The sequence below is a fragment of the Pelodiscus sinensis genome, chromosome 1, assembly GCF_049634645.1.
Source record: "Pelodiscus sinensis isolate JC-2024 chromosome 1, ASM4963464v1, whole genome shotgun sequence".
NCBI lineage: Eukaryota > Metazoa > Chordata > Testudines > Trionychidae > Pelodiscus > Pelodiscus sinensis.
In genome coordinates this window covers 12,890,960-12,963,048 of record NC_134711.1, presented here as the reverse complement: position 1 = coordinate 12,963,048, position 72,089 = coordinate 12,890,960, and the positions used below count along the sequence as shown (strand labels likewise).

The following is a 72,089-nucleotide window of genomic DNA, read 5'->3' as shown; positions in this document are numbered from 1 at the left end:
AAATAGACAAATATATTTTTCAGCTGATTTACTGTGTGAATTTGGCAGTACTTCATATGTATTTTCACTGTTCACCCTATTATCAGTTTCCCCCATCTGTATGGGTCTTTCACACACAAAGGAGAGAAATATACAGTTGTTAAATAAAAAGGAAAGATTATAGAGTTAAAATCAAAGATATTAAAGAAACTGCCAGATGAAATCGGGTAGGTATGAAACCTAAAAATACATTTAACGTATTTTTCAAATGAGACTAGATTTCAAGTTCACAGCTCCCTTTTAAGATCTGAAAATTAAGGTTTAACAGGAAGCTTAATGGGGGGGGGGGGGAAGAGACTCTGTATGAATTTTAACAAAGGATACTTCAAAAGTGCAAGTTTCAATGTTTAATATAAAATTACAAAATAACTGAACTGGTACAGCTATACAAGAAATCATCAAAACAAACATTATATCCTCTTCCATGTCTTACAGAAAGGAGGTGTGTGTTTGTACATATGTATGGAAAGAGGTACATACCTGACAGCACACTAAGAAAATGAATAGTGTAATAGCGGTCCATAGCACTTTCTCTCTGAACTGGATCTATAAAATAGAATTTAAAAGAAGGAGTTTAATCATAAGCCTGCATTAACACTACATATTTAGATAACAGAATATAATAAAAATCTATGGAATAAAATAATACATCATATACTGTTCAGAGCCAGAGTTTTCAACCGTAACAGTAGATGTCTAATACTGATTATCTGATACATCTAATGTGACAGTAGTGGAAGTTCTAAGTAATAACTGAAGAATAGTATTTTGTAAGCTAGTTGTTCTGTAACAAAATCTCACTTAGACTGGCATTAGTGGAACGTTTATCATCTACTATGTAGTTTAGAAATGTTGTCAATCTGTGAGTCTGTTTGTTCAAGAACTCCTCAATGGTAAGGGCAAGCACAACCAAATTTGGTATGAAGTTTCCTCTTATCATAACTTAAAGCAAGGTCTGGGTTTGGTTGTGCTAGGACAATAGGATGTGCCTAGAATTCTATTGTTTCTCATAAATTGGAAAGCGAAGGGTCTGGTAGGAGGGACAGTTATATTGTACAATTACTACAGGGTTATACTGCACAATTACTACAGGGGGGCAGCAAGAGGACAGAGATGGAGACAGACGGCTATAACCCCACTGTGCCAGCAGAGGGCAGAGGTGGAGAAAGACACAGCTATCTAATTATATTTCAGAAGAATTTGACTGTTTATGTGTTTTGTCTGTTCCCCTCCCTCTGGCTGTACCTGCTAAAGCTGCAGCAGCCACGGACAGGCACTTCTCACCTAGCCCCAAGCTGCTGCAGTAAGAGAGGACTGGGGTTGTCCTCCAAACAGAACCTTTCATCTGAAGCCCCACCCCAGATCAATGATTTAAATAAAGAAAAGAAAAACTTATTTGAGTTAAAGACCTGAGCAATGCCAGGTAAATCTTCTAATATAGCTATAAAACATTCAAGACAAGGACAGACAAGAAACACAATAGTCTCAAAAAAGAACATCCCAGCAAACACTTCCTAGAATACATCTGAAAAACAATGGTGAAAACTATTAGGTTCAAGGATCCTTCCACCTGTTTGTAACAGTGTAGCATAGGCCTCCATCTTTTTTGCACTCATATTTTAAGGCACCTTTTGTGATATCTAAAATCCATATTCCCTCTGGTTCTAAGACTATGGTGACACTTCAGAATCAGAGAAGACATTGCTTTACATCACTCATTACACTATGAAGAGAAAAAAAAAGTTTATTTAGCTGTGGTATGACACTAAAGGAAAAAGGAAATCAGCCTTCTGAGACCATAGGCCAGAAACAGAAAAAGGTCATCCAGGTACTACAGGCTGAAACAACCACCAGCACTGAAATAACACAGTTATCTGATCAGATATGCCTGAACCCTTCACTCCCTTCACATTTTCTCATCTATAGTTGGTGCAAAATGAGTGACAGAAGTGTCTTTTCCACAGGCTACGTCTACACTACATGCTTCTTGCACAGGAGCACATTCACACCTCAAAGCACATTGCAAAAGCCATGTGCTTTTGCGCAAGAGAGCGCCCACACTGCATGGATGCTCTTGCACAAGAAAGCTCTGATGGCCATTCACAGACTGGCCATCAGAGCACCTGTGCTTTTTCCCATAGGGGTTTCTTGTGCAAGAAGCCCCTCTGGAGCATCCACACTTGCCTTTTTGTGCACTAGTTGTAGCACAAAAACGAGTTATGCCTCTTAAAAGGAGATTTACCTAGGCCGGAAAAAGCCCTCTGGTTCTGCCGTTTTACTGTTGATTTACTTGCACAAAAGTGCACTTGAGGTGCAGATGCTCCACAGGTTTTTGCACAAAAACCTTGCAGTGTAGACATAGCTACAGTGGTTTCAATCTGTTCAAGTTTTTAGTTTAGAAAACACCCTGATCAAGCAGATTTTAATTACTAGGGGAATATGAACCAGAGCTATCTGATTACAATAAACGTAATTACTTTCAATATTAACATACCCAACCAAAACTCACAGATGATGCTATTTCATAAGAGAGAAAAGCATAGAAATAGAAAAGCACACATCTTGATTTCATGGAATACAATGAGAAAACTGATTTAAATGGAAGCAGGATTGGATGTAACTTTCACACATATCAGAACTTGATCAATGACTTAGAAGAAAGCCAAGTCCACTGATAAAATTTACAGATGACACAAAGATTGGGAGTAGTAAATAATGATGAGGCACTGACATAGAACACTCTAGATGACTTGCATGAAGGTAAACAATATACATTTAAATATGGTCAAATATAAAGTACTACATCTAGGAGCAAACAAACGTAGAACATATCTACCAGAGTGGAACTCTATACTGGGAAGCCAAGATTTGGGGGTCATAGGAATAATCAGTTGAACAAGAGCTCTCAGTGCAATGCCACAGCCAAAAGGGTGAATACAACCATTGGTTATATAGACAGGGGAATACTGAGTAGGGATAGGGTGATTATATTACCTCTGTAATTGACACTGGTCTGACCCCTACTGGAATTCTGCATCCTGTTCTGGTGTCCACAATGCAAGAAGGATGTTGATAAATTAAAGAGGATTCAGAGAAGAGAGTCATGAGAATTATTAAGGGAAAACATGCCTTATAAATGAGAGACTCAAGGAGTTTGATCCGCTTTGCTTAAAATCAGAATTTAAGGGTTGATTTTATCAACCTGATAATAGAAGGTGTCAGATTGAGTTGAATACTCCCTCTCTGACACTCATTAAACAGCTGAGAGGGAACTCAGCCTCTGAGTTCTGAGCATTTTAAACCTCCAGTACCCAGCCACTACTAGAGTCTTCAAGTTCCTAGATACACTGTTGGGATACAGACCCTCTTTCTAGCACCCTCTCCTAATAGCTAGACTCCACTGTCCAGTCCTTGGGCTCAGTAACTACTGTTTATACACCCACTCTAAGAATTACAAACAAAGGTGGGAGACTTCTGGCATATCTTTTCCAGGGGTAATGCGTAAAGCATTCATCACACACAGACACTGAGAATTTATGCATTCTGTGTAACATCATGAAGTCCATACTCCCTTTGATTGTAAAACTGGTCTCCTCTTTACATGAGGGGTGTTGGCCTACGGCTATCAACAGTCTTATTAAATGTTGAGGACTGTCCATCTATATGACAAAGAGATGACTGTTGCCCAAGGCAAACCATTTCTTCAAGTCTGAACTTAAAGGGATAAGTATCCTGGCCACAAAATCACCTGATAGTGATAGGGGTTTCTGGTCACTTGTACAAGTCTAATGAGGGAGTCCCCCCAACAGAGTAGAATGGAAAGTTACAGAAAAGGAGCATCTTTGGTAACAATGTTTTCCAGCTCAATAGGTAGGAGAAGCAACCGAACATATAGGGGTCTGCTGGGCTTGGGACCCTGACCATGTCCCTGGATACAGAGGAACCATAAGGACCCCTCGGGAAAAGTGAACTAAAGAGGGATATTGCTAAGTGATCCGTACTCGCACGCTTTATGTGATAAGTAAAAGAGCAAAGATATTAGATCCTGTACAAAGTATCTATTATCTGCTTTATACTTGCCACAGGGCTTGTTGTACAGTAACACAGAAAGCTCACACCTTTGGGTGGTGATCTGGAAGTGGATATGATTAACTCATGGGCACATCTGAACGGACAGCACTGACCCCAGGGGCTAAGCAAATGATTTCTGCTCTCAGGACGGGCTGCTACACAGAAGGTTTGCACCATCAGAGCATACTTAAGGATCCCAAGGATGGGGTATTTGGCTTGGTTCCATTCAGGCTCGGGAGGCTTGAACTACCCAGGGACCCAGAGGCTGGGTCCCCTCAGTCTACTGAGTGACTGAGTGGAGGTGCACATGACAGAGGACTCTGCAGCCCAGAACACAAAGGAATAACACAATCCATTGGCTGGAAGTTGAAGCCAGACAAATTCAGACTAGAACTAAGGTGCAAAATTTTAACAGGGGTCATAATTAATCACTGGTTCAGTTTACCAAGGGTTGTGATGGATTCCCCATGACAGGAAATTTTAAAATCCACAGAAGATATTTTTCTAAAAGATATGCCATAGTTCCAACAAGATTTTATTTGATAAGTATCAGATGATCACAATGGTCCCTTTAATAATCTATGAACAAAAATCAAAACAAGGCACTAACCTTTCTTTCAGGCTTCTGGATTTCAGGTAAAACTGCACAGAAAGGCTTAATAACTTCTAAAAATTTAACTGTTTAAAGAAAAAAATAAAATATTTTTAAAAGAAGATTAATAGTGAACTGTTAGGATTCAGCCCTTTAAATGTGCACATTAACTACTTGTACGACATGCAAAAAAATGACTTGCATACATAAATGAATACGCTTACCACCACTTGCAAATTCATGATTTAGTTGACCTGAAGACAAAACGTGGCAAAACTCTGAGATGAAATGTTTTATTACTAATAAAGTCTTTCTTTTCCTTGCTTGGTGACATTTTTATATAGTCATGAAATGAAGCATTATACATATTAATGACACTGACCTGAAACATAAAACTTTAATTGAAGATGAATATCTGCTATTTTTCCATGTTTAGGTAAATACAGGAAAAAAATGGTGATTTATAATACAGGTTGAACATCTCTAGTCTGGCACCTTCAGGACCTGACCAATGCAGAACCAGAGACTTCACCGAATCAGGTGAGTTCAATATCGTATAGTGGCATTATCAACACTTCCACGGCTTACTGGGGTCTTAGACATTTGGGGGTAAATTAGAGCTACATAGCAGCACAGAACACAGAGAACCAGGACTGTGACTGTAAACAAACTTTATGAGACTGTGGGAAACTTTTCCATACCCCTAATAAGCGAATATCCAGCTAACTAAAATCATGCCAGACCACGGATGTTGTCAAACTAGAGAGTGCCAGACTAGAGAAGTTCAACCTGTAGCACTAAAATATGCACAGGAAAAAAATTCATCCTAAATCATCTAATTGAATTGAATTTCCCAAAGTAGTCTCTTAAAAAAAAACCTCTGATTTTTAAGCCCTCTAAAACACTAGATGTAATTGGAGCAGTGTAGGATTTTAGTTCCTTTAACATTTGATGTAATACAGACTGGACAAGTTAGATAGTATTACCCTTTTACCGGAACAAATTCCAGAGCAAAGAACTATCTTTTTGGCCTCTAAAGCATGTGCATTATAAATAGATGCATTAGGTTTGAATATCAAAGATTCAGTCACCGATCCCTCTTTTAAAACAAATACACATACACACACATCTGCAATCAGAACTAAGTACACAATCTGCTAAATTGCTGAAATGATGCTTTTTCTTATTTTCTAATATACTGGGATATATTTTAACATAAGAACAGCAATACTGGATCAGATCAAAAGTCCATCTAGCCCAGTATCCTGTCTTCTGATAGCAGCTGATGCCAAGTACCTCAGAAGGAATAAACAGAACAGATAATCAATAGGTGATCCATCCCATCGCCCTTCTCAGCCATGTCAAACAGGCTAGGGACTAGGGATGTTAGCAAACATTTATTTTTATAAATGTGTAACTCCTGAATTTTCCAATGATTACACATTTACACCCGGGAGGCAGGTGGGAGCCAGTGTTAGCAGGAAGCCTACGAGCACTGGCGCCAACCTGCCCCTCCTGCCTACCCTGCTGCCTTTGATAGAGGCAGCAGTGTGGGGTGGATGGGGGGGGGAGAGGAGGGAAGGCAGCTCCACAGAGCTAGTACATGCAGGGAGCCGGCTTCATGTGTGCACTGCCTGCCCCTCTCGACATCCTGTTGCCTCTCTATCAGAGACAGTAGTGATGGAGCGGGGGGCAAGGAAGGCAGCTCCACGGGACCCAGCCAGCATGCACAGGCAGCCGCCTTTAAAGCTGGCTTCCCACATATACTGCCTCCCACCTACCCTTCTTACCCCCCCCCCCACCTCGTGCTGCTGCCTCTTTATCAGAGGGTAGGTGTGTGTGTGTGTGGTTGGGGGGGGGGGAGAGGGATTCCTCACTTGTGTGTGGCCCTGACTGATTTTTTTGTGGGTCAGTGACCCTGGCCTAAAAAAAGTTTTCCCACCACTGATTTTATTCCTACCCTGTTTCCCTTCTTTTAACCAGTTACCGATTCATGAGAGGACCTTCCTTCTTAATCCATGACATCTTATTTTATTCAAGAGCCTTTGGTGATGGATAATTTTTTTACACTTTAATACTTGGTACAATGAAATTGTAAGACAGGTAATTAAAAACATGATTAGTTTATAAAGCTGAAACAATTCCATTGTTGATAAACTAAGGCTAAAATATCCTACAAAAATCCATCAGCTGCCAACAGATGAGCTGGATTACCTTGGTCTGACAAAGAGAAATTTGGAAATTAAACAGTCAGAAAAAGACCTAAATTATTGAACCATATTCTTCTCTCAAGGTATTCCGTCAACCTGTACAACGTATAGAAGAGCTCCCATACTGGGGATCTCAAACAGTCTTATGAGACAGGCACAGTTCCCGGGGGTCATGGGTGGCACTTCTGCAGGCAAGGACACAGCCTCAGTCAAGCTAGTGTAGTCAAAGCCTTCTGTGACCTACACAGAACAAGCAAGCTGGAGAAACCCACAGCCAGACCCATAAACATGCTGGTTTGTTTTCCATTCCCCGGCCAGGAATGTTCCGTAAGGCATAGTCCCTAGCGCATTAGCCAGGAAGCATCACCCCCAACTTCCTCCAGCACCTTCCCAGTCATGCATAGGCCAATCCCTTACCTCCCTCACAAAGCATAGATTCCCCCTCACTTGACACAAGTCCCCGGTCTCATCTCCCTACAGCCAAGACCTGTTTCTCCCCCTGGATTACCCCATGCACCTCAACCTAGTGTTTATCTGTTTCACAAACTGCCCCAGCCTATTGTCTGTCAGACTGTGCCCCCTCCAGACATCCCCTGCCCTCAGCCTAGTGTTCCTCCCTCAAGTTTTCCCCACAGGCTGAGCCTAGGGAGCTGTCCGTCCCTCTCCCAGTTCACATCCCCCACCATGCCCAGTCCATCCCCTCCCCTCAGTTCACACCAAGACACCCAATCTAAGGAGCTGTTTGCCCATCCATCTGTCCCTCCCTCAGGTCACCCACACACACCCACCCCAGGGAGCTAGCTGTCTGTCTGTCCCTCATGTTGCCCCGTGATACCCAGCCCGGGGAGCTGTCCTTCCCTCGGGTCACCCCCACGCGCCCAGCCCGGGGAGCTGTCCTTCCCTCGGGTCACCCCCACGCGCCCAGCCCGGGGAGCTGTCTGTCTGTCCCTCAGGTCACCTCCACACACCCAGCCCGGGAAACTGTCTGTCCGTCCCTCAGGTCACGCCCAGCCCGGGGAGCTCTGTCTGTCTGTCTGTCCGTCCCTCAGGTCACCCCCACGCGCCCAGCCCGGGGAGCTGTCTGTCTGTCTGTCCGTCCCTCAGGTCACCCCCACGCGCCCAGCCCGGGGAGCTGTCTGTCCGTCCCTCAGGTCACCCCCACGCGCCCAGCCCGGGGAGCTGTCTGTCTGTCCCTCAGGTCACCCCCACGCGCCCAGCCCGGGGAGCTGTCTGTCTGTCTGTCCGTCCCTCAGGTCACCCCCACACGCCCAGCCCGGGAGCTGTCTGTCTGTCCGTCCCTCAGGTCACCCCCACACGCCCAGCCCGGGGAGCTGTCTGTCTGTCTGTCTGTCCCTCAGGTCACCCCGTCATGCCCGGCCCGGGAGCTGTCTGTCCGTCCGTCCGTCCCTCAGGTCACCCCGTGATGCCCGGCCGGGGAGCTGTCTGTCCGTCCGTCCGTCCCTCAGGTCACCCCGTGATGCCCGGCCCGGGAGCTGTCCGCCCGTCATGTTGCCCCAGCGCTCAGCCCAGTGTCCATCCCTCACATCGCCCGCCTCTCCGCCCGACACTCACTGCCCATGGCGCCCGGGGCCTGCCTGGCCGAGGGGAGTCCGGGCTTCCCCTCCCCGGGCCCGCAGCCTCCTCCTCGCTCCGAGGCGCCGCCGGCCGCTGCCAGTCACGTGACTGCCCGCGCCCTGTTCCGGAACGCAGGTGCAACCAAGCCGCCTTCCCTCTGCCGGCAACTGATCAGGCAGCGCCCTGGCCACCTACGCCCTGAGCAGGGTGCCTGGGGCAGGGACGCGACCCGGAACAGCAGGCACCGTTCCGCTGCCTGGGAGGACCCTTCACCCTGGCAAAATGGTCCCAGCCTGGACCCGTGAAGCAGACCGGGGCAGGCGGCGCGCGGTCGCCTAAACCCGATAAAGGACCCAAAGCGTCATCCCCGGTGGCTGAGCTGCGGGTCAGAGGTCAACGTTCGCGCCGGGCGGATTGAGCCCCCCCCCAGCGCCGAGAAGGGCCATGAGGGAGCGCAGACATTGAACTTTGACCGCTCTTTGGAGGGGGGGGAGACACGTTCTGTGCCCCCTCCCGTGTCCGGAGCTCGCTTTTCCCTTCTTCCCCCACCGCGGGCGGGCCGGAGCTCGCTCTTCTGCCCGCCACCGCGGCGCTGGAGGAGCTTTGGGCCCCCCGGCGTCAGCGCCCTGCTTGCCCGCCCGGTGCAGGCCGACGGGGGAGACTTGCTCAGCGTGCGGCGCTGCCCTCGCCGCCCAACCGTCCTGGAGCGCTCAGAGACTGAACGGAGACCGAAGGCGCTTTCAGCACTGCACATTGGAGGGAGGCCGCTGCTCACGTGTATCCTGCCCTTGCAGTATCGGACTAGAAATAGCTCAGCCCTGCCGCTGCTCCAGTTTACTGCTGTTGATATCCTAGCTGGAGGAGGTGTAGCCCCGCTCAGCCATGCGTCTGCAGCAGTTATACTGAAAACAAGTAGTTAGGGGGCACTTTACAAACTAACACAATAGACCAGGCATGTCCAAAGTCCGGCCCGCGGTCGGATTTAATACGGCCCCCGCTTCTCCCGGCTCCCCGGTGCTTCTTTTAACTGGCGCGCACAGCGCGCTGCTTCGGGCCGCGCTGCCGCCGCCGCCGCCGCAGTCCTAGTCCCTGCCCTGTAGGGCACGTCCGCAGCCCCGCTCCCCCACTTGGCTGTGGGTTCGCCCTGCCCCCGTGCCGCCGTGAGGCCAGCGTGCCCTGCGCTCTCCGCCCGCCTCTGACCCTGCCGGCCCTCTGCCTTGGGGCTGAGAGTGCGGGGACGGACTCCGCAGCTGCTGAGATCAGGAAATATCTCAGTATCTGTGATTGGCCCTGCGCACTGTCAGCTTCCTGGCGGGCTCAGGCACGTGGAGCTGCGAACACGCCCGAGCTCATCATTAGACACTTCACCACAAACAGCCACAAAAGCAAGAGAATTCTTGTTGGGCAGTGTATTAGTGCAGCGTATTACTTGGGCAGTGTATTAAACCTCTGGCACTGCGCTCACATGATCCCTTCCCCTTCTGGTCAATTTAAAAAAATGGCGACTGTAAATAAGAGAAGGAAAGTTGACAGTGAGGGCCACCGCTTCCAGGACAGGTGGAAAGTGGAATATTTCTTCATTGAAATACAGAATCACTGTGTTTGTCTGATATGCCAAGAGACTGTGGCTGTTTATAAGGAATTTAATGTCAAGAGACACTACCAGTCGAGACATAGCACATACGACAAGCTAACAGGGCACGACCGCAGTGAAAAGTTGAAGCAACTTGAAGCTGTTTTAATGTCACAACAGCAATTTTTCATAAGAGCCCGTGAGTCAAATGAAAATGCCACAAGGGCGAGCTATGAGGTGGCAACGTTAATTGCTAAAAATTGCAAATCTTTTGCTGAGGGTGACTTTATCAAAGAATGCGTTATGAAAATGGTTGAGAATATCTGTCCCGAGAAGAAGCAAGAGTTTGCCAACATTTGCCTGGCTCGTAACACTGTAGCACGGAGAATTGAAGAGATTTCATCAAATATTAAGAGACAGTTGACATCCAAAGGAGTGGATTTTGACTTCTTTTCAATAGCCTGTGATGAAAGCACGGACCTATCTGACACAGCTCAGTTGCTGATTTTTATGAGAGGGGTGGACGATGAAATGAATGTGACTGAAGAGCTACTTGACCTCCAGAGCCTTACGGACCAAACAAGAGGAAAAGATTTATTTGTTTCTGTTAGTTCCGCCATAGATGACATGAAACTGCCTTGGAACAAAGTTACTGGGATTATTACTGATGGGGCACCTGCCATGGCTGGTGAAAGAAGTGGATTATCAACCCTAATCTGTAATAAGGTGATCGAAGAAGGAGGCAAAGCTATTAAACTCCATTGTATCATTCATCAACAAGTTCTCTGTGCTAAACATCTCAAATATGATCATGTTATGAAACCGGTGCTAAAGACTATTAATTTTATTCACTCTAAAGCCCTGTGCCACCGCCAGTTTAAACAGTTTCTACTGGACATCCAGGCTGAATACGAAGATGTTTTATATCACAACGATGTAAGATGCCTCAGTCAGGGGTCTGCACTGCAGCGTTTCTACTCTCTCAGAAAGGAAATCGGAGAATTCTTGGAAACAAAGGGACAACCAATGCGAGAACTATCTGATCCTATTTGGCTGGCTGATTTGGGGTTTCTAGTTGACATAACAAAGCATCTGAATGTACTGAACACGAGTCTTCAGGGGAAAGATGCAGCAGTGAACCAGCTTTATTCACACCTCAAAGCCTTTGGGACAAAGCTGCAACTTTTCATAAGGCAGTTGTCACAAACACAGCCCAATACCATACATTTTTCAGCATTGCAGGAAATAATGAACAGTTTTCCACAGGACAATATCAGTGCGCAAACGAGCAGGTATGCAGCAGACATTGCATCTCTGGCTGGGGAGTTTAAACGGCGCTTTCAGGATTTTGCAGCTATTGAAAAGGAGATCAGCCTTTTCTCCTCTCCATTCTCTGTTGACCCCGATGATGCTCCAGATCAGCTGCAGCTCGAGCTCATTGAGCTGCATTGTGACAGCGAGTTACGCAGTCGTCACCAACAGCTCTCTCTTGTGAACTTTTACCGCCAACTGGATAAGAGCCGGTTTCAAGAGATTCGAACATTGGCTAAGAAAATGCTGAGCTTGTTTGGCTCAACATATATGTGTGAGAAGACATTCTCTGCTATGAACTTTAACAAGAACCGCGTGAGGACAAGACTAAGTGACTCTCACCTGCGTGACATTTTGCGCATCAAAACCACTGCCTTTGAACCAGACCTAGCCTATGTGCTGCAGTCCAGATCTCAGTTTCACCCTTCACATTAGTGTAGGCAAGTTTTTTTTTTTCAATTGAGATGAATACATTGTAAAATCTCAGTTAATGTCAGTTGGTCTAAATCAGTTATAAATATATTTGGACACAACATGTATAGTTGGTGTTATGTTCCTGTTCATATTTTTTGAACTTAAAAGTTAATATGTAATGTACTTTACAATGTTCCCGACATATTTCAGCTTCCTGGATTTTTTTTTCATCTGGCCTTCAGATATGAAAGGCAGAGTGATTTAACACCTATTTAGATTTGTCATCCATGTGACGAAATGAAAAGTATGCCGTTTGCAATAAACTTTGCATAAAATAGTTAATTTGCACTTAATTTTAATGGTTCAAAGAATGTCAGGCAAAATGGTCGGCCCTCACGCATGTTCACTTCTTCAAATCTGGCCCTCTTTGAAAAAAGTTTGGACACCCCTGCAATAGACAGTAGCACGAGCTGGGTAAAACCTACTTTGTCAGCAGAGCTGTATATATGCACTGTAGCTGAATAAGGTACAACCCAGCTCCCCCTGCATCTGCTGCAGTTCTACTGCTATTTATAATCTAGCTTCTGGCTGGATGAGTGCTAGTATTGTTTCAACAGGGAGCAAGAATTTTTCAAACATTACCCTTGGTGTGGTGTACAATTTCTAGTACTATCTCATCTTCCTGCCAGTTAAATTCCTGTTACCAAATTAAAAATGCAGATTTTCACACGGATACTGAATGCTTGGAAATACTCCTATTGGTTTCTCCTAATTTAAAAAGGTATATGTGAGAAATTCCAAAACCACCAAAGTTTAACAAAGATGCCCAAGTGTAGATTTTTTTTTTTAACAAGAAAAAGACCAAGCCTTCATGCGTATAGACAATAGCAGATTTTGCCTGTTTGTTGCTGTAACACTGATTTATTTCATTCAGTACTAGCCTGACAACCGCTCATAACAGCTGTAGTACCACTTTAAGCAGGATGTTGAAGGTAGGTATACAGGGGCTTGAAAATCCCAAAACCTCAGTCCCATTGAAGAGGGAAAAAAGGTTTTGAATTAAACTTGAGCCAGTTGTCACTTTACAGCTACAAAAAGGATAATTAAGGCAAAGCTGTAAAGTGACAGCTGGCTCAAGTTTAATTCAAAGACAGGATTCCAGTGAAAGCAAATGGACAGGGCAGGCCAAAACATAGGTATAAATTTGAAACTAAGCTAGGGGAGGCTGGAAATGGATTACAGGAGAGGGATCACATGATGATTACCTGTTCTGTTCACTCCTTCTGGGGCATCTGCCGTTGGCCACTGCTGGAAGATGGGATACTGAACTAGATGAACCTTTGGTCTGACCCGGTATGGTTTTTCTTATGTAATAGGGCCCACCAGAATAAGGGCTCCACAATCTAGTCCCATGTGAACAGAAAAAAAATCTCAAGACGGGGAGCCCTGTTAACGTCTAACTTCAAGATCTGTGAGTAGTCCTCTGGCACCTTAGAGACTAAAAAAAAACATGTATCATGAGCTTTTGTGGATAAGACACAATTCATCAGATAAGTTGGATGGCCTACTACTCATTGAGGGGGAAAAAAGTGTTTAAGTGAAAACAAGTTTAAAATCTAAATTCCTGCCTGGAGCAGTTAACTTCGCCCCACCATCATGTGTATGTTAGCCCTACAGAGTATCTTCCAAGGGTTTTAGTGGCACGTGTATAAATAGAAGACCATCCTACATTCCACGTGGAAAGGGTAAGATTCATGTGCAGATTTGGGGATTATGATCTGGTCCAACATCTCATATGTTCTGTAAATATTTTCAGATTTGAGATGTGTGCACATTTTTTTAATTTGGTACTTAAGATGTTTCTACTTGAAGATCTCTCTATGTCCTTGGACCTCACTTCTAAGAGCATTTCTACTGAAAAATAAATTTTACATAAAAGTTAGTGGCAGCTAGCAATGTTAACAGGTAACTAATACCTGGGAAGCAGCCCCCGCCCACAGTCCACCACAGGTGGAGGGCTGCTCCAGCTTTGCTGGGTCCTCGTGTAGGGCTGCCAGCTACAGCTCATGAGGACTGGGCCCTGCTGGCCTCAAGGGGGCTGGAAGCAGCTGGGCTAGAGAACCCACTCTCCCTGTAGCGGGAGAAAGACACTCCAGTCTGCCCACCCCCATTTAACTGGTTAATTAAATGAGATTTACATCCCTATGTAATATTGTTAGAGCATTGCCCGTGTGACAGTTTTCAAAGTGCAGTACCAGCCAAAAAATAAAATTTTGACTCTACATTTAAAAAAGAATTGCTGTATTTAACATTCCAAATGCTACATATCAAATGTATGTTGGATTACTTATCTTACATTGCATGTACTTCCCCCATTCAAGTCTCTCTCAAAAAAACCAAGTAAATTAATGCACTGCAGTAGCATTTCTCCTCCACTGAGACCTGACAGCTGAACATTAGAGATCTGTTATCTCAGATTGCAGTAATTGCAGAATCCAGCACAGACAAGGGCTTGGAAATGGAAATACAGGGTGAAAAATCTGTACTGTATTACAGCAATACATGCACTAAATGATGTCTGATGTCCTATTCAAGAGCTGGGATTTGAGCAACAGAGATGAACAAAGTGAGCAGCCATTGTGATACATCCCAACTGAGGAATCAATGGCTAATTCAAACAACAACAAAAAACACTCATCCATTTTAAAAAGAAAGTCATAGGTTTGACAGTCCTGGAGGCTAGAGCTCTCAGTTTATCCTCAAACACCACAGGCAGCCAGCACTGCCATGCCATTGTGCTTCAACTGTGTCATACAGGTATTGCACAGGAGTGAGAAGATAGTGGCGTTTATGACTCATTCAGTTCTCCATTGAAATTTTCCAACAGGGAACCCACCTGTGGTAGTATTTTTCCCCATCTGTGCCCACTCACAGAGAGAAAGGCATTAAATGTGGTTCTCAAAGACCAATGGAAATACTTTATTGTTACAGAAATGCCATAATTGAAGTCATTACTCCATTCTTAAACTTTTAAATTAAAAGTTAAGGGACAACTTCCCACAACTGAATACCAAAGAACTATGGATTTGTCCTGATATGTGGGATAATGCTTTATAAATGAATCATTTGATTTCACAGCTAACTGATCTCATGGCAGTTTTGTTTTTATATAATGAAAAAATACAAAAGGACAGTGGGAATTGTCCTCTGCATAATATATATAGGCTGAGGTCATTATGGGTTTTGTTGCATCCATACATTTAAAGAACTATTTGCTCCTTTCAGAGCAGTTTTTGATTTGTTCTTCCATTTTAGGATGAAAAAGCCAAGGGATTTTCCTTGTGAGAATTTTACAAATATTGTAAGAAACTGGTTTCCAAGTAGAAAGATCTTAGACAAAAGTTTTGGCAAGAAGGTCTTCCTGTTGCTGCTGGTGTAGAGTTCCAATGCCCACTGCCGGAGCTGGTAAGGGAGGTCTACTCACAAGATGAAGCTGCAATTAAAATTCAAGAGAAGAAAAAGTGATTTAGGCTGATGTCTGATTAGGACTGATTTTATTTAACATTATTTCATGCCCTTATCACCATGGCATTTGAATGCCTCAAAATAAACCACACACAAACACTGAAGTCCCACATATATGATTTAGGAAGCTATTCCTGTCCTTTTACTTGTCAAAAAATATCTTCACCACCTTATCTCAACACTGGGATGACTGCCTCAGTAAAGAGGGAAGCCTTCAACTACGCCCTTAAGATCAAAATATTCATGGTAACAATCCACCCAAATGAGATTTCGCAGTGGAAGACATCCTAGGTCCCAAAATTTCAGTTCCAAGAACGAGAGCAGGAGTGCCTCAGCAGACCTTAACCACCACAATGATCCTAGCTCTCCTGACCAGCTAAGAGACCTTGATAAAGTCAGTTAGGGATAGATTCACAAAAGGGCCTAGCCTAGAGGCATCCTGAGTAGGCAGCCACACTCCCTATGCAATGCACAACAAGAGATAGGTACTCAAGAAGGACATTCACAGAACCCATTCTGATCAGGCAGCTGACTAAACCAACAGGAAACACTGAGGACAGGAAGGTGGTCTAAGCCCCATGTCTGAAAGGACTAAGGCATAAGGAGGGAACTCTACTGCAGATTAAAAAGCCATGGAATTAGGAATCTAAATCCTCTCTCAATTAAAAAAAAAGATGGAGGAGCTAGGAGCCCAGTGAGCTCAGTTTCCCCTAAGGGAGAGAAGGGATTAGAACTTTGTTTTTTCACCTCTCAGGAAAGCAATCTAAACTCTGGGCTATTGGATGTTCTGGGGCAGGCTTCTCACCCTCTCCTATTGATGTTGTTCTGCTGTGCATAATTAAATATTAACTCAGCCTCAGAGTAGGAGTGACTACCTACCTAGTGACTCCCTAGTTCAAATCTCTTCCTCCCAGCAGTCAATAAGGGGGTATTGATCCCAAGTCTCCCACATTCCAGGGGAGTTCTCTCTAGCCATTGCACTAAAGGTTATGGGGAGCAGGGAGAAGGGTCATGCTCTGAGCATATTTGTTGGATCAGGTTACAAAGGCAAGACAGGCAGGGTACACCTCATCTATGAATCCCACTAGGGCTTGGGCACTGAGCTGATGATGGGTGATGTCAGGAATAAGGTCCTGTGCATGTACCCAGCATATAAAATTCAGCAGGAGGTGGAAACAAAGGGGTCTACATGTCTAGGTGACAGTTGCACAGTAGTTTTATGAATATCAAGGATACCTAAATGTTGGACTTAGGCAACTGAAATGGACACCTATGTTCCTACGATTTCATCATCATCAACGCCCGTTGGTGTCCGATACCTCCCTCACTATATCCTTCCATCTTTCCATGTCCAGTGCGGAGTGGCTCAGTTTCTGAAAACTAGCTCCGCACCAATCTACTATATCATCTACCCATTCTCTGTGGGGTCTGCCTCCCTTATTCGGACCATCCATTATGCCGAATACCAGGGTCTTATCTTTTCGCTCGCGTTCATTCTGCAGATATGCCCAAATAGCTGTAATTTCCATTGTATAACCTTCTGCAGCAGGTTCTCTTTCGGCTGTATCTTCCTATATAATTCCTCGTTGGTGACCTTCTTGGGGCCTGTTTATTCGGTCTATTTATATTGTGAACTCTTGTGGGCAGGGTTTCTCACTGTTTGTAGAGTACCTCACACAAACACTCGGCCCCAACTCTGGCTGTGGCTATTCTAACATACAGACTAGTTGAAGTTGGAATATTATACTCATTTGATATTTATGAACATTAAACTTATCCCTACTAATTTCTGTTAGCAAAATAGCAAATTAAACGAAAACCTTACCTTACATGCCAACTGCTTTTCAAACCTTGGTGACACAAAGGCCCAGGGACCCATGTTCTGTGGCTCTTCCTGACTCCAAATAAAATCTGTAGGAAAAATAAGAGGCTTTGTATTTCAATGTTCCATATACATCAATTGGTCTTTGCAATGAATACACAAACAGGTACTAATGAATCTCTAAGCTAGTTTACTTAGATGCAATGAGAACATACAGCTATCACAGCAAAGCATCCCCCCTCCCAATCAGTCTGAAGACTGTACTGACTAGGTTACCACACAATCTGAAAGAAAATTTGTATTTTAAAGAAATTATTCTTCCTATTTTCCCCAAATCCTTCCATTACAGAGAACACTCCCTCACTTGATGTGCTTTAAAGGATATTCCTCCCTTCCTCCCCTAAGGTCAAGAGATCGAACACTGGTGATCAATAGGAAAAGATACTAAATTAAACAATCTGCAGTATTTATTTAAATACACATTGTATCAATAAGCTCTTTAGGGCAAGGATTGTCTCTTAGCCTGTTTATACAGTTCTAGCACAATAGGAACACAATCTCAATTGGGCTTCCAAGTTCTACTTGGAATTTTTACAAATTCAATTTGTATTAACAACATGTAAGTTTATCACTGCCATCTGCTGCATAGATTCAGAACTGCTTATTTGCATCATAGGCTCCATACTAGTACATTTCCCTATAGTTCAATTAATAAGGATTTGTGTTTCTAAAGCAGCAGATCTAAAGTTATATCTATAGGGAAGTGGGAAAAAACAACAACAAAAACCAAACCAAATCTAGGCCTTCTAATCCTAAAAGGAAAGAAAAAAAATGAAGCAGCAACAAGTCTAGTTTTGGATGGCCATGGGTTTTAATCTATTGAGAGATTAAATGCAAAGTATAAAGATCTTCCTGACCTTTGGCATTTTTGTATTTGTTCATCTCTTGCTGTAGAGCTTCCAGGGGGAAAGGACAAAGTTCTTCTAGTCTGACAATAGCAGTGCTGTGCTTCTTCTCTTCTAGTGCCTCTCTCTGTTTCAGCAAAGCATAGTAATGCTTGCCACAACAGAACACCACTCGGCTGATGCTAAAAAGTAGAAAAATTAAAGTGTTTTCAGCTTCAGCATTTTAAAAAATGACCCTAGCCAGACACTTGTTATACATTCATTCCTAAACTTTTATAAAATAAAGAAAACTGGACAAGACCCAAGTGCTATCAGATCAAAATAAAGAAAAAAAAAAAAAAAAAAAAGAGGATGGAAGAGGAAAAATTGTCCAGTTATCAAGTACTTAGCCTTGGATAAACTCCCGGCTTTGCTACAGACTGGGTTGGCCAAGTCATTTAGTCTCTCTGAGCCTTAGTTTTCTATCTGTTAAATGTGGACAGTAGTACTTCCCTAACTTACAAGGGTGTTGACGATAATAAATACATTCAGGTTTGAATAATTCACATTCTACAGGTTGTACCTCAGGATTCTGGTGCTCTGTGATCCTGCCAGACCACAGGTACTCCTGGACCAGACAGCCTGGAAGCCTAAGAGCAGGAGGGTCAGCCAGGGCCAGAGCCCCACAGATGCTCAGGGTCAGAGTCCCCGGCAACTCCCTAGAGGACAGGGCCAGGGCTGGAGCTCTGCTGTAGCCCATGGCAAGCAAGGCCGGAGCCGGAGCTTGTGCCACCCAGGGATTTGGCAGCATCTGGGTGAGTAGTCTAGACTGGTTGGGGGGAAGGGGAAATTAGGTAGGGTGCCTGCTAATCAGTAGATGATGGGCTTGGCAGCCAGTGGCAGGGGACCAGATACTAAGTACCACAGACAGAAGTTTACTGGTACTTTGCTACCTTTAAAGCAGGACTATTTATATTCCCGAAGCAGGGGAAAAAACCCATTAAACCTACTTTTTAAATATAGTTTTCTGGTCCAGCCATGGTTCTCATCCCTACAGGCTCCTCACTTGAGCATGTGAAACATTTAAAGACCAACAACAATTATTTTTCCTCACAAAAATAGCAGTGCAAAACCTTCAGGCCTAATTCAGCTCTCATTTATAAGCATGTTAATCAGGGCTAGGTAATTAAATCAGTGGAGTGAGTTTTACAGATATAACAAGGGAATAGAAGGACCTATAATTCTACCCTAAGTTTTCTATTGATCCTGTTTATTTTTTCCTTCATAAAACTATCAGACATGAATTTAAGAAAAAAAAAATCTCGTTTTACAGCCAATTATGCTTACATACTGTTTGGAACCATGAATATTAGAAACAAGAATCAAGTTACCTGTTAGGATCCACTGACAAATCACCAATTACAGGCTTGAATGTTGTCCCTGGGGCCATTTCTTGAAAACTTGACACTGCCCCCTAAAGGGGGGGGGGGGGGGGAGGAGAAAGAGACAAGAAGGGGGAAGAAAGTAGGATATTAACTTGTAGTTTCCAAATCTAAAAATTAATGTATTGTATAATGATCAAAATATGATCCTGAAGAAAATACCAGAAGTCAAAGTCTTATACTACTGTTTATTGATCAAAACAATGCATCAATCAGTTGTCTATGGGAATTCTAAGTTTATTGGCATAATATTCATTATTAACAATGGCTACAATTAAATTGATTAACAGCTGATGCTGTCAAACTGATTTTAGCCCACATATTTAGACTAAGATATTATTTCACTGTGACTATTATGAAGAATTATCCAGATATTTTAATTTAATTTCCAGGGGCTTTCCTATCATTTATTGAAAGGACAAAGGATGGAAGAATTTAAAAACCTTCTTTGCCAACTCTGTGAATGCCAAAACACAGCAGGACATTTTGCTAATGCATGAAAAGTGGGACGTGAAACTCACCAGTGTAGTCTCAATATCAAAGATGAGTGAAATGGAAAATTCAAATGTAAGTGGTCAAATAAGATACCATTTAACTAAAATCCTTTTGAAAGCCACTATACTGTCAACTTGGTGGAAAAAATCCATGTGGACATACCAGTGTAAAACTGTAAGTGTTATACTGGCTTAGCTTGCACTGGAAAGGTTTACAGGTGCAAGCTAAATCAATATAAGCCATGTTTAAATACATTTATGAAGTCCAATACACAAAGTTTGAATCAGTTTAAACTAGTGCAAACTACATTTAGTTAAACTGGTGCAACAGTGTGTTTTAGAGTAATCCAACTAAAAGTAACCCTAGCAGAGAGTGTTTTACTCACAGGAAATCTGAGTAGCATTTTGGGAGAAACAACAATTAAAGGCTTCCGGAAGTTTCGGATCATTTGCCTACGAAGCAAATGGAAATACTGCGCTGGGGTGGTTGGATGCACAACTGACATGTTCACGTTGTCACCATCAACTCCCTCTTCTGCACTGTCACACATCTATGCAACGACAAAAACAATTATCCCTCACCAACAAGTAAGTTATAAACCAAACATGCTTGAAGCAGCATGAACTATGGAGGTAAAAATCACTGGTGTATGTATATGGAACAAATATACACACCAGTATGTGCTGAAGATCTCTCAGCTTGCAGAAAAAGGCATTAGCAAAGGTTTCCCCCCCCCCCCCTTCCCTGTTTGAGTGAGGCTTTAAGAGAGGGAGTTCTCCAGGTAGAGGAGAAGCAGATACAGGACTCTTGAGGGAAGTGTGGGTTGTGTTTGGGGCTTTCTTGATGTGTGCTGAGCTTATGTTTATGAGTGAGGGTTGGTGTGTGTTTTTTTTGTCTTTTGTTTGTTTATTCATTCATTTATTTATTTATTTACCCCTGTGTTTGAGAGTGAGGCTTTTTTTTTTTTTTAAAACCACTTCCCCTTTGTCCTCCCCCTCCCCTTGATGGAGTTTGTGCTGTGATTGGCAGGTGGAAACTGTTGGCTTCTAATTAAAGTTTGAATTCTAAAAGCCTCTGCTGATTGGCTGAGCCTTGGGAGGGGGAGGGGCTTTCAGGCACTCCAGGGCTTTATAAGGCAGTGGGCAAGCGACCAAGGAGCTTGCGAACAGGTAAGTGCTAACAGGGAGTTGGGAAGGGCGTGAGGTTCTCTTGCCTTTCTTTTTAAATCCCTTCTCCAGGACAGCAGTGATGGGTGGTGATGGGTCTGCTGTTACCTGCACAGCATGTGCCATGTTTGTCTTCCTCCTGGAAGAAAGAATGGACTTCATCTGCACGACGTGCAAGCTGGTCGACATTTTGGAAGAAAAAATTAGAGGACTAGAGGCCCAAGTGTCAACCCTACGCTCGATCAGAGAGGATGAAGACTTCCTCGATAGAAGGCAACATTTAATCATTCAAGCACGGCAGGCAGAGGAGCCAGAGAGGGCAGTATGTGACCAAGAAGAAAACTGGCAGCATGTAACTTCTAGAAGGGGAAAAAGGCCAGCACAGGAATCCCCTGATGCTATAGAGGTAAGTAATCGCTTTCAAGCTCTCTCCACAGGCTCTGCAGTGCTGAAAGCTCTGGAAGGGACCTCACAAGGAAGAAACCAGAGGGGAACACCATCTACTGGAAGGCATGGGATGCGTAGTCCTAGGGATGGGGGTTCCACGGCCACCACCCCCAAAAGAAAACGACGGGTGGTGGTGGTCGGGGACTCCCTCCTAAGAGGGACTGAGCCATTCCTCTGCCGTCCGGACCTGGAATCTCAAGAGGTGTGCTGCTTACCGGGAGCTCGCATTCAGGATGTCACTGAGAGGCTTACCAAGCTGATCAAACCTTCGGATCGCTACCCCTTCCTGCTTCTCCACATGGGAACTAATGATACAGCCAAGAATGATCTTGAGCGTGTTACTGTGGATTATGTAGCGCTGGGAAGAAGGATCCAAGAATTCGGAGCGCAAGTGGTATTTTCGTCCATCCTCCCTGTTAAAGGGAAAGGACTGGGCAGGGATTATCGAATTGAAGACGTAAATGCTTGGTTGCGCAGATGGTGTTGCAGAGAAGGCTTTGGTTTCTTCGACCATGGGACTCTGTTCCGGGCACAAGGATTGTTAGGAAGAGATGGGATCCACCTAACGAAGAGAGGACGGAGCATCTTCGCGGGCAGGCTTGCAAACCTAGTGAGGAGGGCTTTAAACTAGGTTTGTCAGGGGACGGTGACCAAAACTGAGGGGAATGGGAAAGTCGGATACCGAGAAGAAATGCAGAGAGGAAGGGGCAAGAAAGGAGGACCCATATTTCAAATGGAGAAGATAGGACAATCAACTGGTTACCTGAAGTGTTTGTACACTAATGCGAGAAGCCTGGGCAACAAACAGGAAGAACTGGAGGCCCTGGCCCAGACCAAGAAATATGATTTAATTGGGATAACAGAGACTTGGTGGGATGACTCGCATGACTGGAGCGCTGTCATGGAAGGGTATAGACTGTTCAGGAACAACAGGCAGGGAAGAAAAGGAGGAGGAGTTGCACTATATGTAAGAGAGCACTACCATTGCTCTGAACTCCAGTATAAAGAGGGAGAAAAACCTGTTGAAAGTCTATGGGTTAAGTTTAAAGGAGCAAACAACAGCAGTGATGTTGTGGTTGGTGTCTGCTACAGGCCACCGAATCAGGTGGATGAGGCTCTCTCTTTGGACAACTGAGCGAAGCTTCCAGATCGCAGGCCCTGGTTCTCATGGGGGACTTTAATCACCCTGATATCTGTTGGGAAACCAATACGGCAGTACACAGGCAATCCAGGAAGTTTTTGGAGAATGTTGGGGATAACTTCTTGACACAAGTGCTGAAGGATCCGACCAGGGGCCATGCGCAGCTTGACCTTCTGCTCACAAACAGGGAGGAACTAATAGGGGAAGTGGAGGTGGGTGACAACCTGGGAAGCAGTGATCATGAGATGGTAAATTTCAGGATCCTGACCAAAGGAAGAAAAGAGTGTAGTAAAATACACACCTTGGACTTCAAAAAAGCAGATTTTGACTCCCTCAGAGATCTGATGGGCAGAATCCCCTGGGATGTTAACATGAAGGGGAAAGGAGTCCAGGACAGCTGGCAGTATTTTAAAGAAGCCTTATTGAAGGCACAGAAAGAAACCATCCCAACATGTAGCAAGAGAGGCAAACATGGTAGGAGACCGGATTGGCTTACAGGGGAAATCCTTGGGAAACTTAAGCACAAAAAGGAAGTTTACAAAAAGTGGAAACTTGGACAAATGACCAGGGAGGAGTTTAAAGGTATAGCTTGAGAATGCCGGGAGGTTATCAGGAAGGCGAAAGCGCAAATGGAATTGCGACTGGCTAAGGATGTGAAGGGTAACAAGAAAGGTTTCTACAGGCATGTTAACAAGAAGAAGGTGATCAGAGAGGGTGTGCAGCCCCTAATGGATGAAGGAGGTAACCTAGTGACAGATGATGTGGGGAAAGCTGAAGTACTCAATGCTTTCTTTGCCTTTGTATTCACGGACAAGGTCGGCTCCTGGACTTCTGCGCCAAGTGACGCAAGATGGGATGAAGATGGACAGCCCGTGGTGGGTAAAGAACAGGTTAGGAACTATTTAGAAAAGCTAAACATACATAAATCCATGGGTCCGGACTTAGTGCATCCAAGGGTGCTGAGGGAGTTGGCAAATGTCATTGAGGAGCCTTTGGCTACTATCTTTGAAAAGTCGTGGAGATCGGGAGAAATCCCGGATGATTGGAAAAGGGCAAATGTAGTGCCCATCTTCAAAAAAGGGAAGGATGATGATCCAGGGAACTATAGGCTGGTCAGTCTTACCTCGGTTCCTGGAAAAATCATGGAAGGGATCCTTAAGGAATCCATTTTGAGGCACTTGGATGAGAGGCAAGTGATTACGAATAGTCAGCATGGATTCACAAAGGGCAAGTCGTGCCTGACCAATCTGATTAGCTTCTATGATGAGGTAACTGGCTCGGTGGACATGGGGAAGTCAGTGGATGTGATATACCTTGACTTTAGCAAGGCTTTTGATACGGTCTCCCACAATATTCTTGCCAGCAAGTTAAGGAAATGTGGATTGGATAAATGGACGGTAAGATGGATAGAAAGATGGCTAGAAGGCCGGGCCCAGCGGGTAGTGATCAATGGCTCGATGTCAGGATGGCAGTCAGTTTCTAGTGGAGTGCCCAAAGGTTCGGTTCTAGGACCAGTTTTGTTCAATATCTTTATTAATGATCTGGATGAGGGGATGGATTGCACCCTCAGCAAGTTTGCAGATGACACTAAGCTGGGGGGAGAGGTAGATACACTTAAGGGCAGAGATAGGGTACAGAATGACAGACAAATTGGAGGATTGGGCCACAAGAAATCTGATGAGGTTCAACAAGGACAAGTGTAGAGTCCTGCACTTGGGACAGAAGAATCCCAAGCATAGTTACAAGCTGGGGACCAACCGGTTAAGTAGTAGTTCTGCAGAAAAGGACTTGGGGGTTACAGTGGATGAGAAGCTAGATATGAGTCAACAGTGCCCTTGTAGCCAAGAAGGCTAATGGCATATTAGGTTGCATTAAGAGGAGCATTGCCAGCAGATCCAAAGAGGTCATTATTCCCCTTTATTTGGCTTTGGTGAGGCCACATCTGGAGTATGGTGTCCAGTTCTGGGCCCCCCACTACAAAAAGGATGTGGACGCATTGGAGAGGGTCCAGCGGAGGGCAACCAAAATGATTAGGGGGCTGGAGCATATGACTTATGAGGAGAGGCTGAGGGACTTGGCTCTGTTTAGTCTGCAGAAGCAAAGAGTCGGGGGGGGATTTGATAGCAACCTTCAACTTCCTGAAGGGAGGTTCCAAAGAGGATGGAGAGAGGCTGTTCTCAGTAGTGATAGATGATAGAACAAGGAGCAATGGTCTCAAGTTGTGGTGGGAGAGGTCCAGGTTGGATATTAGGAAAAACTATTTCACTAGGAGGGTGGTGAAGCACTGGAATGGGTGACCTAGGGAAGTAGTGGAATCTCCATCCCTAGAGGTGTTTAAGTCTCGGCTTGACAAAGCCCTGGCTGGGTTGATTTAGTTGGAATTGGTCCTGCCTAGAGCAGGGGGCTGGACTTGACGACCTTCTGAGGTCTCTTCCAGTTCTATGATTCTAAGTTATGAGATAATTGCTAATATCACAATGACATCACTACAAAAGCTGTAACTGTGGTGTAACCAGGACCCTTGAGTCTATTTTTAAGAGTGTGAATGGGCTCTCGAATAACTTCTGTATTTGATCACCACACTGCCATCACAGTGAGTTTGTAAAGCAGAAAGTTAGAGATGTTACAGTCTTTAAAATATTTTTTATACAGCAACTTTTTAAAAGATAGCAACAATAGCAAAATGATAATATGGAATTCTGAGGTGCTTTCCAATACAGAATCTCAATATCCCTTTTCAAATATTAGTGAATTCAGAAAAAAAATGCACCTGCAAGACTAAGATTTATTTGGGCATAAGCTTTCATAGGTAAAAGCCACTTTGTCATATGCATCATGCAAAACCAGTATAATATTAAATCAACAGAGAGTTTGTTCGTTCATTTAAGAACTCCTCCTGAACCATAAGAACTAAGGACCACCACATTCAGTACACAGTTTCCTCTTACCGTAACATAAGCAAAGGTAAGGATTTCGTTGTGCCAGGAAAGGGATTACTTCTCATAAAACAATACGGGAGGAAAAAAAAAAAAAAAAAAAAGAATCACCAGGCAGGTGAAAGGGGTTGGGCTCTACTCCTACCCTGTCCAGGACTGCTCCAGGCCTGAGTCTTCCAACACCACCAGATGCCCTTTAAGGTAGGCAAGAGAGGCTGATGCTCCCCCCTCCCAGATTTGTATGGGGACATTGCTGGCTGTTCCCCTTCATCAGGGAGCAAGGGGAAAGTGCATAGTTACTGCATTCCTCTCTCTGGCTGGAGAGTGCTGGGGGCATTAGAACCCTGCACTTTTCTCATCTTTTAAATAAAGCATGTAACATTTTCCTTTTATTTTCAAAAAAATGGAATTAAGGACCCAAGCAATGCTGGGTAAAAGTGCTAGTCATCTAATAAATAAGATAAGCTTTGTTCACAATTTTTAAAATATGAAAGTGTAAACATTAAGACTGAATAAAATGTAGATTAATCTATACAAGTAGTTAAATGTGTATAGATATAGTGCATGAAGAAAGGATAGAAGGATCAAATTTAATGCAAAGACTGTATTTAGTTGAAAATCAACGTCATATATATAGCAGCCCATTGTCTGTGAGTCTGTAACAGTGACGTACATGGCCACGCCCCCTGGCTGTGTATGTCAGCGCCCCTCCCTCTGTGGCGGTTCGGCCCAGCCCTGTGCTGCTCAGCTGGGCCCTGGTAGGCGAGCAAGCGGCGGCAAGCGGCCCTTTGGGGTCCTCATTCCCCACGCGTGTGGAGCACCGACCCCAAAGGGCCGCTTGCCGCCCTGTGCCCAGCTGAGCCTAAGATCAAGACTTTCTGCTTGCTGATTTAAATCCGTCTATATGGCTTAATTTGACAGCAAGTGCTATAGGCAAGTTCAACAAAACAGCCTTTCTGAAGCATCCGACACTGGCACGCATCGACAGAGATATGACACAGGCAGGTGATTCTAGCTACCTGTAGAAAACGTTCCATTCGGCAGGAAGAGTGTTCAGGGCCTGCACCATCATAGCCATGGGGAAGAAGAATGACTATCCCGCTCTGCAGCAGCCATTTAGCTTCACCTATAGAAACACAATTGTAAGGGGAAAGGGGGAGAATTTCACAGAGTGTAATTCACTAAGTGACTGTCTTTGCAAATCGTCTTCCAGAGGTTTATATACATCCCTAGCAAGAGAGTCTTTAAACAAACAAAACTATGCAATTTCCTCTAAGAGTTTAGTGGTCAGATTGAAATTTTGACACAGTACAACTTAATTTACATGAAAATCTCTGAGGATTGTGACTTGTGTGTAAATGAGAGCTGCTAGGTTTTGAGAAATATTCTAAGTCTGCAGTAGCTATGTTCTTCTGCTTTGATTATCAATCCTATATTTTATTTTAAAAATTGCACTCAAGAGTTAAAGTCCTCTTAATTGAACATTGTCATCCTGATTAGGAAACTATTCCAATTAAAAGCCTCTTCAAAAAAACAAAAACAAAAAAACCCCCACAACTAAGAACATTTAAAGTTCAGCAAACTATACTGAACAACAGTGGTTCACTTCATGTTCTCTTTTACAGTATTTATTTGGAGACTTTTATATCAAAATACCAGCACAGATAATTTTATACCTATTTAACCTCTGGTAAGTAATTTCTTAAGCAGATGCCCCTGTTGAAAGTGTGTCCATTTGAAGCATAGTTTATTCTAATACCGTCCTGCTTAAGGATCATGTCCCCTTCTCAGTTTGCTGGTTTCCTGGAAACTATGTCAATGAAAAGCCATCTCAGATTAAGTACAGTGTGCTGGAATAATTTACAATTCTGACAATTCCTATTTTCAATCAAACTAAAGTCTGATAGTTTGGGGTAGATATCTGTGTGTGCAGTTATAAATTCTATTTGGCTTTATCAATGCTGTTTGTAATAGTAACAGTCATTGTGCATTAAACCATCCATTCCGTAGCAGGAATTTGACACACAGTGGAGAGTTTAGGTTTGGAAAACCATGCCAGAACAATCATGGGGCATCAACAATGAAATATTCCCCTGCTTCAAAAATGGGATTTCTGCTAGGAGAGCCTTTAACCATGAATGGCTTTTTCTTCACATAAACTTATCAAGAGGAAGAAGGATGGAGAGGTGGAATATGACCCAGAGCTAGGAACAGCGCTTAGCAGCACATGGTACTTAGTGGTTGGATCCCTTCATCACATTCTGCTGTTCATTCCGAAGCGGGTCTAGACTATGCTGTGAAAAAGTAAAAAAGTCATAAAAAGAAAAAAAAATCCTAACAACCCATTAGCACTGGAAGGATGATGCAGTGATTAGGGAATTAGCATGGATCTTGGTTCAAGTCCATGCTCCTCCTTGGAAAAGTATTAAGTGTCTCTGTGCCTCAATTCCTCATCTGTAAAATAAGAATAGCACTACCCTACTTCACAGGGATGTTGTGATGGTACATATATGGAAGAACATGAGGTGCTCATAGAAAACAGTAATTGGGGCCATATAAGTACAGCAGCTAGATTACTCAAATAGATTTCCTATACATGATACAGAATTGCTTGCTCTGAGAATGAGGTATTTTAGTTAAAAAAGGAGTTTCTGTAACACTAACCTCCAGAGATGAAAGTGTCAAATATTATCTGGGCTCCATTAAAGAAATCACCAAACTGAGCCTCCCAAATTGGCAGTAACTTGGGGCTTTCAATACTCATTCCATACTCAAATCCAAGCACAGCTTCTTCAGACAGGGGGCTGTTGCTCACCTAACAGAGAAAGAGTTTGGAGAACATGGATAGGTGGGAAAAAAAGAGAAACTGTTAGAATCAAATTCATTTTTTCCAAAAATCAAAGCATGTCTATGACAGGAATGTTTGGGAAGCACATTCCTAGGTACGGATGCATTCCACAATAACCCTTTTTCCATTTTTAAAAAAAATTATGAAGGAGCTATCAGGCTACTTCATAGTTTCCTTCACCTCCATAGCTGATCTCCAAAAAAAACCCAGAGCCCCTCTCTCAACTAAATCCAAAATAAAAAAACAACAACCAATTAAGAGCTTCAGTTGAGTGTGTTGCTGAATTAACGGAATTATTGACTTGCTCCCTGTATGTCAGATCACAATTCCTTTTACTTGCAGACTTACTTCTATGGAAACAAGTAGTTAAACCCATCCATCCCAGTTATTAGAGAACTGAACCAGAATTCTATAAACTGTGGCCCTTCAAGTGATTGTTCACATGGATTCAACTTCTGATGTGCATGTGTCCCATGTGCATACAATTGGATTCTTTTGGCCAGTAGAGTCTATTGGAGCAACATCTGCATTCTAAATGTCTTCCATATTCCCCCTCCACCTAAGGATGTAAAGCAGAATGGGCCCAACTGTTCCTCAGTTCCTTCTTCAAGACTGCACCCTCACAGCATTCACCAACTTAACAGTGCATTGTATTAATATAATCAGTGGTCTTACCAATTAGTTGTTTGCTAGTGCCTGATGTAAAAAAAAAAAAAAAAAATTACATTGTATGCGTGTGTACAGTAGACTTCCAATAATCCGGAACCTATGGGACCTAGGTGGTGCCGGATTATCAGATATGCTGGACTATCAGGAGGTACTATAAGCTGGTTATATATATACTGTATACATCGCACCCCAGATCCCTTAATCCAAGACCTGAACTTAAATTCAAAAAGTGATCTCATGCTCAAAAAGGTTGGAGCCCACTGCCTTAGAGATAATCTAACTGTATGAGAGTGTTTCTCAATTGGTGCTCCATGGAACCCTGGGGTTCTGCAAAGCGAAAGTAAGGGTTCCGCGAGATTGCAACACTCCCCCATCTCCTCTTAAAGAGACAGAATCTATTTTGCGGCTTTGGCTTGGCTTTTGCTTTTTTTTTTTCCTGCTTGACCAATTTTACCCTGGCAACCCAGGGGGCTCCTTGAAATTCTTTTAAGCTGAAAAGGGTTACGTGGCCAAATACAATTGGGAAACACTGGTATGAGAACATGTATAAAGGGCTCACCCTCTCGAGTGCCCCCTTCTGGCTGAGGATATATGTTCACAAGCTCCCACTCCGGTGACTAATTCAGGGAGTGGAAGATATCCCAGGTGCCCTTTCTTTGGGGTTGTCTGGGACCTTCTTCAGGGTTGTCTGGGACCAAGCTTCTTTCCTGCCCTCTTGAGTAGCCACTGGACTGTTGGAGGGGGGAAGACACGAAAACCAAGCACACTCACTCCTCTCGATATCAGCCACCATGTAAATAGCAGTTTTCTGCCAAGTGTCAGTCCTTACTGTTCCACTGCTGCTTGGGCCACTTCACCAAGCATCTGCACCATTCTTGCCCTCTCTCAGGGATTTATCTCAAAGTCCCCATAGCACCCTGTCCTGGGTTATGCAGTTTTCCCTACCCACCACATCCGGTCTTCAGCCAGGTCTGCAATCCACCCTACACACTAACCTGTCCAAGGTACTGCTGCTTTCCCAGTCAGTGTGTGGGGCTACCTGGCCTGAGATCCACAGTGGAATTGCCAGGGTCCCGGCCCAGTAGCTTCTTTATACTGGCTTTCTGGGCCCTGAGTAGCTGCAGAAGCTGCAGCCACTCCAGATTGGCAGGAGGACTTCTCTGCTGTTTTCCCTGGTCCAGAGTGTGGCAAAGCCACAAGCCTCCAGCAAGGGACTTTGGGTGTAGTTCACAGTCACAACATGCTATGAATTAATCAAGTGGGATATATTCAGCTACATTAAAGCTTATTCCACTAGAGCTTCGACAGCCTGTTTGAAGAATATGTCTATTTCGGAAGTCTGCAGGGCATCTATGTGGCGCTCAGTCAACACATGCACTAGACACTATTCTTTGGTTAGCTTTCAGATGAATTCTGTTTTGGTAGGGCTCTCTTATTACCCTTGTTTAATTGGGACTCCTGCTACCCCACTCTGATCAAACAGAACTGTTAGTCACCAAGAGAAGAGTCCCTGTGAACAATCACTTTAAGAATGAACAGAAGTTAAAGTAAGGTACGTTTCTTGGAGATATGTAGTCCATGTAGATTCTACATACTACCCTCCTTCCCAGCTACTACAGAAACATACTTCTCTTACATTTTGCTCTGGCAAAGGAACTGAGGAATGGGTGGGCCCACATCTTCTAGTATGACCTTGTTGTAGGGTGGTGGTGCACAAAGATATCTAGGGCACAGGTACTATTCCCAGATACTATTGGCCAAAATAATCTGATCTCACATGCACAGGAGTCCTGGTGCACTGAAAATGGAATCCATGGGGACATGCTTAAGAACCATAGTTACTTCAAGGTAAAATAACTGTTATTTCAGTCCCAACTCTCTCATTAGGTTTTTCAAGATCACACAATGAGCTAATTACATTTTTGAGGTTTAAGATCCCAATTTATAGAATGCAAAAGCGACAAAGAGTCCTGTGGCACCTTATAGACTAACAGATGTATTGGAGCATAAGCTTTAGTAGGCAAAGACCGTCAGATGCATGTCGAAGTGGGTCTTTGCCCACGAAAGCTTATGCTCCAATAAATCTGTTAGTCTCTAAGGTGCCACAGGATTCCTTGTCACTTTTGCGGATCCAGACTAACACGGCCACCCCTTTGATAATTTATAGAATGGGAAGTTAGCCACCTTCAAGAAGAGCGTTATGACTCTCAAAAGGTGTTAAACGCAAATTATAACAACAATGTGAAGTTATGGATAAGTGACATACATCATACCTCTAGGAAGCCTTTTTGATCTGGAGACATGTGATTCAGTGGGATATAGGTTTCGTCTGTCTCTTGGCAAACCAACATTGCATGCCGTTGGCTGAAAGTTCCTCTGCCAACATCCTGTCCGCTTAGTCGGATACTAAACCCTTTATCAAGCAAGAAACAAAGTAACTCTAAATAATCAAAGCAATTAAAAGGGAGAGAATACTAGTACAGGTTGTACCTCCCTTAACTGGGACTTTGTGGTCTGACGGACCACGGACGTTCCTGGAACGCAGAGTCCAGGTATAAGGAGGTTGGTTGGGCCACAGAGCCGGGGTGGGGCACACAACTCAGCCAGGAGCCCCGTGTTGAGGGAGGGTGACGAAGAAGGGAGTTCTGGCCTCTACTGCTGGGCAATAGTGGGTGGCTGGCAGCAGCTGCAGAGTCCCGGAAGCCGTGGAACCCCAGCAGCTCCAGCCTGGGGAGCCATGGCCAGGCAGATAGCAGTGGGGCTCGGCTGTAATCCTAGCCGGGGACAGCACAGGTCATGTTGGGAGGGACCTCCCCTCATTTGGCAAATCCCCTTGTTCGGGACCTGTAAGGACCCAAGGGTGCTGGACGAGGGAGAGACAACCTGTAATGCTCCCTATTCTACAATATCTCTTCTCAAAACCCTCTCTGGTGTCTCTTTACCACACATATCAAATTCCAGCTTCTTCCCCTAATCACCAGGGTTCTATGCAACTCCACTCTTGCCTTCACATCCCTGCACTCATTTCCCCTTTGTACTCCATTACTTCCAAGGCTTGTTCCTTATTTGCTTTCTACCATTCTTAATCGTTATGCTTTCTTCCACCCCACCCTTGCTCTTGCAGCAAACACCTCTAGTTCTCTTGGGCCAAACTGTATTTCCCCTCTTTCAAAAAACACAATTCCTATAAAGATTCAACATTGACCTCTGCATGAGTCCAAGTAAAGTCTTGTAAATACTGGCTAGATAAATATGATTGAACGGGCGTTAGTCTGTGTCTGCATTAGCATCTACGTTTTTTGGAGCAAATACTGAGATTACTTAAGATGGTGTACCAGCATACATTTATTACCAGTGATAAAAAATACTTATTAGTTTACTTATACAGAGAAAGAAAAATGGTGTCTACTTTCTACTTTAGAACTGGATGCTCTTGAGCTGAGACCTCCACTTGTGACAAACTGCTTAGCTATTTTGAATGGTTAATAAGAGTACATGAGGCCAGAAGCAAACCACAAAGTGCATTTGTCTGGTCTGCATTTTAATGCCAAACTGATTCTAGGCCTAAGTGGTGAGAATTGCTGCCTTATATTTCAATTTAAACATATACTTTTAAGTAGTCCTATTGTAACTAATGGGACTACTCATATGCTTAGCTTTAAGCATAAGAATATATGTTTCAGTGATGCAGGGTCTTTATCCTCAGGATCAGCTAGTATGTAACCTGTAAGTCAGAAAGGCACAAGAGAGTCATGGTTGACTTTTTATTGGAATATTATATTGGGCTGTTACATACTCAATTTCTTGGACTGACCATGAGATACACTGAAAAAAGATCTCAGAGCATATTAGATTGTCACTGAAGCAACATTTTATACTATCTGCCACCTAGCTGCCCCTTACCTTGGCTAAGTAGTGAACCAAAAGCTAATGTTTCAGCCGTAGACCAGTCCAACTTTGTTCCTTCTTCCACCTTCTGTATTCTTGCCTATTTAAAAAAAAAAAAGTAGATTGTGATATAGCTTTGTCAGTCCGCAACTCATTAGATGCTACAGATCAGCAGAGTTAGCTAGAAAAATACACAGAGCAACATCTCTAAAGTTTTATTAGTCACTGTAACAGGGTGGCTTGCATGCTTTGAGAGCGGGAGGCCTGGAGCTTGCCAGCCCTGTACAATAAGCACATCTAGAATGAGCTGTGGGGTTTAATTAGAGCCAGTTGGGTATGGATCAGGTGACTTCCCTTTAACATCTGCAGCAGGAGTGCAGAGCGTGATAAGCTCCTGCAGTGAAAACCCCAAGACTAAGAGAACTGCTCCAGCTAAGAAGTGCTGGGAATAACCTACTAAGACAGGAAGCATTGTACTCAGACACTAAGGGATTTTGAGGCTTTGTCCAGATGAAGACCAGAGGTAAAACTTATTTTTTAACTTAACGTTCAAACCATCCTCAAAAGAAGGGCTGACACTGGAACTGATAAAGCCTAATTTTATTAAGGAATCAAGAGCAGAAAACAAGGTGGTGGGCCGTACTAAGCCAAGAGATGTGAAATTTTGATTAATTGACTACTCCTAGCTGGCACCTGGCTGCACACCCTGTCTTCTTTCCACCCCCCTTGCTGCCTCTTTCTGATCGAGGCAATGGGGGGGGGGAGAAGCAACTAGTCATTCACTGGGGGGAGGGAGGGGAGAAGGAGTGTCAATTAGTCATTCACATCCCTACCTGAGGCCACCCACTGACAGTCACCTAAGATCCCAATCCAATCCTGCAATCAGGTCCATGTGGTAGATACATGTGTCCATGCAGATCACCAGGGAACTATAGATCTCATTGCAAGACCTAGATTTTCAACCACTTGGAACACAATCCCACAGTTTTTTACTTAAGTGGTTAGTGCTCAGGAAAGATGACAGATGGAAGATTTCCATTTCCAGACTTATCTTACTATACCTATAAAAAAGGGTTTCCTGTGGGACAGAGTGACATCACATCACACTGTGTTCCACAGGACCATGCTCCACCCACCCCGAACCTGGCCCTTCCCAGGGCCCACGTGGAAGGCTGGGGCTGCCTATGGCCCCAGCTTTCCCTTCCCCTTACCAGAGGCTGGCTGGAAAGCTGGTCCTGGGGCCAGCACACCTCAGGTCTGGGCCCTCCCAGAGGGCAAGTGGGGGTGGGGGGAGAAGAGCAGGAGAGAAGCTGGACCTGGCTCCTCCTGGCAGGAAAACCAGGCCAGCACAGCTCTGGTCCGCCCCTCTCCCCCAGTATGTGGGGGGGAAATAGGGCCTGGGAGCCTGGCCTGGCATGCCACCACTTGGCTGCTGGAGTTATGGTTAGATCATGGTGGGGTGAGGTGAGACAATGAGGCCCTGGCTGGTGAAGGGGAGGAAAGTAAGGAGAGAGTAGGGAGAAGGGGACCCTGACTGGTGCGGAGGGGGAAGGGGAAGGGGCACCAGGCCACATCCTGGCCCTCCCTGGTGGCCAGGGGGAGAGCTGGGGTTGCCTTCCCCCCATGACAGGGGGGTTAGTGAGAGCAGCGAGCAAGGGGCACAGCCCCCTACTCAACTATAAAAAAAACCCTGATTAGGCAGCAACCATGCAAAATGTTCTTCAAAACACTGCTCTTCCAACATGCATCAGAATGTGGAGGGAGGCAGGCAGGCTAGGCCAGTCTTTCCACCCATTCAACTCTTGGCCTCTCAGAGTGCCTATGAAGGATCAACCAACGCCAATGAATTTTGTTATGTGGATGCTTTTGATTAGAAGAAGACTAACAAAATAATTTCATACAGGCAACTTATAGCCATCAGACTTAGTCATTGAGGGTCATTGACTACTCACATCACTAGTTGACTACTCAACTACCCAATAAGCTGGTTTAAAAGCTGGTCACCCCCAGTCCCCCCCGCCACCACTGTCTCTGCAGTGCTGCCTGCTCCCTTGCCCCTGCTGCCTCAGAAGCAGCTGGGGGGAGGGGAAGGGAAGGGAAGGGAGAGCGAATAGGGGAAGCAGCTACAAAATAGCCTCTGTCTGCAGCGGGCTGAGGCTCGCTGTGGACAGAGATTGCTCTGGAAGCAGCCTGACCACGGGGGTCCTAGCGGGGAGCTGCTCTACTCCGCTGGAGCACCCCCAGCCCACAGCCAGCCCGGGCCGCTGTGAACAGGGGCTGCTGGACCCAGCATGAATTGGAACTGAGCAGTCCTGGCTCACACCAGCCCAGGTCTGCTACGCCTCTGCATTTTATCGACTAATTGTGTAGTTGATATAAACTGTATCAGCTACACGATTAGCCAAATAACTGCTCTTTAACATCTACTAACCATGACCACGGGCACATTTATACTGGTGCCTTAGGTAATAGATTATATTCCAGTACAAAACTCTGAGCCAGTCACCCAGAAAATACTCTTATGTGCAATAAAAGCTTATTTTAAAAAGGCCTAGGCCAAGTTCGTTGAATGATTTTTTCCTCTGCTCTAATAAAAAAAGGGGGGGGGCTATAATTTTGGGGAAACTATCCTGTATTTATCACACACAAAGAAGTGGTTCAATCCTTCCAAAGCTCAAATCAACCTCATCAGGGAAGACATTATTTTACAAGACGACAGTTGTTCTGTAGTTGCATGCTTAGTGGCATTCAATTCCTCCTGTATCGGGCCTATTTTTTGAACTATGGAGTAAGATGTTAAACATCATTAAGCCTTGCAGACCTGTACATGTGTCCTCAGAAGATGACTGTGCATCCGAAGCTCTTCAGGTACCTCCACAGACTTGATGCTGATAAACTGTAAGAGTGGCACAGGCAGCCCTGTATCCCAAGTGGTGATCCTAGCAGATGGTTCCACCATGCCACTCCAGTGAGCTTGCAGGTTGGTTGAAGGGGGGCTATACATCATCATGTTGGCTAGATGATCATTCAGCTTGGAATAATATGAAGTCTTTATCTCCAATACCTCGTCCTCAGTCACAAGCCCACTGGCCATTAGACGCTCTGCATACATGTCTGGGACACTCTTACGGGATCTGTCAGGAAGCAAGGCAAACCCCACACATGCACCCGGTGCCATCACTGTAGTAGCAAAGCAAGGAAATATGACCCTGTTGCTAAATTGCAGTATAAACTCATTCTGAGAACGTGGCTACTTTTTGGAGGGTCTCCGTCTGAATGATTTTAAGGGACAGAAATTCTCCAGGACAATGGATACTACATTGTTTATTAATAGAGAAGCATCTGTAACTAGCTACTGTCAAAAAGCAAGACCCACAATCAGTCACACCCTAATCATGATAAACTCACAGCAAACTGAGTTAAAACATGGAAATGTAACATCTTCTTCCACCAAATGTGAGCACTGAATTCACACTCCATCTAAAGTGCTGGAATATACTGGCTAGCACTTTTTTTTTTTTGGGGGGGGGGGGGGGGAGAACCACTTTTTTGGAGTGGGGATAAAATTAGGATAATTTTTAGTGTTCATAAAGGAGGATCTAGCTGAATGGCCAAGAACCAACTAAAGGTTAAGCAGGCATCATGCAAGCGTCCCACTCATTGCTCCGCCAACTGCTATCAGCCCTGACCTGCAAACCCTCCCCAATCCATTGTCTGACTCTTGAACCCCACACGTGCTCATGAGCAGAGGGGGGAAAACAATCGATCAAGATTAGCCGTTGGGAAGTTTTAAAATGCAGATGAGATCGAACTTGTTCTTTAAAGAGGGCATCAAATTGCATATTCAAACACTAGCACCATCATCAGTAATGCCCAATTTCTCTTTAATATGCAAGATGTTTTGACAATGTACTCCAAAATGTACAGCCATGTTCACACTAGTATTTATCCTGCTGCAAACACAGAGGCTGGTGCATCACTGATGACAAAAGGACAGAATGTGCTAGTGTAAACAAGGATTTTAAATTTCTTATAGAGGTTTCTGTTACAATTGAGGATAAACTGATTGTTACTGCAGCTGATTGAGGCACGAGTTATATACTTTCGTTTCCCAGCATCAACCTACCGGATGATTTTATACATGCTGGGGTTGGTGAAGAATGGCTCATCAAGTTCATTGTGACCCCATTGTCTGTAGCACAGCAAGTCTACAATCACATCCCTGCGGAAGCGGCGCTGGTATTCAACAGCCAATCGCGTTGCTCTGACAACTTCTTCAGCGTCGTCACCATTCACATGGATAATTGCACATCCAACTATTTTGCCTGAACAGAAGTTCAAAATATGGATTTATGAGGGCAAGATCTTACAAAATACTCCCTACTCTTTGCTTTCACAGGAAAATGAATATATTGGATATGCCCACTAGAACTCAGTGCATCAGAGAAAGGCCAAAAACATCTGGAGCAATCCTGCCAATGTGAGCAGAGAGAGGAGAGTCTTTTGAGATCATTACAATTGCCTCAATCCTGTGAATGTGTGCAGATGTCTTCCACAATATGGCTCCAAAATGAGCCAACACTTCTAACAGGTTTGGTGCACACAGTCCCTGGAGCCTCTCATTATGGATGGAAACTAAACCTGTCAAAGGCTGGCACAGTTTTTTGATTGCTCCAAAAGAGAAATAAAATGCAGTTTTTAACCTGAAGCAAGGTTTATCTGAAACCTATGTAGCATTTCCTTGATCAGAAGCAGTCTCTCATAATCCACTCATGGTAGGTTGCTCCCAGCAGACCTGGACAGATTTGTCATAAAGTCTTTTCAAATAAGCAGAACCCCCCGCCCCCACCACCAAAAAAAAAAAAAAAAAAAAAAAAAAATTCACATTAGAGCACCCTCCCCTATGTGTGGCAACTTGACTAGGCAGCAAATAGGCAGGTTCCCAGCTGTTAGCTTGTACTTCCTTTCACATGTTCCAGGAAAGTTGGTGTGCTACAGTTATTGCCCTGGCCCTTCTGGTGATTTTTTCCCCCTCTCCGCATAGAATCCCAGGAGTGCCACCAGTTCTCTGACTCAACTTCCTTCCATGGACACACATAGGTAATGAACCATGTCATAACCAATACACAACAAAGAAAGGAAATCTAGGGATGTGAACCACAAAACCAATGCAGGGAAAAAATGACAATTCAACTTGCTTTCCCTGTCATTTATCATGGCATTTATCATGGTATCTGCAACACCTGTTTTGTTAAAGCTATAATACAGAAAGATTTAGTGTGAAAAGCCCAAGGCATGGATATATTTTTAGTTGCAGGGGATATAATTACATCTATACACATTGGAAAGATGGAGCACATAAATCTGCTTTGATGAGCTAGATTTGTAACAAAGATGAAAGTCAGAGAAAGAAAGCCTTCATTCACCTTATTCAAATAGTGGAACCAACTTCATATTTCTATTGCTTCCTTCAACTCACAAGTGCGCCTGTCACACTACAATCACAACCAAGACTCTCATATAACAGAATCTAGGTAAATCAATGCTTAGGAGACCCACAGAGTTTATGACTGATTCATTCAATTCAATAAATTATTTTTAGTCTCATACTAAATTAAAAAAAAACATATTTTAAACACTTGACAAATATATTTAAAGTCTGAAAAACAAATAGTCTAGTAGCACTTTAAAGACTAACAAAACATTTAGACTTGGCAAAACCCAAAAAACTTCACAATACCTATACAGAATGCTACAGAATGTGTATTAAATACTATGTAATTTTTCTCTGCTATTAAACCTTTGTCTGAAGTGCTTGAGAATAATATTTTGTACTGAAATTATTAGTATGTATTCTACTTCACTTAAAAAAAAAAGCTAGTCTAATTTACCTAAGACAACAACAATTGAAAAAAAGATTTCCCTAGGATATATGAACACTAGCTGTAAAAACCCGAAGAGGAACAGGTACCAGACTTTCACACTGGAGTTTAAATTTCTTTTATGCAGGTTAAACAAACACTTGACCTTTTTAAACATACCAATATCACTACAGTATAGTGATGATCTTCCTCGGTCTGGAGGAGTGGTGTAACCTAGCTGGTTATTAACAATCAAATGGATGCTTCCACCAACTCTGAAATGTGGGAGATTAGAGAGCGTCAATGTTTCAGGAACAATCCCTTGACCAGAGAAAGCAGCATCACCATGCACCTAAGTCACAGAAGGAGACAGAAAAAGATTGGTTAGTGACATTGCTGAAAGAGATGCATCATTACACAAGATCTTTCAGAGTAATCATACAGCCTTAATACCAGCCATTCATTCCCATGCTGATTTGGGAGAGATTATATAACCTTTTAACTCCAATGTGGGTCATGGCCAGTAACTGTGTAATGTCTCATCCGTTACCTGCTTAGATCAAATCTCTTAGAACATACTTCACCATTACACAGCATTATAATTGAATATGGTGGGTGCAGCATGGTAGTAAGTTAGTAGTCTAATAGATCTTTACTAAAAGATCAGTGAACAAAAATAAGCCGGTCACCACAGGATACACTATCCTGCCATTCCTGCCCCCCCAAATTCAACACTGGACGCCAAAGTATACATAGCTTGTCTGTCTGTCTACATTACAGTAAATAAAGACAAAGAATAGAGATATAGAGAAGATTTAAAAAGGGATGAAAAACAAACCAAGTATTTACAAATAATATAAAAGGTTTTTAAAAGGGATTGAAAGCTATTGAAGATCCTAAATCAACATGTGATACGGGTAGGTTTCAAAGTTACAATTAAAACATATTTGAAGGAAGTTAAAGTTACAAACATGACAGCCCAGATGTTTGAAAAAGTTCAAGACAATGGAATCAATAACAGGTGTGCACTGAAACTAGAGATTATCTTTAGTTTCAGAACTTGAATCCAAACTTCTCCAAAGTTCTGAGTAATTCAGATTGAGGTTTGCCTCCCTCAAATAAAAATAATTCAAGTTTAAAAGCTGCTAGGCAAAACTGGGTGAAGGTCTTACCTTATTTGGGGTCCACAGGCTCAAAACTCAATTGATATTCTGTGGACACAAACCCATCCACATCACAATTGAAATGAATGAACACGTGAAGCCCTGATGTCCTAAAAGCTCTGAAGATTAAGTAGTTCTAATAAAAAAAATCAGATTTTACCGCAAGGCATCACAGAAAAGCAGGGTTATTTATTGCAAGAGCCCCCAGCATTCAGTCCTATTTCCATTCCTGACCATGACATTGTAGGCCTGACATTTAGCATTAGTTACATTTGCTTTATTTTATAGCTTTGTTTTATGTAGTTACAGGCAGTCCCCGGGTTACGTACAAGATAAGAACAAACCTACAGTCCCTAAGTTGAATCCGTATGTAAGTCGGAACTGGCGTCCAGATTCAGCCGCTGCTGAAACTGATCAGTTTCAACAGTAGCTGAATCTGGACGCCAGTTCTGACTTACATACAGATTCAACTTAAGAACCCCAGGCATCCCCAAGTCAGCTGCTGCTGAAACTGATCAGCGGCTGATTCCAGGAAGCCAGGGGCAGGGGCTTCCTGTAGTCAGCCACTGGTCATTTTCAGCAGCTGCTGACTTGGAGACACTGGGGCAGAGTAGCTGGGGTGTTGCTGGTTTGGTCCTTTGGCGCCCAGAGCGGCGCTACGGGACCAACCGGCAGCGCCCCAGCTGCTGTACCACAGGCGTCCGGAGCAAAGCCACGGAGCACGGGGGCAGCAGGACAGCCCAGACGCGCCGTGGCTATCCTGCTGCCCTCGGGCTCCGCGGCTTTGCTCTGCTCTGCTCCCCCTCCCCCTCCCCCTGGTCTGCAGACCAAGGGGAGGGGGAGCAGAGCAGAGCAGAGCAAAGCGGCGGAACATGCGGCCAGCTGACAGCCCAGACGCGTCTGGGCTGTCAGCTGGCCGCGTGCTCCGCGGCTTTGCTCTGCTCTGCTCTGCTCCGCTCCCCCTCCCCCTGGTCTGTAGACCAGGGGGAGGGGGAGCGGAGCAGAGCAGAGCAAAGCCGCGGAACACGCGGCCAGCTGACAGCCCAGACGCGTCTGGGCTGTCCGCTGCCCGCGTGTTCCGCCGCTTTGCTTCCTCTCCCTGGTCTGCTGAAGACCAGGGAGAGGAACGGCCCCGTTTGTAACTGCGGATCCGACATAAGTCGGATCTGCGTAACTCGGGGACTGACTGTATATAGATTTTGTTTCATAAAGCTGACCAGGACAGTGACAGTGACTATGAAATGCTAAGGGAGATTAAAGAAGCTATCAAAATTAAAAAAATAATAATAATGGAGAATTTCAACTATCCTCATATTGACTGGGTACACGTAACCTCAGGACAGGATGCAGAGATAAAGTTTCTTGACACCTTAAATGACTGTTTCGTGGAGCAACTGGTTCTTGAGCCCACAAGAGGAGAGGCAATTCCTGATTTAGTCCTAAGGGGAGCACAAGATCTGGTCCAAGAGATAAATGTAATACAACCGCTTGGAAGTAGTGACCAAAATGTAATAAAATTTAACATGCCTGTGGTGGAAAAAACACCTCAGCAGCTCAACACTGGCACTTAATTTCACAAAGGTGAACTACACAAAAATGAGTAACTTAGTTAAACAGAAAATAAAGGTACAATGCCAAAAGTAAAATCCCTGCAAGCTACATGCAGACTTTTCATAATAAAAGCCCATATTATTGGTTTTCTTACTGTGTTTTTTGAAGTGCAACTGTGGCTTAACAATTAAGAAGCAGTGAGAGATTAAAAAGGCATCATTCAGAGGCATAGCGAGAGTGTTATGCACGTGGGGGCAAAGGCAAAATTTGCGCTCCCCCAATCATTTGTTACTATGTATCTGTTATGTATTTCTAAGCCAGCAAAAAATAAGAACGTTAAAAAAATACTACTATTATCCACTGATACTGAGATCATTTAGTAGATCGTAGCTACAGACAAATATAAATTATAGTTTTTGTGGTTTATATTCTATTAACTAATCTTTTCCTCTTTAATTAGTTCATATCCCATTCTCATTAGGTTCATGTCTTTTACATAAAAAATGTCAAATGCTTAAAATATGTAAGTTTTATAAAACACAAGGGAAATAAATGTTATACAACCTAAATATGAATGTCATCACTATATTTCAATTAAGTATTTAAAACCCACTGTTATAAGCAAACGAGTAACTCGGTTGCTTTAACGAATAAAAGGTAAAAAGATTTTGAGCATATCAAGTTTATTGTAAGCAATCTGTAATGCTTCCTAACTGCCTAGTTACTTACCTAGTTAACCTAGTTGTTTTTCATACTACCACACAGTGATAAACTACATCATAGTTATGAAAGCAAAATTAACTTGCCTGTTAAAATAACACTCAGAGAAACTTCATGCAGTACACAGTCAACCCGTGGAACTCCTTGCCAGAGGATGTTGTGAAGACCAGGACTTTAACAGGATTCAAAAAAAACCTAGATAAATTCATGGAGATTAAGCCTATCAATACTACTTAGCCAGAATGGGTAAGAATGGTGTCCCTAGCCTCTGTTTGCCAAGGGCCTGAAAATGGACGACAGGAGAGGGATCACTTGATGATTACTTGTTTCTGTTCACTCTCTCAGAGCACCTGGCATTGGCCACTATCAAAAGACAGGAAACTTGGATAGATGGTCGACATGAAGGGATTGGATTCACTCCTGCAATACCTCAGAGTATTGAACAGAAACCTACTCCTTCCCCATGCCCAGCCAACTGGTCACTAGGCTGGCATGAGCACCAAAAGACTGGTAACTATGACATCATCTGCAGAGATGTGTGTGCGCGCGTGTTTGTGCTGATTTCTATGCTGTATTTGTAATAAACTTGATGTATTTATTGTCTTTTCCCCCAAAAAAATCCCATGAGCTTCTTATAAGCATAAGGACGTTTCCATGCACATCTAGAAATGAGCCATGGCAAAATTTCTGGCATATCTGAAAGCAGTTAATGTCTCACTCCAGCTTTTATGCTGCTCTCCAAAACCCTCCATTTGACATGGACCCATTCAACAGACCAACTTCATTCCAATAAACACATTAAAGCAACTGAAAAAGCTTGTCTGCCAATGCTCTGGTATCCTCCCACTATGGAAGACTCCTCAGAACTCAGCACATAAAGGTTATAGGACATTTGATACTTGAGAACTTAAGTCCTCTCTACACTCAGGCCTTCCCCTCCCAGTAATCAGTTAGAATGAAAGGTCATGGCTGGGTCTCTTGAAGAAAAAGTTTCATGGATCTTCAAGTCCAATTAAGATATTTTATTACAAGGAAAAAAGGTACAGCAAAACTTGTGATAAAACAATCACTCACTCACTCAAGTTACTTAATAATCTTGGTTTTCAACTAAAGACTAAACCAAGTTATACTCAATGATTTGATGCTAATATTTTAACAAGGGCCTTCCACAGAAACCTATGACTCTGAATCAGTGTTCCCTGTGAGCTTTTACAGCCACTGAGGAGAGATTCCAATGCCACCCAGCTGATTAGTAGAGTACCCAAAGCTAAGTGTTATGATTCTACTGGTGGTGCGCCCACAAATCTCAGTGTACATAAAAAATTTGTTTTGAACATAGATGGAAAAAAATCTGCATATGAATGGAAAAGATTAGAGGGAACATTGTAGAACACCCAGCATTATAGCATAGGATTTTCTGGCTGCCTTCATATTATATTTGAGGAAGAAAAGATAAATAAAATCAAATGTTGGCTGATGCTTAATTGCTTTAATTAGGATTTAAAAACAGACTGAAATCTTTTTTTTTTCCATGGTAGTCACCGAACACTTTCATAGAAGTCTTCTAATTAAAACCTCACAACAGGCAACTCCTACTTGGGAGAAGGGGAACCTTCGGCACACAGAGGCTAACAAACTGATTTTCAGAGATGCTGAGAAATCCACAGTAAAAAGCTGGGGTGCTCAGTGCTACTGAAAGTCAGACTACACATGCCTTGCTCAAGGTAAGAGGAGTCAATGGCAGCTCTAGATTAGACTTGTGCTCATACCACTTGCTCGCAATAGAGAAACATCAAGATTATTAATTATTTTATCAATGGCAACTTTTAGGTGACTTTTTTGTCGTTGTTTATTTTAAACCTTTAATATTTTTAAGTTTTAAAAAACCAGAATGTCCTGCATGTCAGATATTTCCTTCTGTTGTGTTTGACACAAAACAAAACATAAATGGACAGACGTTGCAAGACACATAGGCCATGCCGAAGCCACTTAAGTCAACATATACATAGCAAAGACTGGCATTTATATCTAAAAGTCCACAATAATGCTAACAAATTCCCACACCAGAGCAGATGTGGCCCATGTAGTCCAGTTCTCATTTCCTGTAGCTGGTCTTTCCAGGTGCTTCCTGACCTGCCTACACTACAGCTGAAGTGATGTTAGTAATAGCTAGTTTTATGGTCTTCCACTACATACAGGAATTTACCATTTAAAATAATATTTTGAGAACAATACCACAGGTTACCCCAGTAGGCTAATGGTACATCACTTGACTTATCCCACCTCTCTTATCCCATGGTCTGTATGATATTGAAATGAAATACACATCAGGAGACCATATTTACGGACTATGAAGAGCATGCATCAATGAAAGGGGGAGTCAAGGATTATGAGATGAAATACCAATAACTCTCAGGCATAAGAGATAGAGTACTGGGGCTATTTCAGGTGTTTAGCTCTCATTAGGGATGTAAAAAATTATTAACCTGGTAACTGATAACATTTCTATCAGTTACAAGGTTAATCACAGCTCCCGGGGGGGGGGGGGAATGCCAGTAGCCCCGTGAAAAGTTTAACTAGTGCCAATTAAACTCTTACCTCCCTATTTCCCATATGAACTGTTTTTACAATCTTGGGATATAGAATTCATTCTAAAAATTGTGTGAAGATGTACCATTTAGAGTACTTGGAGAACTGGATTCATTGTTAGTCTCACTGCCATTTCAGCTGTACTGCTTCCCTTTCACCATCAATAACCAGCCATAAAACAGAGAAGGAGCCTGTTGCCAATTGCCATGCCAATAATGTTGTCTCTTGCCAAAAGCAACTGAGCAAAGAGAACTATAGTTCTTGAGGCTTTCTACATTTATCACTGGGGAGAGGAAATGACATGCAAGGTGCTGTGCAACAAAATCCTGAAGTGAGGCAAGGCCAAAACTATGAACGAATAAGAGCTTTTTATACCTATTTTCTTTTTTGACTGACTGTTTTGTCTCCGATTGATAACCACTGTAATCCTATGATCACTCTCTTTTTAGTGCGTAGCCCAGCCCCTTGCTAAAACATCACACAATCATCAATATACCAAAGCTATTTGAAGTCTGACAGTAATTTCACACAGGGAAATTGACTTGTGTTAAACAGTGGTGAGTAAAAGATCAGAGAGCAACACTAGGTCAACTCAGCACACATACACAAAACTCTACAAACAGGCACTGATTGCTCTCTGAACCCCTTTGTTTTACAGAAGGGGAAAGAATTAAACATGCATAAGTTTGGGGGGGACGGGGACTTGCCTCCCTGTCCTCACAAGAAAAGGTCTCAAAAAAGCCATACAAAAAGTTTTCAACATCCTCTCTAAACTCCAGGTAAAAGTGCAATTTTTGTCAATCCAATACAGCACAGAGTGTAGCCAGTTTTCCAGAACATGAGGGGGGAAAGGGGGAAGGTTACATGATTCAATTTGAAAACCTCACACTAGAGTGATCACTGGCTAATGCTAGGGGAACAATATGCTAGCAAGTTCGCTCTCACCAAAATGTCTAACCAAATAAAATATAAGAAAGAAGTTTCCTATTTTAAACACACATGGTAAGTTGAACAAATGCAAAAAACCTGCTCTATTCTGTTGGCAACATGAATGAGGTTATCCAGTCCCAACAGAAACGTTTTTCGTTATCTTAACCTCTCTTTTCTGTTTCTTTCCAACATTCCACCAACCACCCTCTCCAGAAGCAAACAATCATTCATTTAATTCCAATTATTTCCCCACTAATGTCCTCCTGTTCATTACTCTTGGCAGGAAATGGTTCTTCCTCAGTTCCCTACTTAATTCTTAGATTTCTAGAAATTAGAAGTGAGTTCTCCATTCTGTTGAGGAGTCCTAAACTGAGAAAAAAAAAATCTAAGTTTAGAGGTTTTTTTCATAATTTTGATGCAGTTCTGAAGAGAACCCCGTGGACAATACAGTGACACCCCACTCTCCTCACCATAGCCACATACTTCAATGGCTAATACACTTGACAATGTCTGTTCATTTTTCCTCTAATGACTTGTTTCAGACGCTGAAAGACTGCAAGCACTAATCACCCTGACTAGGAACAATGGGTTAGCCTTAATAGCTTAAAGTCCAAAATGGCCATTAGGGAAAACACGTGTACAGCTTTCAAAGCAGCATTCTTACTAGCAGAAAGAGTACTAGAAAAACCTCCAGAAAGAGATCATTGGCTTGGAAAGCTTAAAAGCAAAATTCTTAAAAACAACGCCAAGTACACTATCTCCCTTTTTCTAAATAGTGAATAAACCTAACTCTTCTCCTTTTCTCGAATTGACAAACTTTACACCAAGTATAATTTTTCATACTCCCATTTAGGAAAATGTGTTACTGAATTTGGTAAGTACCTGCAAGCAGATGACTTTGTCTCCAGGTTGTGCAGTGCTGTCTGGCGAGTAATCTCCCTCAAGAAGAGACTGTTGCCTTCCACGTGTTTTGCCAACAGCCACAGGATTAATTGCTTCAAGATGTGATGGATTAGGCAACATAGTGACATGCAGAGGGCGGTGCGAACCAAAGTCCAGATCTACAGAGGATGTCAGATGGGACAGAACATCCCCAATCGCTGGTGAATTCTCAGGAAACTCACTTAAGCCACGCATTTTACGGAACATCAGCTGCAGAGAAATAAGATTTGTTACACAATGCATTGGAAGCATGGTTTGTATTTATGCCACACATTTTGGAGATGGCTTTGTTTTAAGTTGCACACTGGGTCAATGAAATCTTGTAATCCTTTGTACACTACCACTTAAGCCCTTTTGTTGCAATTATCTAACCATTTTTATGGAAGGAACTTCAGAGCCCATTGCAGGAAGAAATAAATATGCGCTCACATCGGTCAATTTATCACTTTGTACTCAAGCGTCAGCAATGAGATATTTTCTTGTCAAACTAATTACCTGTACACAAATATCTGCGTAAACAGCAAACCACTGCTAGTGAGACAATCTGTCCCTTACCTCAGGTGGAAACTGAAGCAGCCCAGTGAGGAGATTAAGCCTTCCTCGATGAGGCATTCCAAGAATGATATCTGTCACGCCACTGTACACACACATCTTTAACAACTCGTGGAAAAAACCCATCATGCTCTCTGCTCCTTCACCACTGTACCGTTTCACTGTGGAGAACTTGGTGGCCAAGAAGCGGTCAAACTCCTGATAGGAAACAGAATATAACTACAGTAATTCCTCATTTAACACTATAGATATGTTTCAGAAAATGATCATGTTAAGTGAAAACATGTTATGCAGAGTCAATTTTCCCATTGAAAATAATGGAAAAGGTGGGGGTTGCGTTTCAAGTGGTGGTGTCTGTTGGGACCGGGACACAAGGTTGGGGGAGAAAGGGGACTGGGTTACAGCAGGGAGGGGAGGTGTTTGGCTCTCAGAAACGGGAGGGGAGGGAAGGGGTATTGGGTTGGGAGTATGCCCCTGTGATGGGTCTGTTGGGACCCGCACTGTGTCCGGCGACAGGGTGGTGGGGTGCGTGTGTGCATCACCAGGGAAAGGTGTGGCGAGCGGTGAATCCTCTGCCACTTTGCAGGTAGGCGGGGGAAGCCCCATGCAGACATTGGCAACGGAATGGCTGAGGAAATCGTGTTTTCCAGGGATGGTTGTGTAATTCAAAAAACATTCCCTAAAAAAAATCGTGCTATTGCGAAAATGTGTTAAGTGGGCACGTGTTAAATGAGGAATTACTGTTCAAGGCATTTAACACAATATTTTACTTCCTATTAAAGCATCAGTTACACAATCTTACGCAGAGAATAAATGTAAAAAACTCTAGCTCACCTCAGCAAGACCATCCTACAAGCACCATATCCAATCTAGTACCAAAAGCTACATCTAAGATCAAATAAGTGATCAGCAAGAACATGACACAATGTGGAGGGAGGCAGAGTCAATTTATTCAGTCTGTAAATGGTGTTACTAATTACTTATTTCACAAGGTATTCAGGAAGCCTAGTTGATCAGAATTCATAAACCCCTTAAAGATTTTCAGATCCAATGTGCAATATATTTTTGATTATTATTAAAGGCCCTTAATCTTACTGTTGAGATGCAAGGAGAGAGAAGACACTCAATACTACATCTAGTTTTTCCCCTCACTAGTTTTGTGCAAAGTTGTGGGAGAAACCTTAAAGTGTTAAAAATCCCTGCAGTGTTTACCACATTATGGAAATAGTTGGTTGAAGTAATGATGGGCAACCTGTGGCTCAAGGGGCACATGCAACCCATCAGGATTCTAGTGTGCCCACGAGACATTTTGTTAACCACTGCCCAGGTGCAGAACTAACAGATTCTGCTGGTTTCCACTTGCAACGTTTTTTCCCCTATCAATCAATCAGTGTTGTTAAAACGACACGACCGTAAAGCAAGGGCATGTGAAATGAGGTGGGTGCTAGTTGCACACAACATTGACTGAGAGCCATGTGCTCCCTCTGTATCCAATCAAAGCGTTCAATCAGCACATCCCACAAATTCTCAGTACCCAAGCACTATCAGGGTAGTTTTGTTAATTCTGGGAAACCATCTTGGTTACGACAATCTTGTGGCCCACTGAGATGAAAGAGGACCACTCAGGCGGCCCACTCACTCATCTAGTTTGCCCATTCCGGGATGAGCATCCTCCAAAACACTCAGCCCATGCACCATATAAGGGCCATAGGAAAGGTCTTTCACTGTGACTTATAGAAAGCACTGGGAATGAAGCCCAAGCTCCAGTGCCAAACAGCTACTTCACCAGAGCAACATGCTCCTATGTCCCTATTAACCTACTCTGCTCTCAGAATAAAGAGTTTCCCTCCTGAATGTTCCTTGTTGAGAGGGACTGTGACTAGAAACTCATGGTGAGGGGGAACAGTGCAGATAGAAAGGGTGCTTGAAATCTCCTTGAGAACAATACCTCATTGTTTCCCAAGAAACAAAGGTTTATACAAGGTCATCAGACCACCAGCCTGAGAGCATTTCTTTTTACAAGCTGCCTGAACCTCAACTGAATCATTGGAAGAAGAAATGCAGCATGTTCCTGTGAAATTATTTGATTCCAAACATGCTACATCGAGGTCTCCCTTTTTGCTGAAGCTGCCCTTTTGATCTAGAATTTAGACACATTTTCCTTGTTAAATTATTTCCTAAAAAACAACAGAGTAAAGCACTGCACTTTTCATTTAAAAATTATTGCTGCACTTAATGTGAACAACTCTCTCAAACAACAATTATTTTGTTTCTATACCATATCATTTCAAACTCAGATCTTGCCCATTTCAAACCCACCCACATTTAAACTATAAGGTAATCAGGTACAGGTTGAACCTCTTGTAAATTGGGACTCTCTGGTCTAGCAACATCTCTTTGGCAGGACCATAGATGTTCCAGGACCAGCGTGTCCCTGTGCATCAGCAACTGGCCTAGAGCTGGGCTGCCTGGTGTAGCAGGCAAGAGAAGGCTGGACCAACAGGGCAGCGGGGCTGGAAGGGTTGGTAGCAGGGAGGGCCAGATATAAGCTCCCGGATCTAGCAAAATCTCTCATCTGGGACTGGTTAGGTCCTGAGGGTGCCAGACCAGGGAGGTACCTCTAGTGTGTTCTGGGAGGCATTGATTTGTTTTTATATCTTTTCCCTCTGCAATGGTAGTGTGTTATCAATGCTGAGGAGTACTGCTGATACTACAGTGCTGTTAATGCAGCTAGGGTTGCTATTCCTAGAGCTCTGGTGTCAGCTGCAGTAGCAAAGAATGCAGCAAATTGACACAGCACACCTTAATGTTACATAAAGCCCACAGGCTTGGTTCAGTGGCAAGGGAGCTCAAGTTTATCATCAACAATGCATAGCTCCTATGGAATATTAGGGGCATACGTACATTAAACAACACACATGCCTGCAACAAGATACCCGTTCTATCAACACACCAGGATGCTGTTCCCTAGAACAGTATAAAGAGCCCTTGCTATAAATTCTTTTTTTATACACTAAAGGAAACTAGCTATTTATTACACTCCAGAGATTGTTAAATACTAGCCCCTTGTATCTACTAGTTTGATAGTAGGATGCTTTATTCAATCTATTATCCTGTCATCATAGTTCCCTGTAAGGTGCGTGCCTGCGTGACCACGCATAAAAAATTCTCTGCCCAACCTCTTTTGCCGAGGCAGGCAGCAACACTTGCTTTGCTGCTGGAAGGTGAGTAGTGCAGCAGATTCCTGCCATGTGGCCCAGCTGCGGGGCCTAAGGATGTTAAATTTAGATTAATCAATTAATCAAATAGTCAATGTAATTTGCGTTGACTATTCAATTAGTCAATAAGGGTGCTTCTACCTTTGAAATAGAGCAAGAGTCGTCTGGGTTCTTGCTACATTTCAAAGGCAGAAGCAGCCCCACGCTCCCTGCTTTTGAAATGTACAAGAGCCCCAGGATAACTCTTGTATATTTTAAAAGCAAAGCACTGCTGGGAGCGCAGGTCCAGCGGAGGATTGAGAGTCCCCACCTCACCCCAGGCGCCCCACAGCACTTCTGGTTTGAAATGTAGCAAGAACAGAGGTGGAAGCACCTCGAGTTCCTGGCTGCGCCCTTGCCCCTTCTCCCTTCAGGGATGGTGGTGGAGGGAACCAGATTTTAAGCCAGCTCCCCCCAGCACTGGATCCTGCCCCCCTCCTTGTTGCCTCTCTGACATAGGCAGCAAGGGATGGGAGGAAGCAACTACTAGTTGCTCACATCTCTACTGGGGCCGCATGGCAGGTGACTGCCTCATGTGTTCTGGCTGGAGCTGCACAGTGATGCTGTCCCAGCCTCACCACAGCCCCAGTTCCAACTCGGCCAGCAGCCACGTGGCCCAGCTGGTGGGGCCTTGTGGTGGGCAGTTGTCCTGGTGTGCTGCAGCAGGAGGTGAGGCGCAGTGAGGTTGTCTCTGCTGGGGATCAGCTATTATGAAAAGTATTGGTAGAAATCCCACAAAAAGAGCTATATTATAATCCCTCCTATTCCATGACAAGTAAGTAATACTTTCCTTGTGAACATTTTTAACATGTAAAAGTTTTCTAATGCTTTCTATATTCCACCTCATTTTAAAAGTTTCCAAATATTCAGCAAAAATCCGCAGACTCCAAAATACCCATTGAAATGGGGATTATGGTTCAGAAGACAGATTTAAGACCAAAATAAACACATCACTTTTAAAGAAGATCTCTCCGCCACAATATCTAATCTCCGCCACAATATCTAATCCTCAAAAACAAATGTTAGTTCTCAAGTTTCTCTTTAAGAAAATGTCACGCTTAAAATATTATTTTTAACTTTTTGCATTGGTCTACTTTTCTATTTCCTAATTGTCTGATAAAGCTGTTCCATTAGGAGTCACAAAGATGTCACTGAAATACCATTGCCACTCATTTTATTTTCAGCTATATCGAGTTGCCTCAACTACTGAGTAGGGTCTGGGTATAGCTCTGTTGTCCCCAGAAGAGGTCCAGAGAAGAGTTGTGTTTCTGGGTGCCTGATTTTTCTAAAGCTCTTCATGTGGTGGTGCATCCATGCCCCACCTCTTACTCAGGCCCGAGAAGAAATTCTTAATAGATCCTTCTGAGTCCCAAATTCCTCCCAGCATCTGTTTTGCTCCATACAAAAGTACATTGCATCATCCCATTAAAGTGATAATATACGCCCTCCCTCATCCCTTGCCTATTTCCCACGCATTTCCTTATCTCCTTTCTGTGCGCCTTTGCTTACATATGGAGAGGAGTAGGAGCTGTGCAGAGACTGGGCATGGGGAAACAAACCTGATATCAGAGTGAAATTTGAGAGGCCACACAGAATCTGAATCCTTCACACTATATGAGCAGCACTAACAAATGAAGTTATAATTCCAACTCTGGCCTAGTGTGTCTAGAGGTTGAAACGTGGAATTCAGCAATCTTAGGAGTTATACTATGGATTTATATAGAGACAATAAGCTATTCTTTGTCTTATTTTCAATACAGCAATGACACCTCAGCATGGGATCCAAGCACGTTTAACCATAATGGACCCCAACAGATCATCTAATCCAGCTGGGAGAGGGCCTGGGAGACGGCTATAAACAGAGGAAGTTGGCTAATGAAAATTTTACAATATTAATTTTCTTTTTAATTGACTATATATCCAAAAACATTTTAAGTCATGCACCTTGTGAATTATCCTTCGTTTTAGTATGCTTTCTTCCATAACATTTTTTAAGAATATATACAAGGTATTTGTTAACTTGAGTGCCACAGTGGCACACATGTGAACAAGTGTATATGACCTCAATGTTGGTGCACGAGATAAAACTTACTCCACTCATGGATAGAAAATCTTAAAGGAAAATCTGCCTGTCATCACCTTTTCACATTTATGAGGGATCAGTTTGCTCCTGTGCCACATCTTAGAACATAAGAACAACCATACTGGGTCAAACCAAAGGTTCATCTAGCCCAGTACTCTGTCTTTCAACTAGGGCACCTGCCATTGGCCCCTGAGGGAGTGAACAGTACAGGGAATCATCAAGCGATCCTTCTCTTGTCATCCATACCCAGCCTCCAACAGGAACACCATTCCTACCTATCATGGTAAACAGCCATCAATGGACCTAACCTCCATGAATTATCTACCTCTTTCTTGAACCCTTTTCAATTCCTGGTCTTCACAACATCCTCTGGCAAGGAGTTCCACAGGTTGACTGTGCAGTGTGTGAAGAAAAACTTCCTTTTGTTTGTTTTAAACCTGCTACCTATTAATTTCATTTGGTGACCACTAGTCCTTATGTTATGGGAACAAGTCAATAACTTTTCCTCATTCACTTTCTCCATACCAGTCATGATTTACCCCGTTAGTCTCCTCTTTGCTAAGCTGAAAAGTCCCAGTCTTTTTAATCTCTCCTCAGATGGGACCCGTTCCAAACCCCTAATCATTTTTGTTCCCCTTTCTGAACCTTTTCCAATGCCAAGATATCTTTTTTGAGATGAGGCAACCATATCTATATTCAGTATTCAAGATGTGGGTATACCATCATTTTATACAAAGGCAATAAGATATCCTCAGTCTTATTTTTTATCCCTTTTTAAATGATTCCTAACATTATTTGCTTTTTTGACTGCCACTAGCATGTTGAGTGGATGTTTTCAGAGACCTATCCACAATGACTCCTAAGATCTTCTCTGGAGTAGTTATAGCTAAATTAGTCTCCATTATATTGTATGCATATTTGGGATTTTTCCCCCCCCAATAGGCATTACTTTACATTTATCAACGTTAAATTTAATTTGCCATTTTGTTGCCCAATCACTTAGTTTTGTGAGATCCTTTTGAAGTTCTTCACGGACTGCTTTGTTCTTACACGGACTGCTTTGTTCTTAACTATCTTGAGCTTTTTAGTATCATCTGAAAATTTTGCCACTTCTCTGTTTACCCCTTTCTCCAGATCATTTATAAATAGATTGAATAGGATTGGTCCCAGTACAGACCCTTGAGGGAAACCACTGGTTACCTCTCTCCATTCTGAAAACTTATCATTAATTTCTACCCTTTCTTTCCTGTCTTAACCAGTTATCAGTCTATGAGAGGACCTTCCCCCTTATCCCATGACAACTTACTTTACGAGTCTTTGGTGAGGGACCTTCTCAAAGGCTTTCTGGAAATCTAAAGTACACTATATGTACTGGATCCTCCTTGTCCACATGCTTGTTGACTCCCCTCAAAGGGGGAGGTGTCTAGTAGATTAATAAGGCATGATTTCTCTTTCGAAAAACCATGTTGACCTTCCTCAACAAATTATGTTCATCTGTGTGTCTGACTATTCTATTTAGTTTCAACTACTGTACTTTAGCGAATATAACCCATGGGTTATACAAAGTTTTACATACCTCGCCGCCGCCCTCCCCCCCCCCCCCCCACCATACTCGTCCGTGTGTAATACAGGAGGTTTTTTTTACTGAAAGGAAGAGAAGACTGACTCTTACTTGAGAAAAGCAGCATATTTTAATTTAAGAAGAGGCAGTTATATTAAAATTCATTAAAGTACATTAAAATTCATTAATTTACTGTGCAACTAGTAAAAGAATAAAAGTTTAAAGTTTAAAATACAAGTTAAAAACACTGAAGGATTAAATGAATGGAAGGGGTTATATACCAGCAATAAGGGTTGTAGCCTACTTAGTGGTTTATTAACACTTGATTACAGGTGCTTTGCATTAACATTACCTGCAGTCCATCTCTCACGGTCCATACATGTACGTGGGGTATACAAGACCTTTTTTTACTCAATCGGGGAAAACCGCGAGTTATACTCAGGTGCTGGTAATACTTGTGCATAGGTTATATGCGCTAATTTATGGTAATTTGCCCAGTACTGATGTTAGACTTACTGGTCTGTAATTGCTAAGAACCTCTAGAGCCCTTTTAAAATATTGGAAGATAGCTAATGTGACACCAATCATTAGGTACAGAAGCTGATTTAAAGGATAGGTTGCAAACCACAGTTAATAGCTCCACAATTTCACATTACAGTTCGGGACCAGAAGGCATTCACCCAAGGTGACTTGTTACAGTTAAGAACATAAGAACGGCCATACTGGGTCAGACCAAAGGTCCATCTAACCCAGTATCCTGTCTGCCAACAGTGGCCAGCACCAGGTGCCCCAGAGAGGGTGGACCGAAGACAATGATCAAGCAATTTGTCTCCTGCCATCCCTCTCCAGCCTCTGACAAACAGAGGCCAAGGATGCCATTTTATCCCCTGGCTAATAGCCTTTTATGGACCTAACCTCCATGAAATTATCTAGCTTCTCTTTAAACTCTATTATAGTCCTAGCCTTCACAGCCTCCTCTGGCAAGGAGTTCCACAGGTTGACTACACGCTGTATGAAGAAGAACTTTCTTTTATTCGTTTTAAACCTGCTCCCCATTAATTTCATTTGGTGTCCTCTAGTTCTTCTATTTAGGGAACGAATAAATAACTTTTCTTTATCGGCCCTCTCCACACCACTCATGGTTTTATATACCTCTATCATATCCCCCCTCAGTCTCCTCTTTTCTAAACTGAAGAGTCCCAGTCGCTTTAACCTCTCCTCATATGGGACCCGTTCCAAACCCCTAATCATTTTAGTTGCCCTTTTCTGAACCCTTTCCAAGACCAAAATATCTTTTTTGAGGTGAGGAGACCACATCTGTACACAGTATTCAAGATGTGGGCGTACCATAGTTTTATACAGGGGCAGTAAGATATTCTGGGTCTTATTTTCTATCCGTTTCCTAATAATTCCTAGCATCCTATTTGCCTTTTTGACTGCCGCCGCACACTGTATGGAAGTTCTCAGAGAACTGTCCACAATAACTCCAAGATCTCTTTCCTGATTTGTCGTAGCCAAATTAGCCCCCCCATCATACTGTACGTATAGTTGGGGTTATTTTTCCCAATGTGCATTACTTTACACTTATCCACATTAAATTTCATTTGCCATTTTGTTGCCCAATCACTCAGTTTGGTGAGATCTTCTTGGAGTCCCTCGCAGTCTGCTTCTGTCTTGACTATCCTAAACAGTTTTGTATCATCTGCAAACTTTACTACCTCACTGCTTACCTCTTTCTCCAGATCATTTATGAATAAGTTGAAAAGGATTGGTCCCAGGACTCACCCTTGGGGGACACCACTCGTTACCCCTCTCCAATCTGAAAATTTATCATTTATTCCTACCCTTTTTTTCCTGTCTTTTAACCAGTTCTCAATCCAAGAAAGGACCTTTCCTCTTATCCCATGGCCATGTAATTTACACAAGAGCCTTTGCTGAGGGACCTTGTCAAAGGCTTTCTGAAAATCCAAGTATACTATATCTACTGGATCCCCCTTGTCCGCATGTTTGTTAACCCCTTCGCAGAACTCTAATAGATTAGTAAGACAGGATTTCCCTTTACAGAAACCATGTTGACTTTTGTCCAACAAATTATGTTCTTCTACATGCTTTACAATTTTATTCTTTACTATTGTTTCGACTAATTTGCCCGGTACTGAAGTTAGACTTACCGGTCTGTAATTGCCAGGATCGCCTCTAGAGCCCTTTTTAAATATTAGTGTCACGTTGGCTACCTTCCAGTCATTAGGTACGGAAGCCGATGTGGTTCAACAAGTCTATCAATTTGTTCAGAAACCTCCTCTAATGACACCTCAATCTGGGACAATTCCTCAGATTTGTCACCTAAAAAGAATGGCTCAGGTTTGGGAATCTCTCTAACATCGTCAACTGTAGAATAATGATAGAGATGCAGCCGTAAACCATCTTGTTAGTCTTTAAAGTGCTGCATAGTACTGTCTTTTGTTTTTTCCTCAGCTGCGAAGACCAAATCAAATAATTCATTTAGTTTCTCTGCAATGACATTATTGTCTTTGAGTGCTGCTTTGGCATTTTGCTCATCCAGAGGCCCCACTGGTTGTTTAGCAGGCTTCCTGCTTCTGATGTACTTAAAACACAATTTTTTATTTTGATAGCCTGTTTAATCTCACTTAGCATTTCATAGTCACTATCACTAACCTGGTCAGGTGGTCAATAATATATCCTTACTGCTATATTTTTGTTATTAGTGCATGGAATTACTACCCATGGAATGAGTATGTAGTTGACCGAGAAATCAGCATGTTTTAGTACCATGTTCTCTTGTCAGAAATATACTTACTTGGTGAACTGACACCTTCAGTGTTACTATTCCACCAAGGTCATGCCTGCTCTAATTCACAGATTTTTAGTTCATACTGATAGTTTATGCCTAAGGCTCCGGCAAGGCCCACATAGTGCCTAACCCAATGGGTCCTGGCCCATGACTGAAGACCATAGGCACTATGGCTATATAAATAGTGAAGATATGCAATGTACCTGAGATTCTAGCATCAGCTTACACAAATGCTTTCGCTCTTCTGTCGTAAACAACTCTTGTTTTAATTGCTCAAATCTTTTAGGAAACCATTCTCTTTCCTCCAAGCTTGGCAGCTGACTAGTTTCTATAGAAATATGTCCACAATACACATGGTCAAGGTAACTCAACACATCCTCTAAAGAAGCCTCTTCCTTTCCCATGTTCAGGAGCCCTGGGATGACAAATAAAATATATATATTCATTAACAATTTCATTTCCTGTCCATTTACTCATTCATTTGAAGGTAAAATTCTCAAGTTATAAAATTCTCAAGAAGTTATAAACTACAGTATTAAAATATTGAAGACTTTTGTTGCACTTATCATTCAGATGTATGTGAAAGCCTTCCAAAGGATGGTACGTATATTACTGTAATCTATTTCTTGTCTTTGTTACGTTTAAAAACCAATTTCCTGTACAGATCAGCTCCTGCCTGCTGCCCCACGCTGCTGCCTCTGATAGAAGCAGCACAGAGTGGCAACAGCCCATCTGTGTGGGGGCCGAACTCCCTGTGGACAGAGACTGCTCGGTGGGATGCAGAAGCAGCCTTTGCAAATTGTCTGAGCTCCCTGTGGTCAGACAAGGGCTGCTGCCACGGAAGCTTATGCTCCTACACTTCAGTTAGTCTATAAGGTGCCACAGGACTCTTCGCCGCTTTTGCAGATTCAGACTAACATGGCTATCGCTGTGATACTTGGAGTTTTAAGCTGGCTCCTGCCTCCCCCAGTAGGAGGCAGGAAGGGGAGGCAGGCAGATCTGCAGAGCCAGCATGCGCGGAGAGCCAGCTAATACAGAGGCAGCAAGAGCGAAATGTGTGTAGTCGACAGAATAAGCCTGGGCTTATCGGTTACTCATGTAGTCATCTACATGGTGACATCCCTACTTGAGTTATGATGAGGTTTCAGGAAATAATATAAGCTAGTCACTCTGCTGCCACAATCACTGGCATACTAGAAGAATTTGTATTTAGATGACAAGATATATGTTTTCATCCCCAAGAACTACCTAATTCTTCCATAAAAGCAATTCAAGCAATCATTTCGGACCTTGTGTCCAACATGCTAGCCACTAGCCAAATGTGGCTATTTCGCCGGTTGAATGTGGCTAGTTGGCTTGAACAATGTGTCTGTTTGGCCAGCTAAATGGGACTAGTTCTGAAGCAGCAGCCACCAGGAATTTAGGATAAGAACTTTTTAAGGAGTGAGTAAATGATTAGTGAGAAGTAGATATGATTCTGAATGCCTAAGGGAGCAGAAACTGAAGAGCTAGTGGAGCACTTATTTCCAAATGAATCACTACAGCTAGCCTTTGATTAGGTAATATAGAGCTAATGTGCAAAGGCCCCTTCAATGAATTCCTGTGTTGTACTGAGAATTCTGTACTGATACAGAAGCAGCAACAGACCCTGTCTGTAGGCTGTCTGAGCAAGTTGTAGAGCAGCCTCTGTCTGAAGGGCACTCTGGCATCATAGAGCCCGTGCTGGGGAAAAACCGGCTTTTAAGCCAGCCCCCCTCACCTTGCAAATAGAGAGGCAGCAAGGGAGGGTGTGAAATGTGTGTTGTCAACAAGATTAACTGATAAGCCTAGGTTTATCGGTTAATCGTATAGTCGACTATGCATTGGCATCCCTAGGTACTAAGCATGACCATACCTTTACCAGCACTTGCTGCTAGAAACCTCCCTCAGTTAAAGGTGTTACTGCAGTTTCAGCAGTGATTAATACTGACAATTTTCTCCCCAATATCCACAGCCCTTAAAATCCCTCAGCCTTACCAAAAACCATGAAGTCAGTTTGCCATAGTAATGTTGCAGTAATACCTCATTTTCATCCTACTGGAAAAACAAGCTTAACCATTTCCTTTGTCTGAGAGATTCCAAACACAGCCTAAGTCAGCTATGCACTAGGAACTAGACTTACCTGTAATATTGAAAGGTCCCTGAAGCACTTCTGTCAGCACTCGAATTTCAGGTACCATATCCATCACAGCTTGGCCAGCAAACAAGGGATTAATTTTGGCAGCTTTGTGGCCATGTTCACAGTATGCAGTTACTAAACGAGCAAGCCCATGATCAACTGAACATAAAGGGGAAAAACAGAAAACATCTTTAGCACTTGCACTACTAACCTATTCAGAATATCAGTTTAGTGACCAGAAGACAAGCCCGTGTACAAACAGAAAATCATAGGACTGGAAAGGACCTTGAGAGGTCTTCTAGTCCAGTCCTCTGCACTCACGGCAAGACTAAGTATTATCTAGACCAGGGCACGCAATAAGAAGCCCGCAGGCTGGATGCAATTCGCCAGGGCTTGCCCTGGTGAGTTTCCAGACATGTTATTTACTTGAGCATATACAGGTATGGCCGCTCACAGTTCCTGTTGGCAGCAGTCGCCATTCCCAATGGGAGCTGCAGGAAGTGGCCCACCACTTCCAGCAGCTCCTGTTGGCCAGGAACAGTGAATCAGATCTGGCTCTGGGGCCGCTTATTGTCCACCCCTAATTTAGATAATTTCTGACAGGTTTTTTTAACCCGCTCTTAGGCTAAGTGGCCTATTGCTTGCCTGGTTGCAGCCCCCTTTCCCTACAGACTCTGGTGTGTGAGGGGGGAAATGTGGGCCACATCAGTGAGAGGTTTTTTTTGGGGGGGCGGGGGTCTTTTGCTTCTCACTTGTGTGCAGCCCCCAAATGATTTTTCTGTGGGTCTGTGGCTCCTAACCCAAAAAAGACAATATTCACTGCTTAACTACCTTGACAGAAAGTTTTTCATGTTTAACATAAACTTCCCTTGCTGCAATGTAAGCCCCAGTGCATCTTGTCCTATTCTCAGAGATTAACAAGAACAATTTACTTCCCTCCTCCTTTTATAGTTTTCAGTACATTAAATGTTAACACCCTCCTCTCAGTCTTCTTTTCTTTAGACTGAAAATTTTTTTTCCACTCTTTCCTCATAGGTCACGTTTTCTAGGCCTTTAACAATTTTTGTTTCTTTTCTCTGGACTTTTTCCAATTTGTCTACACCTTTCCTAAAATATGGCACGCAGACCTGAACCTTTTTAGTCCAACACCCTCAGGACCTGACTGGTGCCAAACCAGAGAATTTGCCAAACAACAGTAGGCCAATACTGTCTAGTAACATTACCAACACTTCCCTTATTTACTAAGCTCTTAGAATATATTTAGGGGTATATTAGAACTAAATAACATCACAGAACACTGAAATCCAGGACTGGTGGCTGTAAGCACATTTCATGGAAATCCCAGGAAGCTTAGCTACAATTATGGTATGTTACATGACTGACTCGTTTAGCTTGTGATCCACTATGACCCCCAAATCAATTTCTGCGTTACTCTTTTCTAGGTTGTCATTTTCCATTTTTCATGTGTGAAATTCATTGTTCCTTCTAAGTGGAGTACGTCTCATTTGTCTTTGTTGAATTTCATCCTATTTACTCCAGACTATTTTTCATTTTGAACTTTAATCCCATCCAAACCACTTGCACTCCCCCTTTAAGCTTGGTATTATCCACAAACTTTATAAGTGTACTCTCTATGCCAGTGTCACTCCATGTATTACTTCTGGGGGAATTCTGTGCCAAACATTTTAAAATTCTGTGCACAATATTTTAAAATTCCTCTATAATTTTGCCAGTCTTAATTATTTTGGTAATTTAGTTCAAAATACAGACATACTTGCTGATAGACAATAAAAGGAACCAGAAATTTATTTTTGATCAATAGATTCCTTAGTAGGCAATTGAATACAGAACTTAGAGTAATTCATTTAAACACATACAAATATTTCCCACAACCCTCAAAAGCAGTGCACAGGGTTAAGGGAGAAGGGTAACAGAGGAACTCTGAAAGGGGAAGAAGGCTGGGAACTAAACTGGAGGATTATTGAGTGTAGGTGGGAGAAATATGGAACTAGCTGTTTCTTCTTTCCTTTTGGTGTGTGAGGAGAAGAGGAGAGACTCAGAGTCAAGGAGCCATCTGCATGCAGATTCTCTCTGACCCCTAGCCTCTCTCCTGTAACCCCACTAAGGAATACCAAAAAAACATGAAAAAAAATGCTCATGAAACTCCCTGATGCTGCTCAGGAACAAATTTACACTAACACCCCCCGCCCCCGAATTCCCAACCAGGAACTTTCTATCTGCTACCCAAAATACCCAAACCCGCGATACCACTGACTTCCTAAGCAAGCTTCAAAACATCAATAATCTTCCTGAAAATACCATCCTGGCCACCATGGATGTAGAAGCCCTTTACACCAACATTCCACACGAAGACGGATTACAGGCCATCAAGAACATCATCCCTGATAACACTGCACACTTGATTACAGAGCTCTGTGACTTCGTTGTGGGTGAGGACAACTTCCAATTCAGAGACAATTTCTATCTCCAAGTCAGCAGCACAGCCATGGGCACTCGCATGGCACCAAATATGTCAACATCTTTATGGCTGACCTTGAACAACATTTCCTCAGCTTTCGCCCCCAACATCCCTACTTTACTTACGCTACACAGATGACATCTTCATCATATGGACCCATGGAAAAGCTACCCTCAAAGAATTCCACAAGGATTTCAACAACTTCCACCCCCCACCATCAACCTCAGCCTGGACCAGTCCACACGAGAAATCCACTTCCTGGACACTACAGTTCAGTTAAATAATGGACACATTTCAACCACCCTATATTGGAAACCCACCGACCACTACACTTACCTTCATGCCTGCAGCTTCCATCCCAGACACATTTCTTAGTCTATTGTATGCAGACAAGCCCTAAGATACAACCGGATTTGCTCCGACCCCACAGAAAGACACAATCATCTACAGGATCTTTACAGAGCATTCCTAAAACTGAAATGCCCACCTGGAGAATTAAAAAAAAAAAAAAATAGACAGAGCCAAAAAAGTACTCAGACATGAACTACTTCAAGACAGACCCAAAAGAGAAAACAACAGAACTCCTCTTGTTATTACCTACAGTCCACAACTCAGACCCCTCCAGCGCATTATACACAATCTACAACCTCTCTCAGAGGCCTTGGGAGAAAAGCCTATTCTTGCTTACAGACAACTCCCTAACCTGAAATGAATTCTTTCTGATAACCATGCCACACAACCACATCATAAGCCTCCAGGAACCCAGCCCTGCAACCAAAAACGATGCGAACTCTGCCCATATATCTATACTGGCGAATTCATCACTGGAGCCAACAACATAAGTCATCATATCAAAAGGTCATTTGACTGCATATCCAGTAATTTGATCTATACCATCAAATGTCAGCAGTGCCCCCACTGTTATATATATTGGACAAACTGGACATTCTCTGCAGGAAAGAATTAATGGAGACATCAGATATACGTAAAGGAAACATATAGAAAGCTATTGGGGAGCACTTCAATCTTCCACATCACTCTTTAAAAGATCTCCATGTACCTGTCTTGTCACAAACCAGTTCTACAATCCAGATCCACAGGGAAGCACTGGAATTAGAGTTCATCCACAAATTCAATTCACATGCTAATGGACTCAATTGTGATGAAAGTTGGTTGGGACACTACCAACTTAACAGCCATTGAAGGTGCAAACAGCTCTTTGTGTATACTACCATGCCAGGAAGGATACTATCTATTAACTTTGATTCTTATCTGCTTATTTTAACTTCCCAATCTTCAGATACATACTGATTCCCTCTGCTCCCCGACTCCCACCCCCTTCCTTTTTCTTCCCTTCCCCTCTCATATTTATTTTGGGTGTGCACATCCTAAACTCCTAACTCCAGACATCTGAAGAAGTGGGCTGAGCCCATGAAAGCTTATACCACAATCTACATGTTTTGTTAGTCTATAAAGTGCTACCAGACCATTTGTTGGTTTTTTTCCTGTAACAGACTAATTCAGCTACCCCCTGAAGCTCCTCTCCCATTCAGTCAGGCAGATTTGGCCTCAACCCCATGTAGCCTGCAGCCTCCCTTCAATTCAGCCCCTGGGTCAATGCTATCACCCCACTAACTCCTGAGCCCTCCCCCCAGTCTGTCCTCCCCACTAGCTCTTTTAAACCCCAACTTGTGACACCACCCTTCAGGAGCCTCATGTGCCCCATTCTGTTGTCCCCACTTCCATATCCCACATGCCTCCTAATCTGGCTCCACAAGCAGGGTTTTGTGATAAAAGCAGTTGGTTGTCACTGACAACCACTGCTGTCTGTTGTGGCACTACAGCACCCTCTGGATCAGGGCTACTCAATAGGTGGGCTGTGGGCCGCAGGCGGCCTACGGCCCATTTGTTTGTGGCCCACGGTGCAATTTGGGTTTACATGGGGCTCAACATGTGGCCCGCGGATGAGCGCCAAAAAATAGTCAATATAATGGTCTTCTGTTGCTATGCATTTTAGTAGTTAAATTTCTGAATTGTCATTGTTCATTAAAAGTGCTGTCATATGGGTGGAAATCAAGTAAATACAGTAAAACTCCATTAGTCCGGCATCTCCTGATGGTCCAGCACCATCAGGAACGCAGAAGTGCTCGGGGCAGCTGGACAATTGGAGCTGCTCTGTGCCCGGCTTCCCCGATTCAGCCGCTGCTGAAACTGACCAGCAGCTGAATCGGGGAAGCTGGGGACATAGCATCTGGGGTGCTGCCAGGTTGGTCCCATAGCTCTGCCCCTTGGGGCTGTGGAACTAACCCAGCAGCACCCCAGCTGCTCTTGGGGACGTCTGGAGCAGAGCAGCCGGAGTGCTGCAGGGTTGGTCCTGCAGCGCTGAGGGGCGGCGCTACGGGACCAACCCAGCAGCACCTCAGCTGCTCTGCCCCAGGCGCCCCTATTCAGCCACCACTGAAACTGACCAGCAGCTGATTCTGGGAAGCCCGGGGCAGAGAAACATGAAAACAGAAAATTCAAAATTCAAACTGAAGTTAGAATTATTCATCCAGATCATGTAAAGTGAAAAAATAAGTAAATAAATTAATATATAAAATGACATCCAATAGCACATATTGCTGTGTCTACAAATTACAGTTTATTTGTTTTTAGAATAGACAGTGTCACATTAGCAGTTTGTCTGAAAAATGAAATGGACCCTGAAATCAAACAAACAGTATTGCTAAATGCAAGATAACATCAGAAACCTGATATGTCAACTTTTAACCACTAAAACAAAAAGGGTCTATTGCAAGTTTATCAAAATTGGTCACTCTATATTTTATTCTAATGCAAGTTTTTGTCCACAAAAAGATGCTGCAAAAACAGTATTTGAGACCGAAGTCTTTTGTTACCAACGCAGTTCTATTTGATGAACAGTCTTAAACATAATCTCAAAGAAATTTTCTTGCCAAACAAGCTCAATTTTAGTCACTGTGTTGTTGTGCTTCTTTCAACTGCATGTGCCCAAACAGGTTGCTTTCACTTAGACTGAACAGTATTTTCTGGTTGGAACGTGTCATTTTCCCTGCTCTAATTTTTCAAAGAAAATAAATTTAATTTTATTTAAAAAAGCAGTAGAGAAAACACATTAACTTTCCTTTGCTCAATATGAGGAAGGAAGCTTATTGATTGGACAGAGATTTAGGACTTGAGAGAAATGATTTATTTCTCCCTTTATCTACACTGAACAAATCACTCAGTTTCCTCAGTTGTACCATGAGAATAACAGCCACCCATCTTCTTCAAGAGTCTCAAGTAATGTCATATGTGGCCTGCTAGATTAATCTTGATATTTTTAATTAGCTTCCCATAACTTCTTGCATCTAGATTGTCAGCAAGAGATATTCATACCATTAAATGAGGTGCTTAACAGGATCCACCAAAATCATCAGAATCTATCAAGAGGAACAAATAGAAAATGCCCCTAGAATTCCATCTAACTTTGCCCTGAGTAACACTAATGACTGTCAAGCTAACTTACTGAAGAAGGCGGGCTTTTTTCCATATCCTCTTTATACTCAGAAAACGTTCTTCTAAATAGCCAAATTACATTTATCCTTTGACTACCTTTCTTTAGTGACTAGTCAACATGTGCAAGTCTTTCCCCTTTTTAAATGTTGGTAGCTTTTGGCTGCTTGGTAGCTTTTGGCTGCTACCAAAAGCACTTTATAAAGAAAATCATAGAATACTCTCCTGTGATCCAGTAAACACTGGAAGAGCCACTACCTTATGCTTTCCTTTGAGGGAAAGGCTTGAGGGTACAGATCCCTGCAAGGATCTCAGAAGACAGTCAAGTTAACTAAATCAAGCCAGCAAATGATTCATGACTGCCTGCAGCCAAAATTTGTCAAAGCCATTGATTGGGCAGCCCATTTTCTCTAGACTTTGGAAAATTCAGGTTCTCAGAAAGGTTGTGAATGTCCCCTGCCACCTGTAGAAAAAATAATCATGGTCAAACAATGTAAAAACAGATAGCAATGGATTATTCGTGCTCTACATACACGAAGAACCCTGAAAATCTGTAGATATCTGTATTATATATGTGGGTATCCTCATCTGTGGATATGAATACAGATATCCACAGCTCATTTTTGCAGATATGGATTTTGCACACAATCACATCCACTCATTGGTTAAACCGTTAGTCGTTTACACCCTAACATCCTTTACTTGTCACATCATGAACAGGTTCCAACAGCAAGGAGGGTTGCCAATTTCTGTTGGATGCATTCCTGGAGATTTCCTCACATGACAACATTTAATTAAAGATTAATCTTTAATTCCTGGTACTCCAGAACAATCCCTGGAGGTTGGCAACTCTAGGAGCATAGAAACGAAGCCTTTTCCTATCATGCTCCTCCTCCTCCCCCAGCTGCTGGAGATTCTCCCTGCTGTGGAGATGGGCTCCAGCTGCAGGGAGCTGCCCAGGCCTTTTCCAGCTGCCTCCACAATTCTAGACACCTTCCCCCACTCTTAGCATGTTTTCCTTCCGAGGGGGAAAGACTCTGGCCCTGGATAAGTAGCAGGACTCTACACTCGTCGCTTTTAAACACGTTTTTACTCACTTCAAATGGGCCTCCACACTAGAAACCTCCAGAACACGTGGGTCTGTGTACTCAGGTTGCTAGCCCTATCCCCACGCCTACACCGCAGCTGCTCCCCCTACTAGCCAAGCCAAAGCTAACAGGTGTACAGATCCAGGCCACAATCACGGGTCACACGATCGCCCCCCCCCCCGCTTCTTCGCTCCATAGCAGCGCCCCAAACAGTTCCTAAGCGACAGCTCCTCAGGTGTGGGTGAAGGCGGACCCTGCCCCCCCGCAAGGAAGCCACACACACGTGGAGAAGGAGACCTGCTCCCACCACAGGGGCTGACAGACAACCCCTCCCCGAACTACAGGGGCGGACGAGGGTGTAAATCAATTCCGAGAGGCGGGAGAGCCGATTGGCCGCCTGCCCGTTAGAACAGTCTCCCCCTCCCCGGATGGATGAACGGACACCCACACCCAACAGGGACGGACAGACAGACGCACCCCACGCGCTGGGGCAGGGGGACCAGCCCACCTGCTCTGCCGCCCGCGCAGACCCTGCTCGGCTCCGGGGCCTCCCCGCTCTCCGCCTTGCGAGGCTTGTAGCCGTACACTCCCCGCTCCGTGCGGTACCAGCGCTGCAGCGGCCAGGCCCGGCCGGCCAGCCGCAGGCTCCTCGCCGCCACAGCCATCGCCCTCAGCGAGGCGGACAAGCCGGGGGTGGAGCTACAGCCGACGCCCCCCGCCCGGATTGGCCCCGCGGGGGAGCTCGAGAACGGTTAGCTCCGCCCACGCCAACATTCAGTTAAAGGGGCCAACGACCGTTTCTCCGGGGGGAGGGGGAGAGAGAAATGGGTTGAAGGGGGAGGGGCGTAGTTTGTGGGGGAGATGTGATTGGGGGGGAGGGGTAAATCAAAAGCTGTTTGTTGGGGGGGCGTATTTTGAGGGGGAGAAATGTTAGATTTGGGGGAGGCCATGGGGTTTGTAGGATTATGTGATTTGATGGGGGGGGGTTAGGGTTGGGAGAATGGGGTATGTGGTTTGGGAGGGAGGGGCTGTTTGGGGGAAAAGGGGGAGGAAGTGGTAGGTTTGGGGGAAGTTATCTGGCTTGTGGGCTGTTTGTGATGTGATTAGGGTTGCCAGGTGTCCGGTTTTGAACCGGACAGTCCAGTATTTGAGCTTTCTGCTTCGGAAACAAATTGAGAAAATATAAATTGGAAAATATAAATGTCAGATATGTTCTAAATAAGATGTAATGTGGATTGTGATGTAATGTCAAGTGGGTCCGGTATTTTTGTTTAAACCATCTGGCAACTCTAGGGCTGTGTCTAGACTGGCAAGTTTTTCCGCAAAAGCAGTTGCTTTTGTTGAAAAACTTGCCAGCTGTCTACACTGGCCTCTTGAATTTCCGCAAGAACACTGACTTCCTACTGTCTGAAATCAGTGCTTCTTGCGGAAATACTATGCTTCTCCCGTTCGAGCAAAAGTCCTTTTGCGCAAAACTTTTGCGCAAAAGGGCCAGTGTAGACAGCTCAGATTTGTTTTGCGCAAAAAAGCCCCAATGGCGAAAATGGTGATCGGGGCTTTTTTGCGGAAAAGCGCATCTAGATTGGCACGGACGCTTTTCCGCAAAAAGTGCTTTTGCGGAAAAGTGTCCATGCCAATCTAGATGCTCTTTTCCGCAAATGCTTTTAACGGAAAACTTTTCCGTTAAAAGCATTTGCGGAAAATCATGCCAGTCTAGACGTCGCCAGGATGTGAGGGGGAGAGGTACTTGGGCTGGTATATGGGAGCGCTGTTAGGTGCAGGATGTCTAGCGGTGGATGGTGTGTGGTTTGTGGGGAGAAGGTTACTATGGTGGACGAGGTATTTAGGTACAGGTTTAACTAAGGATGTTAGGATGCAGGCAATTGACTAATCGTGTAGTCGACACAATTTGTGTCGACTACACCATTAGTCAAGAAGGGAAGGTGCTTTGTCCTGGCTCACATCGGTCCAGGAGCTACCACCACTGCTGCTCTGCAGCCCAGCTCTTACTACATTTAAACTTGGGAGCCACAGCGGGAGATGGAACAGTGCTGCAGTGGTCCTGGATCAGCATGAGCTAGGACTGCAAGTCCTGGCTCGCACCAGGTCTGTGAGCTACTCCCGCTACATGTCTGCATTTTAAATGTAGTAAGATCTAGGCAGCAAACATGGTGGCAAACAGAGTGAAGGAAGTTAATGCTGCTGCCCTTTATTGCAAATTGAATCAGGAAAGGACAGTGGCAGACTAGTGCTTGTCAAATATTTTCTGGTCGCACTCACTGGGAACTGTAATGAATTCCCAGGACCTCCAACAAACGTTCCCGAACACACATTCTTTTAATAAAATGTGAATGCATGTCTTTGCTCCTGTCTCTGAAATATTGCTGTTCATACTGTTATTGATGAAAAAATGATGTAGTACAATGGGTCTCAACCCTCAGGTCAGTTTGATGCCCAATCAGCACACAGCTGAAACTCATGTGACATCTACGAAGCCATAGAGATAGGGCAAATATTGTGTGGGGCTAGGAGGCAGGAACATCTAAGTTCCTGGCAAAACGCTTTTCTTTACTGTGTTAATTTCCTTCTGTGTGAAACAATATTATTGTTGCATATTGTTTATCATTTATGTGCACCACCTACTAGCCAGAACTGGAATTACACGGCTATTTTCACAGGCCTTAAAGCTTATACAGGCAGTCCCCAGGTTACGTACAAGATAGGGACTGTAGGTTTGTTCTTAAGTTGAATCTGTATGTAAGTCGGAACTGGCGTCCAGATTCAGCCGCTGCTGAAACTGACCGCCAGTTATGACTTACATACAGATTCAACTTAAGAACCCCAAGTCCCCAAGTCAGCTGCTGCTGAAACTGATCAGCGGCTGATTCCAGGAAGCCCGGGGCAGAGCAACTGTGTCTCGGGCTTCCTGTAGTCAGCGCTGGTCAGTTTCAGCAGTGGCTGACTTGGGGACGCCTGGGGCAGAGCAGCTGGGGTGCTGCTGGGTTGCTCCAGTAGCGCTGCTCCTTGGCGCTACTGGACCAACCCAGCAGCACCCCAGCTGCTCTGCCCCAGGCGTCCTGATTCAGCCGCTGGTGAAACTGACCAGTAGCGGCTGAATCAGGACGCCTGGGGCAGAGCAGCTGGGGTGCTGCCGGGTTGGTCCAGTAGTGCCCAGAGCGGCGCTGTGGGACCAACCGGCAGCGCCCCAGCTGCTCTGCCCCAGGGTCCACAACAAAAGCCTGGTCTGCTGGGGGGGTGGGGCACACTAGCTGCGCCCCCCCCCCAGCAGACCAGGGACACGGGGAGCAAAGCCGCAGCGGCGGGGTGCCGCGCCTCTGAGGCTTTGCTCTGGCGTGGGACCCGCCGCCACTGCGGCTTTGCTCCCGGTGTCCCTGGTCTGCTGGGGACCGTCTCCAGCAGACCAGGGACACCGCGAGCAAACCCGCCGCGGCTGCGGCTTTGCTCCCGGTGCCCCTGGTCTGCTGGAGACGGTCCCCAGCAGACCAGGGGCACCGGGAGCAGCTTTTCTCGCCCCGGAGGTCGAGGTGGCGGACCGCTGCCTGCGAGCTCCGGGGCGAGAAAACCCTGTTCGTAAGTGCGGATCCGACATAAGTCGGATCCGCGTAAGTCGGGGACTGCCTGTACAGAGCAAAACTCTTACATTTTACTTTAGAAAATGGGATACAGATGTTGTAACATATTAATACATGCAGAAACTCACAACCATTTCATAAAGTCCAAACATGAAATACATTCTTACAAACTTAATATCTATTTTAACAATGCTAACACACAGGTGAACCAGACCAGGTTTCCAGCTATGCATTTGTCAGTGTTCAGTGAGGTGTAAGGGCTTTGGCATAAGCTCGCACCTGGTCTACCAGTGCTACAACCAGCCCAATGTATTTTGACTTCTCTGTGTAGAATGCCATTTTGTCTGAACAGTTAGGCTACGTCTACACTGCCCAATCTTGCGCAAGAACACATGCCAATGAGGTGCTGTGACAGGGAAGCGGGACCTGAAGGCAGGAGTTCCACTCCCCGCACTAAAGGCAGACGGAGCCCTTGCACGGCGGGGGATAAGCAGCTGTGCCGGGCTTGCTCGGCAGCCGCTGGAGGCGCATGCGCAGTGTGTCCCAGCCCGTTCGCTCCGCGCGGGGGCGGAAAGTGCATGCACCGGCGTCCAGAAGACCAGGCGCCAGCTTTAAAGGGCAAGACATCGCTCACAGACTGGTGAGTTTCGGGAAGGACAACCCCCCCCCCCTGCAACCAGTCGAACAGGTATCGGTTGAACCTGTTCTTAGGGTCCTGGGTTGAGACCTGGAGTGAGGGCGGGTCCAGGTCTCCTTCCCCGTCAGCGACTCAGTCTTTTTGGGGGAACTGATAACCCAAACACAAACTCTCGCCGAAACCCAAACTATAAGGACAACCGCAAAATACGGCGGGCGGTAATGCACTATAACACATGATGGAGAATGTGGGTACCTGATCCGTAACCTGAGGGTAGGGGTACACACACACAAAAACGATATCCCATGGGCGCCCGGCCGCGTATAGTAGCCCAGAAGTTACGGGAACTAGGCTGGCACTGGCTGGAACTGGACAAACATGACAGCTCACAGTTAGCAGACACGATAGTTTTGGAACAATTTCAGCAGATTTTACCCATGGGGGCGCAACAATGGGTGTGTAGGCACCACCCTTCGACCCTAACAGATGCCATGACACTAATGGAGGATTACTTATCCGCAGAAGCTCCAGGAGGGCTAGGAAAGGAAGGTAAGAAGGCCAGAAAGGAACGAGGGATCCTAGGGAGGGGCCGCCCGTTCTGTGGCGGAAGAGGGGTAGAAACCCGAGTAAGCCTAGGCAGAGGAAAAGGGTGTAAGGCCCTGAAAGATGTCAAAGAGGGGCTAGAGGAAATCCCGAGAGAAAATTGGGGCAAGGGAGGAGAATGGGGCTTAGTACCCAAAGGAGAGGCATCTCCTCGAAATTGCTACTTTGAGTGTGGACAAAAAGGACATTTAAAGAGGGATTGTCCCTTCATGGATTGCTCGTGGTATTAGTGGATTCCGGGTGTGGCCAAACCATGATCCAAGCTGATTTGGTCCCTGATCCCGAGCCGGCCGGTTCTACAATCTGGGTTAAGCGTGTACACGGAGAAGTACAACCATACCTGACGGCATGGAAAAAATACAAGATGAAGTAGAGGAGGTAGTGTGTCAAGTAGTGCTGGTCCCGAGACTAGTATACCCAGTATTTTTGGGCCAGGACTGGCTGGGTCTTCCACGGGTGCTTAAAACCTGGAGCCAGAAGTGGCTTCTAAGTACAGGGGGATATTTGCAGAGAGAAGCCTTAATGACCCCCAGGGCCGGTCCGGAAGACATCGCGCATCAAGGAGAAGGAACCAAGGCTGATTGGGTCACCGAAGGGGATTTTCTCCAAGAACAAAGAGAAGACCCCTCCCTCACCCCAGCTTGGGAGCAGGCGGAAGAAGGGAACGCCTGGCCGTCACTGACACAGCCAGGACCGTCTTTCGAGGTACTGGGGGACCGTCTATACTGGGTTACACCAGAAAGGGAGGGCAAGGGAGGCCTATGGCAGTTGTTAGTTCCCACCCAGCATCAGAATAAGGTTCTAGAATTGGCGCACGTCAACCTGTGGGCTGGGCATCTGGGGAGGGAAAAAACCCTCCAACGGCTTACCCAACGGTTTTTTTGGCCGGGTATATATAAGGCAGTACAAGATTTCTGTGACTCATGTCCAGCCTGTCAATGGACCCGAT

The 72,089-nt window shown here is 44.0% G+C and overlaps 2 protein-coding genes across 3 annotated transcripts in view; both read right to left on the bottom strand.

Annotated features, from left to right (window-relative positions):
* Nucleotides 1-8,711, bottom strand: part of SEC61A2 (SEC61 translocon subunit alpha 2) — a 22,819-nt gene extending 14,108 nt beyond the window's left edge. Inside the window, exons 1-3 of one of the 2 annotated variants that reach the window (XM_075926012.1) lie at nt 8,485-8,711; nt 4,721-4,788; nt 520-585 (exon numbers count right to left, since the gene is read on the bottom strand). In XM_075926012.1, the coding sequence (XP_075782127.1) occupies nt 520-585; nt 4,721-4,788; nt 8,485-8,491 (141 nt within the window). In that variant the 5' untranslated portion in view covers nt 8,492-8,711. Of the gene's footprint in view, nt 1-519; nt 586-4,720; nt 4,789-7,329; nt 7,693-8,484 lie in introns of those variants that run through there. The other variant, XM_075926011.1, reaches the window with a different exon arrangement.
* Nucleotides 8,712-14,735: 6,024 nt separating this feature from the next.
* Nucleotides 14,736-67,016, bottom strand: DHTKD1 (dehydrogenase E1 and transketolase domain containing 1). The gene is made up of 17 exons (XM_006117157.4): nt 66,816-67,016; nt 59,231-59,386; nt 57,273-57,484; nt 47,360-47,554; nt 46,745-47,014; nt 39,090-39,261; nt 37,175-37,373; nt 35,870-36,182; nt 33,064-33,148; nt 31,434-31,573; nt 28,308-28,458; nt 26,663-26,769; nt 20,339-20,503; nt 19,408-19,490; nt 18,050-18,219; nt 17,136-17,221; nt 14,736-15,278 (listed from the first exon to the last, which is right to left on the bottom strand). The coding sequence occupies exons 1-17, from the start codon at nt 66,970-66,972 to the stop codon at nt 15,177-15,179; spliced, it is 2,763 nt and encodes a 920-aa protein (XP_006117219.2). The 5' UTR covers nt 66,973-67,016; the 3' UTR covers nt 14,736-15,176.
* Nucleotides 67,017-72,089: the final 5,073 nt, after the last annotated feature.

What these genes read in the sequence shown, in the direction of transcription:
- DHTKD1 (XM_006117157.4), bottom strand. Translation starts at nt 66,972, where the DNA reads ATGGCTGTGGCGGCGAGGAGCCTGCGGCTGGCCGGCCGGGCCTGGCCG. An exon ending in CTGCGCGGGCGGCAGAGCAG is followed by an intron (nt 59,387 to 66,815) that starts GTGGGCTGGTCC and finishes CTTTATGTTCAG; the next exon opens with TTGATCATGGGCTTGCTCGT. An exon ending in TGACACTTTCATCTCTGGAG is followed by an intron (nt 26,770 to 28,307) that starts GTTAGTGTTACA and finishes GTGTTTCTATAG; the next exon opens with GTGAAGCTAAATGGCTGCTG.